This window comes from Pagrus major, chromosome 9, assembly GCF_040436345.1.
Source record: "Pagrus major chromosome 9, Pma_NU_1.0".
NCBI classification, from domain to species: domain Eukaryota; kingdom Metazoa; phylum Chordata; class Actinopteri; order Spariformes; family Sparidae; genus Pagrus; species Pagrus major.
The window spans coordinates 8,605,759-8,677,847 of NC_133223.1; the positions used below are offsets into that span (position 1 = coordinate 8,605,759).

Consider the following 72,089-nt stretch of genomic DNA (forward strand, 5'->3'; position numbering starts at 1 on the left):
ACCATTAAGGATCCATTTCAGATCCAAGGACTCTGTTTCCTGATCAACTAGTGTTTTTCTCTACAATTGCTCTCAGCTTCCTCCCATCATGGGTGGCCATGATGCCTCGATGAACCCTCCTTGCATGTCATCATCAGAGCTTTGCTTCCCCAAAGAGAACAAGAGCAGGGGATTCAATGTCAGGGTGCATTAAGTCTCCACGGCTTCAGTCGGTGGTCATGACACGGCAGGTTGTGAAGTCTGAGACATCAAGGTGGCAGCAGAAGGTATTAGGCCAGCTGTAAGAGGAGGGATTATGTCCTACTGACCCTGGGTTCCCAGGTTAGAGAGCAAGAGGAGGAGGAGGAGGTGACTGTTCAGGGTAGAGACACAGAAAGGGTGGAGAGGACGAGGAAAGTGTTGGTAGTTAGGGAAGGAGGGAAGGATGGAAGATGGAAGGGAGGAAGGATAGGATATAAGGAGGAAAAGGGATAAAGTTTTTGATGAGATGGCATCTGGCAGGTTTTGGCCGCCCCTCCAATAACTTTTACAACTTCAGAGAGAGAGGTAGCTCCCTCTGCTGCTGCATCCATGAACCGGTTCAGAACAGCCTAAACAAAAATGGACAGACTGCACCTTTACTTACTATGAAACAATAATTGAGCGTTTTTAAAGGTACAGTGTGTAATATATCGAGTATTTAGTGGCATGTAGCGGTGAGGTTCTAGATTGCAACACTCCATCGTTCACCCCTCCCTTTCTGAAGACGTTGGAGAAGCTCTAGAAGCTCCGGTGGCCCTAATACAATAGTGAAACTAATGTATTGCTAATAAACATTGTACATTATCTAGGTTCTGCACCATTAGCAGCAGGGGGAAGTATATATTACGGTCGGTTGTAATCTTTAAGATTACTCTTACCTGTCCAGCAGAAAGCAGGACACTTTGGCGTCAGTCTGCAAACATTTCTCTGTCATCAGAGATTTCCATCTTGGAAAGGCAGCTCCAATGTTTATTCTTGTTTTATGCCGTCGCTTGTCCTGATCTTGTTTAGCGTCTTAGAGTTTTCGTTTTGATTCACGCTCCTGTGATTGTTCTTGTACAAAATAAATATGATCTGCCATCCTTTATCAAATTGTGGTTTCAAACTTCTCACAATACAGATTGTTTGGCAGGAAACAGCAGCCACTTGCTCTTCTCCTTCTTTGTCTTCCTACCCGGTCATTTCCGGCAGCCACACGAAACATGAAAGGCCCTCAGTAGTGCCAGGTTTGTCTGTTCTAGGCTACTGTAGAAACATGGTGGTGCAACATGGCGACCTCTGTGGACGGGGACCTGCTCCCTATGTAGATATAAGCCATCATTCTAAGGTAATGAAAACAAAACAACTCAACAACTTTTGGGTGATTATACACTTATATTATATTAAATTCCTGCCAAGTCTGCTAGATGCCACTACATATTACACACTGTACAATGTCAAAGTAACAGAGAACTTGCACACTGACTACAAGGAACTTTTAACTGGTTATAAAACAGTCTCAGTTTAATACTGATGCTTCTGCCAAAATGTACTCACACGCTAGCAAGATCAAAATCTTCACCACAGGAAGCTGTGGTGCTCATACCACTGCTGTCCACAGGGGCTGCCAGAATCACCAAAAAATGACATACATTTATCAGCTTTAAATAATATTAAGGACTTAAAGTAAATATTGCACAACAGGAGGTGTTTGGACACATCTGATGATGTACTCATGTTTTTACACCGCTGCAGGATTTAAAAGGCTTCCTCTCTGTCCACTTGTGTGCTTTCTAATAATCTAATTGTGGTACTTGTCTGAAACTTGTGTGGCTTCCCAAGTGGCTTTGTGAGGTCGACAAAAGTAAAGAAAAAATGACCCTGGAGTGTGGTTTTACTGATAAGGGCAGTAGCATGCATGAATTGCATAAGTGAAGTACCCACAGTCTTTATCATAACGGCAGGGTATTATATCATTACTTTGTAACAGCAGTGTGTAGCAAATAAAAGATGTTAGGTAGACATAGATGGACCATTAGCTCCATGGTGGCTAGCAGAGCAACCATTATTCCATATACAAATGTATGAGGTGTACTTTTTCTGCATCACTGAGGTGTCTTTTTCAGACACCATGTGACTTGGTGGTTTTTGCATGCTGTGTTTTGATTCTTAACATGATACAAAGCCTAGAAAGGAAGTGGTGACAAATGTTGGGGATCAGTTACCAAAATGTAATCTTTTGTTCATTTATTAAAACACTTTGTTGTCCAAAGCAGCATAATGACTTTACTGCAAAAGAGTGTATGTATGACTGAGTAACACGGCTATTAACAAGAAGCACTACTGTTGGTAGAACATCTGCATTGGCCAAGTATTGTTTTGCTTCTAATCTACTACAAAACAAGTCATTATTTATTTCATTGGAGAAAAGAAGCTGCCAATTAATTCATTTTTGGTGACAACTGTGACATAAATGACATTCAAACTAAAAACCTTTTTGCTGAGAGACTGTGGTATGTTTCATCTGTCCTGCATCCACCAGCTGCAGACAATTGTTAAAATGTCAGAGATGCTAAGGATGAAGTAGTGACTAAGGAGTGTGTATGCATGGCCAAACAGTATGTCACTTTCTGTTTCTATAGCAACACCACCAAACACAACTCTTGTCCTATCAGCAGCTGATCTTTAGAGGAGAGCCTTGAAGCTCTGCAGCGGATGAGCTCGTCCAGATTGTTTCCAGAGCGTTAGAGGGAGATGGAAGACTTAGATTGGGCTTTTACTTTGTTGTTGTAGTGTGTGGGTAAATGCGTGCATGTGTGTGCATGTGTGCGTGGAGAAGTGGTGCACACTCCTAAGCCATCCGTGAAGTAATTTGATCATTAGGTTGGGTTATTATTATGGGTTTCTGAGGGTGACCTAGTGTAAAAACATGCACAGCTCTACTTTCATCCATGCTGTTTTAGGTCCACACACACAAATAGAGTACGAACACAGTGTGTGAAACCTGATAGCATTGCGGGTTGTAGAGAAGATAAAAAAATACACCAACAGAGTTTCTGTGAATTTTCTCCATAGGAGGCAAGAAAGAGTCTACTACAGACGGAGAGATGGAATCTATGTGGAGGAGGGAGATGTGTGGGGTGACCAAAACACACAGAAAAAAACAAGAAAGAAAAAGACAAAGTGATTCATCTGTAAGCCTTTGCGTGATCTGGCTTAAGAAATCTCAGGGATGGATTACAGCAGAGAGAAGTAAGGAGGGAAAAAGAAGGGGAACGGTGGATGATATATTTTATTGCGCTCAGGAAAATGTGGCGGAACGCAGCAGGAAAAATGTTTTTATAGCAGGGAAGGGTTTAGGTCAGACGCTCTCAGACAACACAGCAGAAAGGTTTTGGAAACTTGTAAACATTTTCGTGTTGCTACATGAGAGATCACAGACTTTGATGTTTGCCTTGTACATTTGAAATTTGGGTTGTAGTGTTTACAAGACAATCAGCTGGAACAATCTGTGGTACTGTGGCATTATGTCGAGGTGCAGCAGCTCCAGCTGATGTGCAGTGCTATGCATTGGAAAAATCTTGAAGCTGTTGTTTGTCCTGTCCTGTTTTAAGGATTGCCTTACCAGAATCTGCAAATCTTTGGCTTCTGATCTTAATTTCCAGCCCCAAAAGCTATTGATAAATTGATAAAGCGTGTTATTGTTCCATCATTCAGAAAGGCGATACATTACCTCTCCAAATGGCTGTTTTTGCTGGATTGCTGTTCTGATTAGCTTCCTTTCTCTTCTTGTTAGTCAGAATATTTCTGGCATTCACCTTTCAAAAGTAAAAGGGTTCACTATAGGACAAAACTCTGCAAACACACTTCATCAAGGGTGTGCAATTGTTCAAGTTTGAAACAGCAACACATGGTACAGTGGGTAGATGAATATTGCAGGCTTTCTGATATCACAGCTTCCTGTTTCACAGATGTCTAAAATTGGTTAGATGAAACCAAGTGGCTACTGCCAGTCTTTGTGGTGGCTGTCTATGTTCTGATCAGAGAGATCTCCTCCGCTCACATCAAAATGTCACAGCCACAATGTCTCTGTGGGGACACAGACAACAGTCGCAGCTAATGAGTTTTGCCTGATGAGTACCACAGATTAATCTGGTGGTTAATAGTTCTGCTGACAGGGAGGCTTCAGAGAACACGGATAGCGTCTGCAAAGAGATGTGCTGCAATGACAATGCAGACAGGCCCAAACGGAATGAGAAGATGAATGTTTTGCACCTTTGTTTGCTCATGGGAAGGTGTTGGTACCATGTCTGCTCTTTTTTCATAATGCCTCACAGCTTCCCAGTGCAAACAGTGTGTATCATGTAGTCCACCAGGGCAAAGTTGACTCATCTCCAGATATTAAACCAGATTATAGATCGTGTCAAAACCAATTAAAGTTTCTCTCTGTCTTCCTCTTTCATTTCTGTTGAAGCCGTCTTCTCCGAAAACAAGCAAAGATGACGGAGCGAGAGCAGATAGTGGCTCTCCACATGTTGATTAAGAGGGTTGAAGGGTTGCTTGGTAAGAAGGCGATAGAGTAAGATGAAAACAGAGAGAGCGACAAGTCGCTCGGTTCATCTGAGTTATTTTTAGTCCGGGGCTCGTTGAACGATGCCACCACATCTCCTCCACAGTAGCTGGAACTCTGCTATAGCAACACAGGCTTTAATGACTTATGGGAATGCTTACATTTGCCTTTGTGTGTGCATCTGTGTGTGTGTGTGTGTGTCCCTTTGCCCCTTTATGGAGTGCTGCCAAGAAGTAAACAGAACTGTCCATTAGTCTCCTCTGTATGACCGTCTTCAAAGAATCACACACATGTGCCTTTCTCTCTCTCTCTCTCTCTCTCTCTCTCTCTCTCTCTCTCTCACACACACACACACACACACACACACACACACACACACACACGTGCACATTGGTTGAATAACACACTTTTTTCTGTGAACTTTGATCATAAAATGATCCCAAGTTTACTGTCAGAGGGAAAAGTCGGTGTGACTTCCAGCAAAAACATAAGCAAATGGAGGGGTGCTTCTCGGATTTGCAAACCAAAGGCAGGTGGGATGTACTGATGTACAGGATGCTTCATACTGTCCATTAGAAAGAGATTGAGTTCCCCCAAAATATCACAAGCCACATTTTTTTTTAAACGGTATGAAAAACAAACAAAAGGCACTTAAAGTAAATAAATCTCAGGAACAATAACTGTCAGATCTCTTCTTTTTATGAACGACTGATACAATAATGAGCTTTCTTCCCTCGGGGATCAATAAAGTATTTCTGATTCTGATTCTGATTTTTTCATTTCTGTTCCAAAAACTCGCTGCCTGCAGCTCTTTCCTGGGACAAACTCCTCTGGTGCAAAGGAAGTGATGCATTTTACACCTCAGTTTTTTTTTTCCAAACAATCAGAAACAGAGGAAGTGTGGGTAGTTAGTATAGGGCAGTGATAGATGTCATGGCTGAACCGAAAAAGAAAGTAGCACTACCCACAGAACTCGAGCTATGTCTCAAGTAGATTCTGTCTACTAATTAACAGTTTAAGGATGCAGTGTGTTCACACTGTCGCATAATGACAATTCACTAAAGTCAGTTAACTTGAACTTCTGTGTTGTTGCCATGTTCTCAGATCTCAGTGTGTACAGTTTTGCACTGTGATTCATTAGATAAAGTATGGACTTGTTATGGGTTTCTCTTGAAGTGGGTGCATTTTGTGTGTGGACCCAGTGGAGCATGAACCAAAATCCTGCTTTGACCTCCTCCCACTAGCTTTAAAAGGCAAACATATTTATGGAATGTAATTCCATGTAACTAGTTAGTTACCAGTGTAGGCTGTACATTAATCTGTAATGCGTTACTGTTCCTAAATGTAGTATTTAGATTACAGTTACTCAAACAATATGTTGTTACTATGCATTACATAAGTTCAAAAACTGTCTGGAAAAAAATGTATGAACGTGAGAGCTGTGGAAGGCTGCACCTACAATCTGAAGTTACAGTCCGTAACGTAACAGCTAATGGAGAAACTCTGTCAGAGAGAAACTTTCCTGTTTATAGTGCTGGCCAAATGGTGTTGGTCCAGTATTGAAACTAAGACCCATACATGTTCTTTAAGGTGGAAAAAAGAGCTATGCCAACTGTACAGAATACTATATAATATAATAATCTAGTTTTTCAGCATATAGCAAAAGTTTTTCTCTGTACTTCTGCTTTTGGGAGAGTGCAGAGCACATTTTTAGAACTGATCTGAGGTAATTACTGCATGCAGACACTTCTTTGAAGAGTTTGTCCAGTTATTTGGATGGTTTGAAGTCAAGGAGCTTTGTTTTAGGATGATTTGTTGAAATACTAGGGCTTTTGTCTGTATTTGATGCTCTACCTGTTGAATGCTGTAACTTTACTCTGTATACAAAAACAGAACAGAACAATCTCTGCTGTCTCTCATTTTAGATGCTAACATTCCTTCAAAGTAAGAATAGTTCATGATGATGTATGTAGGATGATGTATGATACAAGCCCCCCACACATTCAAACATGCACACGGATGTTGACACAGGAGGATGGTTGTGGGTCCAGTCATATACAGTTGGCTCCCGGCCGCTGCTGCACGTTTCTCTGCAGCTTTGTTTTGACAGGACACATGACTGAATGTGCAGCAAAAAAAAAAATAAAAAAATGATTACAGCACTCCCGGCTCCACAGAGGTTCTACAGCACGTTTAAAAATAGCAACAGGCGTTCCCTGGAAGCAGAGAGGGAGAGAGTGTGTTTCTGTGCACCATCAACACATTTTTGTGACTGTGTGAGTTAGCATGTGATTACTGGGTTTGTGGCTGTGTGTGTAGCCATGTGTTCACAGTTTGTGTGCGTGTTCCTAAATTAGGGCGGGTTAATTGTGGCTAGAAAATGGAAAAAGTTCAACATTGCAATTCTGGTCCAGATCCTGGTTTATTTCTGGACGTGTACAGCCAAGACGTGCCATCGAGTCTCATTTAGACACACACACACACACACACACACACACACACACACACACACACACACACACACGCATCCTTGCCTTTTAATAAAATCCAGACCGTGCCTTCCCTGTTCATGACGGGGTTAGTGAAGCCGCAGTGGAACAGGATCCCGTCAAATTACAATGTTAGGGAGCCGCTCCCTCATCCTCAAACTAGCCTCTCTCTTCCTGTCCCCTACAAGCTGCAGCACAGCCTCCATCCTCACTCAGTGTCAGTGGTACAAACTGACTGTTTAATATGGTATTCATGTGTGTTATTTCATAATGGAAAGAACCAAAATGTTCATAAAACCTGTACAAATGTTCCTGTGATCCCATACTGTGGTCTGCTCTGTGCAGTGGTGGAGCGTTGCAAAGTGCATTTACTGCAGCATAATTTTGAGATACTCGTACTCAGTGTTGTAAAAAGTACCCACAAGTCATACTCGGGCAAAAGTAAAGATATTGTTTTAAAATACTACTTTAATAAAAGTTAAAGTCAGCCATGTGAATAGCACTGGAGCAAAACTCTTAAAGTATCTGGTGTATTTAAGTTTCAAAAGTACAAGTAAAAGTACATTAAACATATTTTTACATACATAAATACTCTGATTTGATACTCTGATGATTTTCAGATCATCAGAATCAATGTTTCAATTATCTGATTGCTGATAAAATAAATTAATTAAAAACTTGCTACTTTGGCTCTGATGCATCATTCAATCTGCAAAGTAACTATTAACTAAAATGTATCAAATGCTTGTTTGAGTTACAATACTTACCTCCAAATGTAGTGGAGTGGAAGTGTAAAGTGGTGTGAAATGGAACTACTCAAGTAAAGTACAAGTACCTCAAATTGTACTTAAGTAAATGTACTTATCTACGTTACATCACTGCTTGTAATTTACTTGAGTATTTATATTTTATGATACTTTATTCTTTTACTCCACTACATTTGTATCATACTTAACTACATTTTCTTCATGGTCATAGTTACTTTAGCTACTTCAGATCAAGATTTTATACCTATTGCTGTCAAGCAATATGAAAACATCAAAAACATTTTACAAAGTAAATCTAATGAATTGAATGTTTCCTGATTAATTCACCTAAATCAATCAGGTATATAATCTGTCACAGGTAGACTAACTCAGTCTGAGTCTGAACAACTGTTAGAGAGACTGTTATATATAAAATATATGTTGTAGATTAAACTGTCCAACAGTGTATAAAGGTGTTACAGCCAGATCAAATCAGTAATAATCCAATTATATATTAATAGGCCTGTATGATGAAAAAAACACTCTGAATGGGGCCATCTTCAGTACTTTTACTTTAGTTTCTTTCAGTATATTTTGCTGCTAATGCACGTGTACTTTTACTCAATTAGGATGTTTAATGCAGGACGTGCAGGCTGATTGTATTTTTACACCGTGATATTGTTACTTTTACTGAAGTAAATAGTCTAAACTTCTTCCACCACTGAGTATCTGTTATTCATTATGTCTCAACACTCATGTGAGCCCTACTTCACTTTCATGCTCAGTCCGGTCTTCTACTGTCAGCCACTGACCTCTGACCTCCCGATGGTTGGCTATTAATGATGTTCATCACAAAGGAGATGAAGTTCATCCTGCTGCTGTGTCAGAGTTGGAGACAATGTAACTATTCAATATATGTAGAACCTAAAAAGATATGCTTAAAATATACATTTCTGTCTTGGCCGTTGGCTGAGTCCAGCGCCCACTAATGATCCTGACCTCTGGTGGAATGCAGGCTTTGACCCCTCAACCTTTAACCTCTGGTGGGCTGATAAGAAACGGCTGGTAGTGATAGGAGCTCACACACAGGGTCCTGCCGACGCTGTGAATCTGGGCGCCGACTGACGTGCTCACACAAACACCATGCACATCTGCACACAAACACGCTGGCAGACGGACTTTACAACCAGACACACACTCTCCCCTGTAGTTAAACACACACACACACAGACACACACACACACACACACACACACACACACGCCCTGAGTGATAAAAGGTTAAGGCTGCTGACTGAAGTATACATAAACACACTCATCCCCTCCTCTGAACCAACTGATTAGCTTTTCTTCCTCAGCGGCCTATCTGACTCCTCCAGCAGAGAGTGAGAGAGCAAGTGCTGTCATCAATCCCCAAGTGACTCTCTCTCTCTTCCTGCTGGGCTCTCAGACACATAACTGAATGACACTCACAATCAAGTCAGTATTGTTCTGTGGCCTTTTGAAGGGGACGCTCAGAGAAGTGATCCACTCTTTCATAACAATAAATTGCCCAGTTGGCTACAAATCATTCCCACATCACGGCCATTGTCGCTTCAACAGAGCAGTGATTTAAGATATCGTTGTTTCATAAAGGCTTTCCAAGTTTTTGTTTTTACTAAATGTCTTTCTTTCCGAACATATAAGGAGTAATGCCAAGGACAAGACAAGTTTACATAACCTTTCAAACATAAAGGCAATTTCAATTTATAGAACGACAAAGTGACCCATAAAGAGATAATGAAGATAAAATAAAATTAATTCAGGTAATAAACAAAAGAATAACGTTTCAGTGGAGTTCCAGGGCTGTAATAAGCTGCACCCAATTTAATAAAGAAAGTAATCGTGCAGAAGAGAAAAGTTATCAAACACTGAAAAACAGGACATTTAGATAAATAAAGTAATAAAGGTAATTAAGATTTAAAGAGTGGCTACATTTTGGATGAATCTGAGATGAACAGCAATCTGTGTGCAGTATAGAGCTAAATTAATCTTATTTGGTTCCTGCTTGATTTTCTACTAGCTGACTGTTCTCTTAAGATATAAGGGCCCTACTAGACTTTTATTATTCATTCATATCAGGTAGGATTGTCATGAACAGCTTCAGCCATCTGCATCTGAATCAACAGTAGAAGGAGATTGCAGTATAAACCGCAACTGACAAGTGATCTCTGCAGAAGCTCCACAGAAGTCAGTGACGAGCTTCCCAGACAGACACCAAAGATCATTATGAAGAACTCACTCAACATTTCCTTGCGAGCTGTTTTGAACATCAAACCTGACAAGAAAAGGACCACGATGATACTGAAGGAAGTGTTTTCCGACCAGCCTAATTCTTCGCTCCACCTTGTCAAGCTGTCAGATGCGTTGCTGCCAGGTCTGACGAGGTCAGGGGTTTAAAGCCCCCTCTGAGGGCTTAGCTGAATGGCCGGATATGAGCATATATCACATGGCTTTGTCTGGTTCGTGACATTATTGCTTGTTAGCAGGGAGGCAGTTTGATTGATTGGATGAATGAATGTTGATGAATGAAGTTTTAATAATATTTGCACCGGTAACAATTCCTCAAGTTATAGCTCCATTAAGGTCAACGTTCAGACTGCTTCACAACGACCCAACGCAGCAAGAAGAGGTGGACTGGTGATCATTATTGCCAGTCAGTGTCTCCAGAGCCCAAGGTAGCAGCCTCAGATAGCTTGTTTTGTTTGACCCTCAGTCTATAATCCAAAGATATTCAACTTTTATTTACATGAAACAGCAAAAAGCAGCAAATCCTCTAATTTCGTAAGCTGGAACCAGCAAATGTTCAACATTTCTGATTGACAAATGACAAATAATGGCTAATTGATTGATGCATTGAATAAGCAGCTCCACGCACACTGAAGCCCCAAAAGTTGCTGTTTCACTGGCAGCCATCCTTGTTCACAGATTTTTAACAAATCCAACAAAAATGTCTGAACGAGCTCCTGCATGCTGTGTCTAACTCGCCCACTGATCCTCCGCACGAAGGTCAAACTGTTTGAGAGCAACCCTCGCTCCGAGCTGTCAGTGACATTTCAGTGCTGTTATGACAGCCTTTAATTGGAATCTTTTTTTTTTAATTCACTGGCATCTTCTGTGCTCTCTTTAGCTGTAAACTGTGATCATTTTCCTTTCAGTAACTAATTTTTGTTCTGTGTGCAGACAAAGGATCGAATGTCACCACATTTAATTTGGGAAAGAATGTAGGTCAGATGATTTGAGGGCGACCTCTGTATGGACCCGTCATAGTTGCTGCCCAAAGGGATTCTTTTCACAAAAGTTTTTCATGAAAATGCATAAAGTAAACTTTTGGATGCTGACTTGACTTTTTCTGCTGTTTGGATCAAGAAGCCTGAAAAACATCAGCCAATTAAGTTAGAAATGTCAGAGATGTATGCAAACATTTCCCAGCAGCATGATGATCCACTGAGATTACATCAACAAGTCTGAAGCAACTCCATACACACAGTCACACTGTGTGTCAGTGAATGCAAACACATTGTCGGTCTTAGATCTAAGAGAGAGCATCAACCAGCATCAAATCTTTATGAACCCACTCTTGAACCCTGTATCTTGATTGCAATAGCTGCACTTTGCAATCAAATACTTATCAAAACCATCTTTGTGTTTTCTGATGGCTGAAACAAGAAACTCATTTTGGCATCACACTGCAGAGATTCTTCATTATTTTTGCTCATGTTGGATTCTTTCTGCATTGTTTATTGAAGAATAGCTGCACAGTGCTGATGAAGGGCTGTGCAAACTTTTATGGAGGTCAAACGTGACTGATTCCTGTTTTGGGAAGGTAATTAGAAGATGACCTCTGTTTAGAGCTGTCATTGTTTAGCTGATGGGGTCATGAGGGTCAGCTGCAGGATTATAAGCCTGTAGTTCCAGTATATGCTTCAGACGCTGCAGGCAACTGAGAACCTCAGATGAGCTTCAGTGACAAGTTGTTCAATGGCAATTCAAATAATTATGTCTTCAGTATCTAACTACAATAAGATTAAGACATGATAAACATTGAGTGAAGAGTGTAATTAATGGGGCATTCAGAACAAATGAGAGACAATTTATTCTCACATCTGGATCACATACAAAGACAATGAAAAGACCCTGTGTATTTGAGCCGATGTGACATCTATCGATGTCAGTGTGTCTATCGATGTTGACGTTTACACTAACTGAAATTTACGTGAGTTGTGAGTTGAAAATACCGAACCTAAGCGAGGATGCAGCGTGACGCTGTGTCGCGAAAGCCTGTCATTCATAATGACGTCATGGAGGAGAGGATAATAATCACTAATCGAACACAAACATGCAATGATTAATGGGCCGGTTTGAAGTAGATCATTTACAATAAAGGCCAGTTTCATGATACTACTCACAATGTTTGTTTCAAACTGCTAGGAGCACTAGATTGGCAGGGTTTACCACAACAGGACAGGTAGTATCAGGTAAGATGGAAGATATCTTACTCATTTGCATATCTTGAAAAGCCTGCTGTATTACCCTTAAGTCATAGAGAAGAGGAACATTGACTGTTTTGGGGAATGTGGTGAGCTAAAGACACGTTCTCTCTTATATATCAACTAACAAATGTGAATATCTGCCTCATTTTCTAGAAATTAGAACAAATATTTAAAAAATCAGACTGGTGCATGTTATTATTATTTACCCAGTTACTATCACTGTATGCCCCTCATAATCCCAGTAATAGCTCATTTGATTGGTTGATCCAAACTCCCGATGCTCACACAGGACCCCTGTGGCTCTCACATGGAAGCCCCGTTTAGCTGAACCTTGAGCTGACACTGGCACGACCTCCACTGAAGCCAAACAGCCCTGTCAGCCCCGAGGAAACTACTTAACCTGTCCCACTGCATCCTGAAAATGACTTCTGTTTTGTCTAAGCACACATATCTTCGCACACATGCATGCACACAAGAGCACACAAATATTTTGATTAAGGGACTAAGACTCAGAAGCAAGGTGAGTCCAAGATGTAATCAATTGCTTTTCTTTTTGTTATTATATGTTTATATGGAACATATTAAAACAACGTTCAGTGCTTTATATACAAAATCCTAGTAAAACAAATAATATAATTTAATAATAAAAAACAATACAACAAAAAGCAAACTTAAAATCGCATAAACATTTAGAATACAATTTGAGTAAATAAATACAGTACACCATCTGGGATCTGTGTTGTGGATCTGTGTTTACATTTGTGTGTTGTGTATATTTTTAGGTATTGTACTGTAATGTACACAACAAAACTCAACCATACAGTTCAAACCACATGCTGCTGAATACACACAGTGGCACATGTTCAGGACAATGGCACAACAACAACAACCACCACCATGAAGCACAAACACGCACATTGCAGTGTGTCAATAGCATCCCTCACTCTGTAGGGAGACTGTGCTAATCAGATTAGCAGGGTTAGGGGGTCTGGAAGGTGGAGGAGGGGTCTGTGTGTGTGTGTGTGTGTGTGTGTATGTGTGTGTGTGTGTGTGTGTGTGTGTGTATGTGTGTTTGTGTGTGTGTGTGTGTGTGTGTGTGTGCGTGTGTGTGTGCCCAACAAGAGAGCAGATGTAACCGACCAACAGCAAGGCTCAGACCGTCTGTTTCTCTGATTTCCTTCTCACTGTCTCTCTGTCTGTCTGACTGATCGCCTGCCTGTCTGTCTGTGTGTCTCACTGTTTGTCTGTCTCAGACGGGTGGGGTTCAGGACAGCACAGAAGTGTGAGGAAATGATGGCCAAGTGGAAACTTAAAGGGTCACTTTAGCCAAACTACAAAATGACATATTTTTCCATGTACCACTGGTGATGCCTAGCCATGGACATAGTTTGGGTTTTATCTGCCAAGGATCTGTCTCTCAGATTTCTACTACCACCCCAATTGAATGGATGTGAAAAGAAATTTGTGCTCCGAGCATTGAATATTTTTCCCATTGAACAAATAGTCCCTATGTAAACCTTTGGCTGTGAAGTGAATCAGCATAATTTCATCAATCTGCGAACAAATGACATGATTTGAAACATTCAAATTGCATGCAAACAAATGCCAAAGTTTGCTTTTGCGTGCAGGTGATAGACCTATCCTTTCCATGAACTTCTGTTGAGAGCAGAACCGTTATCAGGTGACCTTTATCATCACAGCCCGGTGACTTTCATTGTTGTGGTAACAAAGAACAAAAAACCAGACATGTAGTTAACATCGTTAAACGGTTGCAGTTTGGTTAGGTTAAGGCAACAAAACTACTTGTTCAGGTTTAGGCATAGATCCTGGTTTGGGTGCACATTAGTATATTAAGTTATGTTATGAATGTGATTACATGCTGCATCAGAGCCAAAGTATTGCACTTTTGAATTAATTTGTTTTATTCACCATAACAGAAAAACAAAACAAAAACAGATTCAGATAATCTTAAACAATGAATATGAGATCTGATAACTGGTCGGGCAGGTAATTGGTTGACCTATAGTATACATGTAAGTATATGTATAATTTACTTTTACTTGTACTATTGATACTACATAGTACATTTATTGCCATAAAATTACCTTGATACTTAAGTACATTTGATATCAGATACTTTAAGTATCACATTCACCAATGTAATATTTTCATACAATATCTTTACTTTTACTCATGTTTAACTTTCTGTACAAAACTGCTGCACTAAATTTGAAAAACCAAAGTAGATACCACTAATGATAATTAATGTGTTAGTGTGTGAGTGTGTTTTTCTTTCTTTCTTTCTTTCTTTCTTTCTTTCTTTCTTTCTTTCTTTCTTTCTTTCTTTCTTTTTTAATAATCTTTGTTAACTGGCCTTTGTAACAGGTATTCACACAATTTGTTTCACTGTCAGTTTGGTACAAGTATTCACATACGTTTCTCATTTTTTCCAGAAGAATGCTGTTGCTGTTTTTTTCTTTAAAAAACTGAATGAAAACCACAGTGTTTCTCCGACCTTTCCCAACTGATTTGGTAGACTAGCGCAGTTAAACTTGATGATGTGGGACGCAGGGCACAAACCCCTGACTGTGATGTCAAAGTGCTACACTTACTCAACACTCTGCCCTTACACCAACCCCTTCCTACTACTTCTCTGCGATTAATAGGAAAATCACACTTTCCCACGTTTTTTGAAAAACAGTCTCAGTGAAAGCGATCCTGAACACAATTATGCCTTCTACAAAACAATTGTGGTGACACAAATTAGAAGGTTTTGTAGTCACAATTGCACATCCAGCTCATCTTTCATGAAACACCTCTGAAGAAAAGACAAATAAGTCAGATAAATTACAGTACTGGAAATAACTGACAGGATGACAGATTACATAAACTGTCCAATAAACTAGCTGCTTTTAAGTAACAAGATTGTAATTAACAAGCCATGGTTGTAATTTTAGTTACAAATGAAAATTTCCCAGTTTGGCTCAAAACAAGAAAAGAGACAGAAGGTTAGTACATCTCACAACTCTCAGGACACTTGCTGCTCGAAGTGGCCTTGATGTGACGTAAACCCAGCTGGCGGCTGATCTGAAGAGCTTAAAAAACCCGGAAAACGTCATACTACTACAGCCAGGTCCTGCAGACGCAGTGGCCGGCTAACCCACAATTTCCATCTCCAACACAATGTTGCTCAGATGTGTTCCCTGCATCTCCTCCACCTGAGTCACTCCCTCTCACCGCAGGCTTTGTCTCAGTCTGCTTCACCCAGGCTGCCTCCGTCTGTCTGCTCCACACGTCTCCACGGCCTGATCCGACTCGGCCTCCCCGCGCCACAATGTTTATGCAAACTGAGAGAGACAGAGACACGCTGACTGTGAAGGAGAGCGGTGCTTAATTTTCGCCTTCTCTCAGTGTGTAACTAACCCTGATGTTTGTCTTAGAGGCTTTAAAGGATGGATCCGTAAATCTCTGAGGAGTAAACAGATGATGGACTCATGATCATGTGAACATGAAAACATCTTCACTTTCACTTTTCTAAAAGGACTCCTCCTTAATGGAACATTAAACTCTAAATGTTAGCAATTCAAAGTGCTTTACATGTTGTATGTAAACCATTTTGAATTTGACAGCTGCACTGAAAATAAACCGGCCCAATAGTAAAAGCGCTTTGTGCAATCTTTTTTTTTAAAGAATAATTTCTCAACCACGAAGGGTTTGGGTTTTAATAAAGTTATTCAAGACTGTCTTCATCAGAAAACGACAGCATTGTTCTACTGTTCAAACACTTTGCTCCATTAACATGCTCCTTACATTTTGCGGTCGTGTGAATAATGACTTGTGTCTCAGAGAGGCCAAGTCGAGGTACCAAGACTTTGTTGTAGCTCAGCAAAATGTTTTTAGGGAAAAAGTTGTGGTAGCCTCCGGCGTTACCACAGTTTATGTCCAGTGAGTCAATGTTGGTTTGTCTTAATCACAACCCAAAATTTTCCTAACATTAATCAAGTAGTTTCAGTTGCCAAAAACTTTAACAAACCTTCACAATTGTAGTGGCGGGTCCGTAAACAATCATATGAATGATGTTTTTGTTATGCTCATTGTTAAAGCTTTTAGAAGACAGATGATAATGACCTGCCCTGTGCTGGGCAGCAGGGCATATCTCACCACTAGGGTGTAGAGTAATGTGATTTTCCAGTGGCAAGTAGTGTAAGGGATTACAATTTAAAATTCACACAGTTACTGATTAGAATAATGCTCAAAAATGCTACTTTGACATTTTGAGGATGTTGGCTTTAATAGAGGGTGATCGGTTTGGTGCTTTCAGGGGAGAGGCTGCTTTGGAACATGTTAGTTTAGCGCGAGGTGGAGCTCCAAAGCCGTCATATTTATACATTCTCACTACGCCTTAAGTGGCAAACCAACATTCAAAATGGATGGAGGCTGTGTGAACCCACAGCTTATGAGCTCTTTCTAGCGCTGGATCTTGAACCCGTTCCATTTTAGATCCTTGGCACCTTGGTGATGAGTGGAACCATCGTAATCAAGGATGTGTCATAAATGGAGGGCGTTGCATAATCCACAACGACCCACTTCGGCTATCTCATGGAGGCATTTTTTCAGGTTCAGAATCAATTTATTTTCGAAATGTTCTGGTTCAAAATAAGGTGTGCAAGCCAGAATGGAACTGGTTCCATGTTGGTGGAAACAAGGTTTGTGAGCTCTTCTGAAGTGCTACTAAAGCTAAACTAGTGGACAGTGAATTACTTCAAAACCTGGGCTGGCTGTGAGGTAAACCGAGACATAATATTCCATCTATACTAGTTAAAGAATTATTATATGTCAATAAGTAACAATAGATTGTTTGGAAGGCCGCTTAAGCTGAAACAGTTATTGGCCTTTATTTTTTCAGATTAGACATTTTGAGTTTTTTTGGATATACACATAGATCAGAGACACAGGTAACATGATGTGCACTGTGCTTAACAAGTATTCTCAAGTTGTATACTACCTTTTAAAAACCCTGGGAGTTACCAGACCTTACATTGTTACTCTGCTGTATGGTTAATAAAATGCACTGAAAATTAATTCCCACCCACATGTCATATTTTCCATAATTTGTAGATCCATACCTCAAACATTCACTACCCAGAAACCTCTGGAATATGCTGTTCAGAAAAAAAGGAAACAGTGGGTCTTTATTTCTGGCAGGCAACGTGGAAGTCTGGCTTCTTAAAGTAGCAGCAGCGGCGGTGGCGGCAGTGGTGGTTGTGGGGGCGTCCGTCCTGGGGTTGTCGAAGCTGTTTTGGGTCACAGCAACTCCCTGTCTGCCTGAAGTATCTCCATCATCCGTCACACATCCATCCCTCACTCCATCTGTCGATCCGTCCATCTGTCAATCTATCCACTAGAGGTCCTAAAACTGCTCATCATGTCCTCGTGGCCTCAAACTCCCTGTACAGCACGTGTGTTTGTTTTAGGAGAGGGGGAAGCATAGAGTGCTCTTTAAATGTATATTCAGCTATGTATAGTGTGTGTTTGTGTGTGTGTGTGTGTGTGTGTATGTGAAGGTGAATTTGTGCATGTGTTTACAGTGCAAAGTGCAACCCTAACAGCCCAACCCTACGCAGACAGGAATAAAGCCTTCATGTGCAGCTCTGGACTCTCTCCAGCTCATTTTCTCTCTCTGGAATCAACTGTTTGCCTTCCAAGTCGATCCTCTCCTCGTCTTCAGGTTTTCAATAGCCTGGCTCTCCAGGCGTGACGGAGACATGCCCTTTCTTTCAGACTCACTTCAAAGGAAATGTCAGATGATATTCACAGGGACACATATTGATTCTCTTTGTTTCATTTGAGGGGAGAATCATTAGAGTAGATTCCCATTTGTCCCTGACCTGAAGCGTCTGGCTGAGCTCGGCTCAGGCATGAGGAGAATCTTGGAGTGTTTGGCTGCCATCTGACAGCGAGGTGGGTGACCCACTTTGGGTTTTCTTGGGCTGAATAAAATCTGCGTGTTTAACTTATCAGAGAGAGATGTGTTGCTTTTGCCATGGAAACCGAGAGAAAAAACACTTTTTACTGTTGCGACCCGGCGTCTTCCAGTGACACAGTGGAACAATGAGGAGGCAGAAACAAAACAGTGCAGCGCACTGGCAGTCGTGGTCAACCAGTGGCGTTTCCAACCACATTTCTGACACACCCTCAACTTAGTCTCGCTTTTTTTGCTTTGGATCCCTCCAGACAGGCTACTCTTGACAAACAGCAGGAAACAAAAGCAGTCATTTAACCCCTAAAAGAAGGGAACATAAAGTGCAGTTTCAGTTCAAGAACAAATACGACTTGGCCGCACTGGACCTTTGATGAAAGGATGATTTAGCTGTAGACAGAATGGACACATTTGTGTGTGCAGTGAAAGTTGAAGCTGTTCTCCAGGCAGAAGTCGACAGTATGCCCCGGCTGTTGTTTCATGCAGCTTGTTACCTTATCAAAGGGGACGGCTGAGTGCTATCAATGTTCTTATCACTCTTTGCATGTGGCTTTTCAGCAGACAGATAAGATGGAACAATTGTTGCATAACTTTGTGTTTGTGCAGAGGAGACAATGGCCAAAGTAATTCTGTCAGGTAGACACTTTTTAAAGGAACAGTTCCCCCAATAATGAAAAATGTTGGAAAGTCAGGTGAAGTTTCGTAGTCCACAAAACATTTTTGGAGCTTCACAGCAAAGCAGTGCTGCAGCATTCTGCTAAACAAGTGAAGTATCTGGGGACTTGTTTTAAAACATAGAAAATGATGAAATAATAATAATAATAATAATAATAATAATAATAATAATAATAATAATACAATTTAAGCCTGAGGAAGCCCAGAGACCCCAAATTATGAATGAAATGAAAAGACCATATCTTCAGTGTAGCTGCTAAGCTAAAAGCGTTAGCGCACACCCCCGTCTGACGTGGACGAGCTGTATGGAGCCATTTCGTTTGTTTTATTTTCAGCTGTTTTCTTTACGTTGTAAAACAATTCCCCATCGACAACAATGTCAAACATGCATGGGAGGGAAGAGATAATGATCGAGTTTTCATTTTTGGCAGAACTGTCCCTTTAAGAATTAGAATATTTTTTGCAGTGGCAGAAACACAGATGCAGCCTCACGTCTCTGTCAAAAAGGTTTGGCTTGTCTGTTTAAAGGAAAGTACAAACTCATAACATAACAGATTTTTTTTTTTTTTTTTTACAGTTGTCCACTCCCTGGTATCTTTATAACATTTAAAAATTGAACTGTGACACAGACATTTAATCCGACAGGCTCAATCTCTGTGTGCCTGGTCAACAAAACAGTTTACCTCCAGCTTTGATGGAGGGGTGTGCTCTACATGCCTTCAGACTTTAAAAAGTAAACACTCCCACCAACTCAGGAAGTGATCCTACAGTGAGGTATACTGTAGCTGCAACTATTAGGTGGACGTGTCAAGCGTCATGCCTGCGTAAAGAAAAAATACTGTGGACATTCCTCCTCATCAGTCATGTTATTCTTGGCTCCGGGGGAACATTCTTACACCTGGCCTGGACCCTCTGCAAACCGCTTTCCTGTCGCACAAGAACAGTCACCTTCTATAAGCCACTGACTGCCAGACAAGGAAAACATATGATGGGTCCTTTAAATAAAAACACACACACTTGTAGGTGCACAGGCAGGCTCAAGAGTTAAACCAATGGTGCTTTCAGATACATGAGCTGCGTCAAGACATGCAGATTAAATCAGGAACACGACCGGACGTTAGTTCTGTCCTCAAAATAAAAGAGGCAAAAAACGGATGAAGCAACCAGAGTGTAGAGATCATCCAACGTCGCTGAACAGAGTGAAGTTCAATCAACAGACAGAAATAAAAACTACAACCTCCAAGAAGGACCAAAAGATCCCTTTTTACTCACTCATAGATACCAGCGACCTATGCATGACACATTTCTATCACCAAGATCCATGCAGTCTGAGAAATTAATGAAAATGTTGAGGAAAGTGAGAAAACATTCCTGGATCCATCCCTTTGTCTTGATCTGCACCAAAGGTTTGTGGGGTCTATTCTGGGCGAGACTCATCCTAAATCAAAGTTTTCACGAACTGTGTTCAGTAATTTTTATGTAAACCTGCTGACAAACCAACAAATGGACAACAAATGGGGCAAAAACATAACATCCTTGGAGCAGGCAAAAATCAACTGGAGCATCCAACTTCTATAGAACACATAATAACATGCTCAAATAAATCACTTTGTGGTCAAAATAATTATTATAGAAAGAGAAAAAATAAAAATGAAAGCACCACAAGTGCAGTCATAAGAAGATCTATTTCCTGTATAGTAACAGTGTCATTTGTAATATCCTGCTGCTCTCATGATTTTGTTAATTACTGGGCCAAATGAAGCAAATTACCAAGATGACTATCTACATGCAAACCGACTTGGCCAATAAAACGGATTCTAATGCAGTCATGGTGGATAAACCTGGCCCCTAATGACCCCCCACCTCCCACCTTCTGTGCATGTGTACTCTCCTCCAAGTCCTCATTAGGTTCACTGTAACCAGTGCTCCTACAATGGAATCTACTTCATTCATTTTGTGGCAATTACTTTACATGCAACATATTTTGGCATGTGCATCACATGAGCCCAAACAAAGACAATAAACCTCTTAAAAGTAGACTTTGAAACAGGCTCCCGGTACAAGACATGGAGACGATGGTAGCTAATAATGCAGGATTTGCTTTAGTTGATATTGCACTCAAGTATTGAAAATTCCCTTACAAATTTGCATTTAATCAAATTACCAAAGCCAAACTTCATGCAGTAAGCACTGTTTATTTTGAAAAGCATGAGCGGAAGTCGTGTGTCTCGTCACCGCCGGCTTCGCAGCGTGAGGGTGAGCTGGGGCGGACCGGAGTGTCCGCGCTCAGATCAAACAGCGCTCAGACACAGAGACACAGAGGAGCCGTCAGCTCACGGGCTTCACCTCCTCGTCCTCCGTCCAGATCAGCTCCTCTCCACCATGGATTGTCCTCGGGCTCGTGCCCTCATCTCCGCCGGATAAACTTCGGACTTACTCTCGTGTCATGGGAATATAGGCTGCTGTCCGTGCGCTCGGCCCCGTGGATCTATACTTGTCTTGATGGAAACCATGTCACCGCAGCAGGGGACCATGGGACAGAACAGGTCCGACTCTCTGACGGGAGACAGCAACAAAAAGGTACCACAGACGCTGCTGTGTAGGACTGACGGTGCTGGTGGATGTGTGTGGACACGGTGTGCGTTTTTACGCACTGAGATGCGCGGTGCGCTCATCAAGGATAAATTAATATATTCCAGTTACTCTCTCAGGGGATGTAAACCTTTCTCACAGTCCTGTAACCTCTCAGTATGTGTCTGTTTACAAGCGTGATAAAATCTCTCCTTTTTTGCTTTGATTGCATTATTTTATATCATTTTAGTTTGGGAGTTATTTGTTTTATTATGCTCGTAAAGCTGCAGTTGTGCTTGAGGTCGGGGTCAGTTTTGTTCAGGCTGGATACTGATCAGGCTGATGGTGTGAGCTGTCACTCTGTCATGGCTGTATTTTAATTAACAAGCAGCTATTTGAAGATTTCCTTCAAACTTGAATCCTGATCATTTTTCTACGATCCTGCAGGTTTGGCTTATTTGATGAATGTCGCTCAGAGAAAAACTCGTTTGGATCCTTGGCGGAGTAGTTTTAAATTCAAGGATTTTAATAGATAAGGAGACAGCCTCTGGGTTTTGATACTTCCCCATAAACCCTGACTTGATTAAACAACCATTTAACGAGGTAAAAACGCCCAAATCTACATTTTGCAATTAGATTTCACTTGTCCTTAGTTCGTTTGTGTTACCCAGAATAAAGCAGTGTGTGACTGAGCTCAGGTGTCGAAAAGGCACCAAAATTACAGAACAGGATAATGTGCTGATTGTGACTATTTGTTAATCAGACAGTGGAGTCAGTGAATCCTCCACTGCGGAGCCACCAGTTATCTTTAAGTAGCTCCTTATTTCTACATTTGATTCCTTATCTCTGACTTTCATGTAAATGCAGTCTGCACTGTCACAGTTGTGCATTGTGGTCTCTTCCCCCATGCTTGGTCCCTCACACACTGATAGGCACTGATAGTTAAGAAGAGGTGAATCTGCAGCAGCTGGTCAGTTAAAGTGTAGTAAACAGCGCCCTCACCCAGCGCGTGTTTGAAAAGTGTAACTGCAGGCATGAGGTGAGCAGTGAAGGCAGATCTGAAAAAAAGCAGCAGAAGTTTAAAATACAAGGTAGCTCATGACCTCCAACATTGCCGACACATACAACATCAGTGATATCTCCCAGATAAACTTTTCTAACACTACCACAGCCTGCTTTTTGTGCCTTGAAAGGCCTTTTATTGTTTTTCCTTTATCTGTAAAAAGAAGGCCGAGCAGAATTTCTGCACAAAATAATTAAACCAGTTGTTTTTATCCTGTAAACTGAGCTAAAGATGAATCACAATCAATGCAGGGTGGTTTGCAGTTGCTGTACTACAAGCGCTGTTATGGGGTAAACTTTCCGTCACTTTTGGCACCAGAGCGCAGTTACTTGCGTTTTCGTGAAGTTTCTCTAAGTATGTCAGCAGTCCTCTGTCCTGGGAGTGTTGTTGGTGAAAATCTGCCTCATGAATCTACAAATGTTCTTGCTGTGGCCCTTTTCGCGAGCAGCTGCTGCACTTTTGTTTGTGAAGTGCGGTGCTGTGTTCAGCTTTGTGAGAAATGAGCTGTCAGATGCAGAGGAGAGAAACTGGAGCTTTACTGACACTGACTGACAGAGTGCATACATGTAGACTTTCTGCATGCCTCCTTTCACTCAGGAGACGTTTGTGTTCACATGTTTATTGAGACTTCATCTTGAGCTGTACTTCACATGTGTGACAGGCGCATGTATGCTTTATGTGGTTTATGCTTATGTGTTTGTGCTGCAGAGTGAGCTGAAAAAAAGCGCTGGTGTTTTTTTAAGTTAGTGTCAGTTCTTCGTATTTGGATTCTGCAGACAGCAGCATGATGTGAAACATTGGGGCTTGCTATTTTCTGTTTCACAACAAGCCTAATTGTTGTTTCATGAAGCCAAGCTTGTTGTTTTCATGTCAGTGCTTCACGTGTCCTGTCAATCACCTCACACCTGCAGGAAGAACAAGCATGTCCCCGTACAGATGTTACTGTCGCATTTGGGCCTGATTTCACAGCAAATTTGTACTTTTTTTTTCTTTTTTAATTTTTGCCTTTTGACTCAACTGGGTCAGTTCCTTACTTGAGACTAATGGAAACCTTATCCTAATCTAAACCACGACATTTTCCACAAACCATAAACCCACTTAAACTGTCCCAAAATGTGATGGAATTGTTGTCAAGGCAATTTCATAGCTATGCGACAAATCTAAAAAGAATCACAGCAGTCAGGGCTGAAAGCAGCATTATAATTATAAGAGATGCAGAGATGTCCTGGCCTACAAAACTTGTTCTCCAGGTGGAGACATTTTAGTTTGGTACAGATCCAGACACATTTCACATCATCATGAGTTTTTTTGTTTGTTTGTTTTTTTCATTCAAAATAAAAATTATGATGTAAAAATGGTCATTCCCGCTAATTCATGATATTGCAATTGTAATATCTGTCAAAATAATCACAATATGAATGTTTTAACTATATTGTGCAGTCCTAATAGCAACATTGGAGAAAAGTGAAGTAGATCCATCTTTAGTTTCTCAGTCCAGTGCTGCACTGTAGTAACTCTGGCCCGTAGGAATAACATGACTCAAATTCTTCCTTTAACAGTTCCAGAGGAGAGGAATTTACCCATAAGTCACTGCAAAATGAGTTTAGGAAGCAAAGTCTTATTCAATTTCTGTTGCGACTATTAGCTTTTTCCACACTGAATGGGTATGTTTGGGGGGTTGGGGGCAGCTGCAGCATGTTTTTCGGGCTCACGTGGTTTTGGTATGTTTTAATTAATTAACTTTAATTGAAAAAGCTGCACAGCCACAGGCATGCCTTTCTGTGAGGGAGCTCACCATTTATCATATTACGGCGAGGATATATGATTCATCATAAACATTGTGCAACTTCTAGACAACATATTCTGTACTTCAGTGGCCCTTTGTCACTTATATTTCAGTCGGTCGCAGTCATTAACCATTTAGCTCACTTCCTCTTTTCCTTTTTTTCCTCTTTACTGCTTCTCCTTTTTTTCAAATTCTCTCTCTGTCTCAGTGCTGACTGTGAGCTTTGCAACCATTTTGTCTGCCCCTCAATAAACACTAAACTTTACACATCAGTGGTTGCAAACTAGCAAACCATCACCTCCACTAACCTCATGCATTGACCCCTCTCCTCTCTCTCTTTCCATGTAGAAGATGAAGACCTTGGCCCAGAGGCGACAGTCAGCTCCCTCTCTGGTCATCAGTAAAGCACTTACCAGATCAAGAAGCACCTCCAGGTATGAGGACACACACACACACACGCACAACCTGCTTTCCTTACAGAGAGCTGCTGTGGTTCTGACATCATTGTTGGCTGTAGATGCTCAGCGGAGCAGTGATTTCTCTCTGTAAAATCATCACACTGGATGTCCAATATGTGCTGAAGAAGACAGTTATGCTTCCTCTGAGCTACTCGGAGATGTATGTTCTCCTCAGACAACAACAGATTACAAACTAAAAACATTTCAGAGTGACTTTACAGAACTCAGAGCCTGGCCTCCCGGACTCATTCATGGCTTACAGGGGCTTTAAATGCTTACTTCGCAGAGTTATCAGGCTGTTCATCACCCTCGTATCGCACAAACCCCTTCCTCTTCCTTTAACTGGCTCGGAAGTTAGCCATTACAAGCCCCTCAGGGAGGGTATTTATTTACTAGAGTCTTTGTCTCATATGTCTTTGAGATGCCGCTTTTTTTTGGGGGGGGGGGGGTTGGTGGACAGGAGTTCAGGAGTTTGGTGGACCTCCATATGGATGTTGGCTGAAACACGTCAAAATGATCCCAAAAAATAGGTTTTTGTGCCATCATAATTTGTGAGCGACTGCCTGGGGATGAAACTGGATGTGGTGCGACTGTCTGACATGTTTATGATGTGTGTGCGAGCTAGTGGCAGTTTATAGTGCCTGCAGAGGGAGAACAGGCTGACTGAAGTGTGAGACTGGACCATTTAGACCAGCGCTGAGGGAAACACTCCACACTGTTAAGTGGGTCAGTGCTCTCGGGGCAGTGTGGGTGTGTGTTTGTGTGTGAATGCGTGTGCTAAAGAAAGTAAGATAGTCAACTCACGTATTAGGCATAGAGAACGGGCGAGACAGGCAAACTGTTGAGTGAAAGTTGCTTAGTCTGACTGCTGTGTGTCTCAGGACGTGTGGAGCCAGGGCCTGACACTTTCAGCTGTCACCCTTAACCTCTGACCTCTCATCAGGAGGTGTAGGGGCCGGGGGGAGCGGTCACCTGGGGTCAACACCTCCCATGTCAGTGAGTGTGTGAGGTGTTCATTAATGTCCGGATGGGGATATGTGTGTGCAGGGGGTCTCAGCGGGCAAGAGATTGAATTGAAGTGGTCAGGTGGCTCATGGTACGTGGAGGTGAGAGGTCATGGTAGTGACTATATTTAAGATTCTTTCACTAAGATTAATATCCATAGTTTTAGGAAAGGATTGGTGAAGTTATTGGTCTGTCTTGTAATGAATTTATAATTGTTTGTAAAAGCTTTTCTGACCATCTCCAGGCTTTGCTAACTCCAACACCCCAAAGTCCTGTTAATGCAGTTTTAATGGATATATCAGTTCTGCCAACAATACTTGGCAGCGACTTACTCACTACTGCATCACCACTGTGCTCTTTACCCAAATAAATCACTGGCTCAGGCTTTGTTACAAAAGCTATATTATTGTGTATCAATTACTGTATATTTATTATTCTGAGAACAACCTAGAAGCACAAATCACACACCAAATGTCTGTTTCCTCATTTTCAGTCTCAACATCTTTGAGGCACTCTCTCTCCACAAGAGCAGCCGTGACTCACAGAGTAACCAGTTGCCTGGTGGATCCAAGCTGTGGTTTTATAACACAAGTAATCTTTGTTGATATATTCATCATGACCTAATATCAATCATGACCACGCGGCTGAGAGTAATATCTCAGCCGCGTGGCAGTGGTTTTACTTGGGGCGATGCTCTAGTTTTCTTCTTGATAATAAGCCGATATAACTAAGTTAGCAGTCAGTTTATCATCAGAATTAAAGTTGAGACTGGAGAAATACATTATTAGTGGTTTCCTTGAAGAAACAAACGAGAATATGATACAATAATACCATTTTGCTGGTTGCTAGTCCCGTGTTAGCTTTGTGTTAGCAAGGCATCCACTTTGAAAGGAAAATACTTATCTTCTTTTTTCTCATTCACTATTTCCCTTGCTCCGCTTTCAACTTAAGCAGTCAATGACTCCATCAGCGCTGGTGTAGAGCAGCAACAGTTAGTCCATTAATAGATTGAAAAAAAAATGAATCACCTGTTAGTTTGATGATTAATTGTTTCAGTCATTTTTCAAGCAAAACAGTAATTTGCTGACTTGTAACATCTGCCTGTTCCAGCTTCTTAATTTCAGGATTTGATCTATTTCTAATGTTGGACGACCTTCCTTTTTGTAAAGAGGGACTTTTGTCTTTCCTTTATCTCTGAGATACCTCCCTCTTCTGCTCGCTGCGTCCTGCCTTTCTCATCAGACCAAGAGGTGCTGAAAGGCTCTCTGGTCTTTAGCTCAGCCACTTACATCACCTCCACACACACACACACACACACACACACACACGCACACACACCTCATCCAGTAGTATAACCTCATCCCTCAGCCTCCAGGTTTACAGTACAGGGTATCATGGGTTCAGACTGGAGTATCAGTCCCCTCTCCCACAAGCAGTGAAATCTATACTGCAGGGAGGAAAGTGGTTGTACCATAAAGCATGAAAACATATGATTGGCTGACACCCCTGACATCACACTCTCACTCACTGTAAGCCACAGTGTCACCACAAAGTGACCCACACACACAAATCCAAAAGCCACCTGAATGTAAACAAACATGCATGCAGACAGAGATACAGAGCACAGACATACATAAATGTCATTCATATTTTAATGCACACACACCACAACAACCTCTCTGTTCGTTCTTCTTGCACATAGTAGACAGACTTTTGTATTGTACACATCAGACCATGACTCTTTGACCCAGTCCCAACCTGCATTTAGCTCTTAGAAAAAGACAAAATGTTTGGGCGGCTTTTGTTTGACTTTTCAGATTTTCTTTTAGGACATTTGCTCCTCAAAATGCCATATGCAAGACACACATGAACACACACCCACTAACACGTAATGCAAAAGACATTTCCTGGTTTTAATAATGAGCTCTGCTATAGATATCATGGCTGACGGCCCCCGGTCGCTTCTCTTTTACTGGCTGAAAAAAAGGAAGGGTTTCAATATTCTGACCTCATCCTCTGTGTGTGTGTGTGTGTGTGTGTGTGTGTGTTTCCTCCGGCTGTATAGACAGCATTGTGTGTCAGCCAGCGATGACATTATAGTTTGCCTATGGAAATAATCTGGGCAGCCAGAGTCAGTTCAGGGTGCGGTGAGTCAGGTAGGAACAGGGAACAGACGGACGGTAAAGGAGATGTGAAGTCGGTTTGATTTTAAAAATCTCACTAATGCTCGATATTTGTTGCTTCATTCTTTCTGCACATCTATGTGCCTCCTGTCAGCCATAGTGTGGGCAGGATGATGGCATTTTCTTTTGATTTTACATTGAAGTTTCTTAAATTGATGCTTTTTTGTCTGCCTAGTCTTAGTGGCTAGTAGCTGCAGTATCAATAAAACATTAAGAACATGTTAAAATTGCATTTTAAAGCAAAAACAAGCAGATAAATAGTTACAGAAAGAAGTTATGAAACTAATGATTACATTGTTACTGAGCATTTAGCTCGTTTTGTGATTTTCTGTCTCACAAAATAAATTATTAATCTAATTTCCAGTGGCAACAACTACCTTTTCAATTAATACGAATAAGTGTGATTATTTGCAGGTTGTAGCTCGAGGATTTCTGTAAAAAGAACAGAAAAACACAGACTGATGTCAAATCAAATCATCAGCAATAAAATTAGGTTAACTTAAGTATCTATGTTTGAAAAAATACAGTAGGCCACAGTTTATTCATTGTTTCTTTTTCAAGAAAACATATACAGATATTATAATTGGAGTGTAATCATATATGTGTGTGTATATATATATATATATATATATATATATATATATATATATATATATATATATATATATATATACATATATATATATATATGTACATATATACATATATATATATTCCTTAACTGTCATATTTACTGCTGTGTTTGTTGCAGTAATGAACAAAGCCTCCACTGTGGGTCAGAAGATGGTACAGATTGGTGTGCAAATGACATCTCCTTCAATCTGCATGTTGACAGACGTTCACTCTCTCTTTCTCTCTCTCTCTCTCAAACACACACACATACACTGAGCCATCAATTGTTGCTTGTCTGGAGAGCCTTTATCTGGGAGAAAGAGGTCAAACTACTGATGATGCCATCCTCCGTGTGCAGGAACACACACGTACACACTGAATGGGTGATACAGAAACAGACTTGCAGCCACTCACCCTCTGACTTTCTTTTCCACAAAGTCTTTTGGCCACACACACATCGTCTATGAATCACTGTCACATCTCTGACCCTCCTCTTTAACTGTGTTTTCATCTCAGTCAGAGTTCACATGTTGTGTAAGGAACAAAGCCCGAGCTGAAGGTTTCTTCTGCAGCCAGCAGCCCTCTGTTCATTCACTTCTTTTTAGGTTCGTCTTGGATCGATGCCATAAAAACTTAAAATGTGTTGGAGTCAGATTTACTACCGGAGGCACATCAGCTGCAGACAAACAGATGATACAGAAAGACACATAAACACACACAGAGTACTTCTCAGGGTTATTAATAAAGCCGAGCAGATGGACAGAGTTATATAAGTGCGTGTCACTGCTGCCCTGAGGGGCTCTGTCTGCTCGGTCGGAGTAGAGGTGATGTCAGTTGAGCTATTGGCTGCATTAAGGTCTTAACAGATGAAGCTGAATGAGAGAGAAAGAGAAAACATTAGTTGAATGAGTGAGTGACGGCTGGAGAGAGATTACAAAAAAAAATGATGATGGAAATGTCAGCAGCCAACAAACTAAAGGCAAGATCATCAGGGAGAGAGAGGAGTGAGAGAAAGTTACAGCTGTTTGTCCAGCTGCTGTCCTCAGGGTGTATACTTACAGGTGTGCGTGCGTGTGTGTGTGTGTGTGTGTGTATGTGTGTGCTTAAGACTTCACTTATTTTGGTCATCCCAGCCCTTCACACATCCTTCAATCGTGCAGAGAGCACAGATGATATAACAGCTTCAGTTCCCTGTCAGTAAATCCAACATGGCAGCAATCGAGATCACTCATCCCAAGTCACCTTTGGGAAATTGTTTTTATAATTTTTTGTCCTTTGTCATATAACAGAGGGTGATGACATAAACAACATAGACGTCGCCATGGTCATGAGCTGTGATGTGATTGTCCATTTCGCACATGATTGGTCGATGCCTTCAGTCGTGTGGGAAAGCTCAGAAAAAACGACCTTGTTCCGAAAAAATGAATAAATAATGATGCTTTTTCAGTGTGTAATAATTGCTTTCTGTGTGAAACAACTGACATGCAAATATTAACATGCAAATTAATTGCACAAATGAACTGCCCTCAGTGCGTAAGAGCCTTAAAAGTGTGTGAGAACAAGTAGGAAAAGAGCAGATACGATAGTCAGTAAGCTAAAAGTAATCGATTAACTGTTGAAATCGGCCACTAAAGGCGATGGATATGAACAGACAAAAGACATCCAGCTTGACAGAAATTCAAACGTATACATTTGGGACTGGCGGTGTTGATGAGAGTGTAGGGTCGTCTGATGGAGCTGTGGGTGTGTATCTTATTAAAAAGGTTAGGAACCACTGGTCTTTGGATAGAGAATTGTGTGATGTATCGACGTCTATGTACTAATCATTCCCGATGGCACTTGATTATTCATGCTGGGACATTAGTATGCAGTGTTGTGTGGTTCATTGTACACTGGCCTCTTATTGTGTTCCAAAAAGTCAACAGTCCTCCCCACAGAGCCGTGCCTCTACAAAGGTGGCCATGTATGCGCAGGCAGGCTGAAGACTCAATTTATCAACATCACATAACGTACAATGGAGCCATTAGCTGCTCATCCATCAGATTCAAAGGGCGGCCGGCTCAGCTGTCAATCTCACATTCAGGAGGGAGGGATGTGTGGTGAATACGGAAGATGTTGTCTTTTTGGGGGCAGCGAGATGTGAAAAGGGCTTTACAGGAAGGTTTGTCCCTTTGCATCAGTGTGTGTGTGTGTGTGTGTGTGTGTGTGTGTGTGTGTGTGTGTGTGTGTGTGTGGGCTCTGGTGACAGGAGTATTTCCTGGTTCCGCGTTGACAATAAGAACAGAGGAGGATGTGTTGATGAACTCAGTGGGGATTTCTGAGACTTCTGCTCCGTAATGGTGAGCCTGAAAATCCTCCAAACGTCCCTCTGCAGTGGTCTTTTACCCCTCTGCAATCCTCCTGCAGTTGCATGTGACACAACATTAAGAGGGCACTTACCGCCGTATTGAGAAATCCAATAGATGGTGTCACGTGCCGAGAACAGAGAAGAATCATTTGGAACTCTACGAACTTCTTAGGATAGATTATGACAAAGGAACGGGAAAAATATGGAGTCTTGTCACACCAAAAGTGAAGCTTTGCATGTTGTTGCAGGCAGCTCTCTCCCTGACAAAGAAAGAAAGGAATGCTTATGTTATAGCACTGGCAGGGGGCATGATTTATGTACAGTATGCCACATGGAAATTATTTTCTTTTCTCCAGGAACAATAACTGGTTGTTTTGCAATTGTAGATTCCATAATTGTTACTGCAACGTGGTGTCATGTTTTTAATACAGTGTGAAGTATTAATACGATGAGTCACATTCCTTGTGTCCCATCCATTACCCATTTTTTACCCTCAGACAGTTTCAGTGAGTTTTCAACTCGCCTCTTGAAGGGCGACCTGTCCCACCGAGGATCAGCACCTAATTGGCTGCATTCATCGCTGTTAATTGAATTGACTCGGCCCTCTTTGGATTTATTTTTGGATGACACACAAAAGGGAAGCGCTCCAGCGAAGTGGTCTGTTCTTCATTAATTAATTGCGTAACCAATCAATTATGCAGTGAAGCTGGAAGGATTTTAGTGTATGAAAGAATCCAAGCTCCCTCCCAGAAAGACTTGGACCACTTCTGGATGCCTTGTTGGAAGTATCACCAGCAGAATTGTGTGCATCCTCTTGGGGATTGAGGATGTTCATGTGTGAGAGGAGGAATGAGGCAGAAACTATGTTAAGAAGTGGGTGTGTACATGCGTGAGAGTGCGCATGTTTGTGTACACAGAAAGGCAGAGACGGAGATAGAAATGTGTATATGTGAGTGTAAGTGGAAATTTAGGTCTTTTATCTGGGTAAACAGGAAAGGATGGTGCCCTCCAACTATTTCCTCTTCCTCCCAGAATTCCCCTCTGTTTTCATCTGTCCATCAGCGGCTCAGATTGACAGCAGGGAAACAGATACAAGGCAGACAATTTGAGTTCAAACAAAAGAAGTTATTGCTGTCACTAGGAAGAAAGCAAGAAAGTATCTCAATAGAATGTTTGAAAACAGTAGTGACCAGTGTTGTATTGAATGGGGAAAAGAAAAAGGGGAAACAAAAGTGACAGACAGGACAATATCTAGAAACAAGACAAACTGGATTTTTGGATGAACGTTGCTAACAGAGCCACTTGTGTGCAGCTCCATCATATGCAAATAATAATACATCCATCATTTGCAGACAAACGATTGCACCGCAGGTCCAAAAGTTCCACCTATAATTATCTAACAGCTTGATTATGTGTGCAGTTGCAACTGTGAGGAATCAGTACAGGAAATGCAGAAGTTTGGCTCATCACAACATGGCTTCATTTTTAAATTGCATGTTTGCTGCTGCAGCATTGGGAAAATCCCCCATTGCTAATTCAGCACAGTGAAAACAATGGGATACATAAAGTTAAATACAAAAAGTTCAAGCTTATTCAGGTTTAACTGATAACTCTTTTTAGAATTAGCTTATAAGTTTTGCACTTTATAGAGCTGCTTCAGTCTTCCATTGATGGTCAATCAGCAGCAGTACTGTCACAGTTAATATGGACACAGTGCCTTGCTCAATGGACATTTTGCAGTAGTTGTTTGGGAAGATGAATTTCTCATCTCTCTCTCCCTTATACAGCTGCTTGAGGCAAATTTGCAATGTTGCCTTATATAGATAAAATAGACTTTGATAAATTTGAGTCCACTGTCGAGGTGCAAAAATGATTGTTTGGTAGCATGACTCGAAAACACATCCAGATGTCAAATCTGTCCTCTGGGGATGAATAGTTTATTTAATCCTTTGTGTGTCTGTCTTTGTTTTGTCCCCCAGGGAAAGCTGCCTGACGCCAGTCAGCCCAGAGTCCTGTCCCCTTGTCCAGGCCTTCCTGGCTGAGTGTCCAGGCCGTGTGTTCCTGGGTCACGCTCAGTCACAACTGAAGACGGGCCTGCAGACCCAGGAGAGACACCTCTTCCTCTTCACCGACACTCTGCTCGTCGCCAAGGCCAAGTAAGTCTCCTTATGTGAAATGGCAGAGAATGGACGAGTGTATGTTGGTTGTTTGACACAAACAGGAAAATAGAGAGCAGAAAACGTTTGAGAAACAAAGCAGCAACATTTCATCTGCTCCTCGTTGTCTCTCTAAAGCTGATAGCAAAAATCAGTTTGTACGTCCTTTCGCTATGTTACCCTCAATTCTCCTTCCTTTGCTCTCTTCTTTCACTTCTCCCTCCCTTATTTTCTCCCCACTATATAATTATTTCCCAGCCAATTAAATCCATATGAAGACTGGCCCGGATCAAAGCCACACTGGCCTGCCTCGGGCCTGCAGTACGGGCTCCCCAACCACAAACTGCAACACACACAGTCAAAAATAGAAACTCAAAGAGCACATATATGTTTTTGAAGTCCACAAACTTGCACATACATGGACTAACACACACATATAAACACATAGACATGTCGAGAAGGAAACAGTTCTGTGTACTATACTTACTGTACACACACACACACACACACCTACTCCTGAGCACAGACACAGCAGGACCTCTGTGGTCATGTGCCAGTGGGCGGAGCTGACCCTTCCAGCGCAGAGCACACGCTATAATTGGCTATTACATTGTGGCTGAACACAGGGTGACTTGGAGGAATGTGTTGGTATGTGTGTGTTTGGAGAGGAGAAAGAGGAGAAGTTAAATGATGTGTGTTTGTGTGCTTTTATATCTGTGTAACAGCAGGGAGAGTGTGTGTGTACGCCACATGTGTGCGTTTGGAGTCTGTCCCTCTGTAATCACAGATGCAGCCGGTGATAAATACACTTCTACTGAGCGCGCCTGACTTAAAGTGCTGAAAATAAAACCAGCTCTTTTTATAATTCTAATCTATATAAAGAATTTCTTGAGGGACGACCATATGCGAGACCATATAGAAGAATGCTTTTTGAAGAAAATTAGGTTGAAATAGACGGGGATCCTGGTTCGTTCCCTGTGGAACGCCTTGACAAGGAACTCTTTCAGCAGGTTTCAGTGCAGAAAACAAGGCAACATGTGGCTAGAGTAACAGCTAACTGCTGCTAAGTTTCCTGCCCTTAGCTAGTTAGTTCAGTTAGCCGTGCAGCTAGCAGTCCAGACTGGAAGTTCGGAGAACAAGGGTAGTGTTGGTGTTTAGACTGGGATGGGTCAGGGATAGCTGGTTAGCATGCTAAGCTATATCATTGCAACATAATACATAGACGTCAGAACTGTTTTTCACATTCTGTTGATAATTTGACTTAATATTTGGATGCTTTTGACTAAAGTTCTTGCATACTGCCCCTTTAATTGATTAGCTGCAACAATTTTGATAACTGATGAATCATTTAAATCAATTCAACATTATTGCTGGTTTCATTTGCTTAAATGTGACGAGCATTTTCTGTTTTTAATCACTGTAAATTATACTGAATTAAAAAGCAACAAAGGAGATGTCTTGTTAGGTAAGGAGTACTATTTTCTTAGGTTCAAGAGACGAAGACAGATTACAGACAATGAAAATAACTGTTCGATGGAGCCGTAGTCTCGTCTCATAATGAGCAAACTGTGTTGTCTGCAGGTCTCCCACTCATTTCAAAGTGAAGGCCCAAGTCCGAGTGTGTGAGATGTGGATGGCCAGCTGCATAGAGGAGGTGTGTGAGGGAAGCACCAGCCCAGACAGGAGCTTTGTCATGGGCTGGCCTACCTGCAACTATGTGGCCAACTTCAGGTAAACACATTCACATACAGAGCAACTCCTGGAAAGTGAAATATATTTTGTAAGATTATCTTCATTTGATCAAACAGGAAGAATTCAATACCACTTCATTTCCTCTTATATAACTCCATTCAGTACATCTGCTTGCATTGCCTGACAGTTATTAATGCCAAGCACGCTAAACGTATTTCTAAAATGCCTATCTGAGTCACTCCAGTGCACTTCTGTAAGAGTACACTGTGTTCTGGGGTGGTAATGCACACTGTAGACGGGAACTAAAAACTGAACACGAAACCACAAAATCCCTAAACCCTCAAGCACGAATGCAGTTCCCAGTCGTAAAGCTGCTCAACCAACTGCAGTAAGGCTGGAGTATATACACACACGCAACAAGCACAAACATGCAACACACATGCAAATACATTCATATATGCCGTGCTGTACATTTGAAGTTCGTCGATGGCGTACGCACATTCGTACTTGATCACACCCGCTCATTACATTTTCCATCAGAAGGAATCCAGTCATAGCTCGAGGTGAAGTCTGTGGTTTTAACTGGCGGAGTTACATAACAGAGCAAAACAGACTGATGCTTTTAAAATGATTTACTCTGATGATGTTTTTATCTCTTGTCACTCTCCCCTTAGCTCTGAGGAGCTCAAGGACAAGTGGTTGGCACTCATCAAAAGGTAAATGTTTAGTTGTACCCCTGCTGCTTTGCAATGGTTTGTTTTGGTGATTAGCTCATAGATCATCTTACAAATCAAATTTTCCTTACGGGGCAGGAAAGTTTTGATTTGGATGGAACAGTGGTGATTAGACAGAGGCCAGTTTATCGTGAATGAGAGTAAACACGGAGTGAATAAACAGGAATTGGCTGGCCAAACAGACATTATGTAATGAATTCATCAGAAACAGTGGAAATAAATACTTACGACTATTATAAGATGAGATGAATTACTTCATTTTCTGTAGCGCCAAATGTTGGTCTCCCATTTCACAGGTCTGTTTAGGCCATATGAACTTCATTTAGACTCAAATGACATCTTTCCTTTGTTTTTCCCCAATACAGTCGGATAGTTGAGGGTAAAGAAAAGGACGACCCCAAGACTATCCCTCTGAAGATATTTGCAAAGGACATTGGAAACTGTGCTTATGTAAGATCCTCTTCTTTCCTTGTATTGCTTCAATCAGCACAAAAATAAATATTGTTTGATCGTCTGGTCTGTCACTAAGTGGGTAATTAATGACATCGCTAGCTCCCATTTATGTAACATACTAACAACCAGATATTTCCATAAAATGTTTCCACCAGGCCAAGACACTTGCGGTCAGCAATAATGACAGCACCACCGATGTCATCCGCATGGCTCTGCTGCAGTTTGGCATTTCAGTGAGTAACCAATGACCGCTGTTGAGACGCTTGTGAGACTTTGCTTGTCTGTGTCCAGTTTATGTTTTTAATTTATTTTTATGGTGGTTTTTAAGTCTAGCTGTCGGTATGTCACTAATTAAAAGTGATGGGGGGGATTTGATTTGGGACTTGACTTGACTTTGGGTCTTGTTTGAGACATGGACCAAATGACTTCAGTGTCTGATATCCAGTGATTATACTTGATGTGACGCTCAAGAGTCTCAGACAATGTAAGAAGTAGCCTTCACTGTAGGTTAAGGGTTAAACATCTACACCTGATTGCTGAGAATATCAGCAAACAGTTGTTTTGCACAGCAGCGGATGAAGATCCAAACCAATCTGTACTGTAACAGCATTTGTAGAGGTATTTTTACACCACAGATGTGCATGAATGAAGGTAGGCAGGAAAAGAGGCAGAATTTTCCTCTTCGATGTAAAATACATTTATTAAACCCGATTCTCCCTTTTTTTCTGTCTAGGGCTGCGTTAAAGACCACCGGTTGTGGGTGAACTCCAGTAAGGACGACCCTCCATACCCTCTCATTGGTGAGCACACCTGTCATGGACTGATTATGTAAAATATGTTGGAATTGTTTAGAAGAAGCTACTATTTTACCTTTCGCTTTACCTTTTTGCTCTATTTAGGCACTATAAGCGGTGATAATTCACCTCCTAGCAATTATAATCTGACATCTGGGAGCGTTTCAGGGCAGTTCATCTTTTACCAAAGTGATATTTCGGTGACAATCCCTCACTATAATCTTTTTTCTGAAGTTTACACTGAATTCTGAACATCCCAACTCAAAACTGCTGATTCATGGCTGCATAGCACATAGTCTGCCCTAATTTTTCATCATATTTTTGTTTTGGCGTCATGACACGTGCACTGATTGCACATAGACCTCTAACCTCTGGACCTCGACCTCTCATTCAGGCCACGAGTTTCCCTTCAGCATTAAGATGAGCCACATCAGGGATGGTGGAAGCAGTGGTGGAGGACCAGGGAGGGATCCAACAACTCCCACAGACTGTCCAGGGGTGCTGCTGCTGGACCAGTGTCTCCCACCAGACACCCAGTGCCAGTTTATCCTCAAACCCAACAAGGTTGTCCCAGTGCAGTCTCCGCTTATAGGTAAGACAGTCAGCCAGGACTGTAGTTCACATTCTGGGGGCCAGACCCCTTTCATGAGATCACATGAGGGCATTTTGAGAGTCATGAGACATTTTTCAGAACACAAATAAGTTTATTTCAGAAACAAAAGCATCTTTGTTTGCATGTGACGTCAAATAACTGCGAGGTAAAAGTTTTAAAGCACTTTGAACTTCAAAACCAAGACATTCAACAATCAGTGGATTATATCTGGTGCTTATAAGAGCTGATAACACTGATGAGGATTGATTTGTCATGCGAGTGAGTGCAGGCACCAGAATTTCTTAAGGCAATCGTGGCATTTTGCACATAAAATCTGATCTAGTGAAGATGATCTTGATCACGCTCTTTTTCTTTTTTCTTTTTGACCATTTGTTTTTAAACTGTCCATGATGAGTCGAATGGTGCATTGTTAGACCAGTGGACTGTTAACGTTTAAACAAAAAGGATCCCAAACGCAAGACACAAAATGGCAGACAGGTAGAAACAAAAAGCGAGCTTTAATAATACGCTGATCAAAGATCCAAACTCAAACAATACAAAATACAAAATGCAAGATACAAAAGGAATATAAAAAAAACAGAGGAAGCAGGAAGGGGCAAATCCAGGAATAAAAAGTCAAAAATTACAAAAACCAAAAGGGTACAAACCAAATGGAGAGCTGGGAACAGGAGGAACAGGACTGATGTAGAGATTCAGACAGGTACAGAAATAGGAGATGCATGACAAACAGAACAGACAAACTGACGAAGACAGAGGGGAAGACAAGGACTTAAATATGCAAGGGTGATAGCCAACACAGGTGAGGAGCAAAAAGGGCGGGAAAACGGACAAATAGAGGAAATGAAAAGCAAAACATGACACAAGAGGACAGAACTTCAAAATAAAACAGGAAATAACAAAACCAAAAACTCAAACCATAGCATGGACTGCTTTTCAAACCTACATTATCCACAATGCAGCTTAGCCAATGAGTGACATCACTGGAGACAATTAATCCGATTACGTGCAGCTTTTTGGTGGAGTTACCCTTTAAGTGAGATTCATGTTGGGGCTTTCAACACTTTTGATGCCAGAAATGAAATAGTTGTGCAACCTGTTCAAAATGTATTCTTCAACGAGAGGTTTCAGTCATCTCCATGATAACCAGACACGATTCATCAGCCTCTAAAGTGCCTACCAAATCACGTGCGCCCAAATGTTACAGTGTCCGCGACATAACAATTTTCTCCAGGTGCAAGACCTTTTTCTATCAAAAATGTATCATTTCTGTCATAAATCAGGACTTTAGTTCCAAAAGTTATTAATAAAATGTCTTTCGAACCAAAATTCTCAGTCAGTTAAAAACAGCCATATAACCACTTGATCAGTGGCCATCTGCTCGTGGACCTTAATGCACTGAGTGAAGATGAAGTGAGAGCAGTGAAAGTATGTGCTGTTATAAGTAGTAGATTGATCAGAATAATAATGATAGAGTTTTTTCCATCAGCATGACAGCTGAGGTTTTCAAGTGGATGGTTGGTCAGTGTCAAGAATCCATCCATAAATCTAATTCTCTATGAAACCACGAGAGGAAATATGAGGATGGAGAAGTACTAATGCAGAACAGAAAGTACTTCCTCTGAATTTGTTCCACTAACATAAACCATTTCACTTTGTTTGTGCACATTCTTGACTCTCAGACTTACAGTCATGTCTTTAGTACAGAGGATGAATCAGTAGGTGAGCAAGAAGAAAAGAAGGCGATGTGAACGGTGGGAAAGGAGACGTGAGCGGACGAGAGGTTACAGCAGGGGTTGGCAGAGATGCAGTGTCAAAATAAGAATAACACCAGACAGACAAAGAGGAAGAAACCCCAGAGGGGACGGATGAGTGTGAGAATAGGAAGATGGAAAGTGAAAAGAGATGACACAGCTATTGAGTAAGCCTGAAGGTCAGCATAGGTGAAGGAAAAAGAAACAGCAGACTGAAACAGATAGAGAGAGAAGAATTAACAGGAGGAGAGAATGAGAAGGGGACCTCGAAGGAGAGAGGGACAAAAAAAATGCGGAGGAGGAGAAAGAAAAACAGTGAGGACGGTGGACAGGAACAAGGATGAGTAATGGGGATACAGAGACCAGGATGGAAAAAGGACAAGATGAGGAGAAAAAATGTGCATTTCCCAGTCAAGGAGGCTTCAGTGTGCCAACCACAAGCTTTGCCTTGAGCAAAATCTCATCTTACATAATACATAATCGCTCCAGAGCAACGCCGCCGCCATCGAAGCCTGATCGCTCACACCCAACACGAACACTAACAAACGTGTGTGTTTATTGAGTGAATGCCACGGCAGAAGCCCCTTTTATGGGATTCATTCTCAAACAATCCTGCAAGCAGTTCTCTCTTGAATGTTCGAAACTTTGGGGAGGTTATTTTTTTTTCCATCGGTATTTTTTTCCAAAATTGCTCAAAGTGGCCAAAAGTCAGTCTGTCGTAGAGCTTGATCACAATTAGCAGCCACGTCGTTTTCACAAATACAGCATCAAACAGCCAGACACCCAGTTGGTAATCAACCAACCAAGGTTTGGTTTATTTCTGGGAAGAGATTTTACTACTTGACTTATTTTGGTTGAGTAAAATTCTCAGGAGGTGAAGGTACCATGTCAATCCCCTCCAAACAAAATGTTCTGACCATGTTTATCCTTCTAAAATGCTTATTATTACAAAAATGATTTGTGACATGACTGTGGTTTGTGTTAAAACAATTACTTGGTTCAGGTGAGACACGCAAATTGGTTTGATTTGTATGAAAGTTCCTGTTAAATAATTACTACCCAAGCTTAACAAGTCCCGTCTAGTCTTATGTTTTATTGCCCATGAAACAAAATTCTGCATTGAGCACCTGTTTTGTAACACACCAGCAGAAGATTATAGCAGGATGACAGACGTTGCCCACCCAGTCTGTCTGTGTTTCCTCGTTCCCCCTCTCTCAAACTGCTCCCTGACTAGAAAGCTGTAATGATGTAACGCCTGATTTACAGCGAGGTCATGTTTTTTCCGATGATGGTGAGGCCTGCTGAGAAGTGCCAGAGCAGCCCGGCAACACTGTTAATGTTGAACTTTGTTCCAGAGAGCATTTGGGTGCGACGCTACAACAGAGCGTTAAATAATGAATCTATGTGAGGTATGCCACATATTTTGGCCTTTTGGGCGGTCGGCTCCTCCACCCTCTGAAAGAATTCTTTGTTTGTTAGGAGAGTCCCACCCTTGGATATAAATCACAATCGCTTAATAACATAAATGTTATCACTTCATGATTGTTTGCAGATCAGAGTTGCTACAATTCCATTTCACCACAATGGCCCTTTAAAAGATTTACTGCAATGTTAGCAAATTTACAGATTTCACCAGTAGTTCAGGCAGTCAGAATCCAGAGTAGTGTTGTAATTAAAGATAATTTTCATAATAAATTCATCTATTGAATATTTTCTGATTTTAATGTTATTTATGGATTAGTCGTTCATGCACAATACTAGTTCCCAGAGCCAGAGCTGACAAGGAGCTTATTTATCCAAATGATATTAAAAAAAGGAGCAAATTGTCACATTTCAGACACTGAAACCAGCAATCATTTTGCTTAAAGGTCCTTAAATGTTGTAGAAAGTGAGATTTTTGTCTTTTTTGATTTAAAAGCAGGTCTAGGTGCCATGAGTACTGTGAAGGTATCAAAACACTGAATCCATGGAGAAGCTGGTGGATGGTGCCTGCTCAGGCCTCTGAGAGCTAACCAATCAGAGCAGACTGGGCTTTCCAGGAGGGGGGCCTTAAAGGGACAGGAGCTGAAATGAAGCATTCAGTCAGAGGGTGAATAGAGTTGGTGCAGCAATGGACAGTATGAGAAAAATGACCCTTAATATTAATCAATCAGTTAATTTTCTGTCCACCAACTAATACATTAATTAATTAATATAGTTTTTAGCACAACTCCAAATCAGGTATCCATACTAGAACTAGAAAGCCTCCCTGTAGTGGTGTCTTTAAACTTGGGTGCTCTCTACAGTATGTCACCTGAGGGCAACACAGCTTTGAATCAGTTCCCCCTGTTGATTAGTTTAAACAGTAACAGTGTCTGCTGTACATCTTCGTTAACATATACCTCAGTGCACACACAGCTTGCAGTTTCATAACCGCAGGAACATGCCGAGCTGTTATGTCACAGAGAACATGCAGATGATAGACAGCACAGGTAGACGTTGTGACTTGGCACCGCTGAGCAAACGCTCAACAAGGAAGGCTCAGTCACAGACACACAGAGCCCTATACATGCATACATGCTTTCATACACAAAAGCACACATATGGATAAAGACACACACACACACACACACACACACACACACACACACACACACACACACACACACACACACACACACACACACACACTCAAACCTCAGATTAAATGGTGCTCTCTTGTCTACATGTTTCTGAATCAGTGGTTCTTTCTAAATGTGTCTCTCTCTTTAACAATATCCCTCTGTGTCTGTGTGGACACACCAAGCATTCATCTGAATATGGATAAAGTCCACCATCAGGGACTTTGAGGCTAACTGCTAAACAATTCACAACCTCCAAGAACACACAAAATAAATATTACAAAACCATTACAAAGGCTCCGGTTTGCAGTTGCATTCCAGTGATTTCAACATGCATTACTCAAGCTGCAGCAGTTTGCTTCCGTCTGAAACCACAGCTCACCTCTTCCTCTTCTCTCTCCCCACAGAGCCCGGTCAGCAGAAGTCTTTTAAGAGAAAGAGGTCTCTGATCAACTGGCCCTTCTGGAAAGGCTCCAACACACAGCTGGACGGCCTGCCCCTGTCCCCGACCTCACTCTCCCCCACTCAGGGACGGCTGTTCGGACGACCCCTGAGCTCCGTCTGCTCTCCAGAGCACGGCCTGCCCAAGCCTGTCATGGTGAGCCGAGTGCAGGTCACACAGGCCAGCAGGAGGGGGTCAGGACCCCGTCTGGAGGGGTCGGAGGATGATTTGGGGTTTTGCAGTGTATTTGGGGAAAGGGAGATGCAGTGGTGTGGGGAAGTAGATTCTGACGTAGTATTATCATTGCTTGCAATATGTTATGTCTCAGATAAATTGTGGACAAACGAAATAAGTAATGGACGTGCTGGAGTTGGTGGAGAAGTGAAACCTCAGTCTGTTGATTAAGCAGTCCTCATTCTACATCCAACAGAAATGTTTCCTCTTTTATTATATTGTGCTCTGAAGAATCCTTTAAGACAGGCCAAACTGGGTCTACATCAATCCTCTGGTCGGTTTTGAAAGAGAAAACGAAATGAACTACATTATTCATTTTTTTCTAGATTACTAGTTAAAATGTTTGATAGTTTACAATTTTATCAACTTATCCACATTGACAAATCACTGAATAATAATGAAATCCCATTTGAAGCCCCAGAAATAATTCAGACAGATTCACTGTATTTGCTCAAATTAAATTCTGCTTCTAGGAAATGGGGACTCAAAAAGAAACAGCAGGGGCTGAGGGTGCTAAATTCACTTAATCCCTGTCTCTTTGATTCCTTTGGTGTGAAACATCTCTGGACTTCTGGCAGGATTTCTGAGAAATGAAGTCCTTTGGTGTCAAACATTAAATGCTTGCTGCTATAATGGGCTGTCAGCGATAAAAGCCTGCTCATTTCTCTGTGCTGTTTGAAAACTTAAGGTCCTCTGTTCCTTTCAGAGTACTGACAAATACAATGTCAGGAGATTTACTGAGGGTAACCATCCATCTCCCCCTGCCCTCTAGGACATGTTAGTGTTCCTGTACCTGGAGGGGCCGTACACCAGGGGTGTCTTCAGGAGGTCAGCTGGGGCCAAAGCCTGTCGGGAGCTTCGGGACCGACTGGACAGTGGGACCGAAGACCCGGAGATCTCACACCAGTCTGTGTTCATCATCGCCGCTGTCCTCAAGGTAACACACTCCAAACCACACACACAGTCAACCACACACAGCTCTGCCCCGTTTCACTGGTTTGAAACCAGACAACAGAAAGCAGCAGCGACTGATGTGCGTCCAAAGTCACAGAAGTCCAGACAGGATAATCTGTCTGTGCACAGCCAGGCAGGCTGCCAGTCACACACATACAAGGTGCTCATTGTTCAGCATCCAGGCCAAAGAGCCACCAGAGCGCCGGGCATCCAGGGAGCATCTGAGGTGCTTCAGGCTTTATACAGGACTGATTCATCTCCAGTCTTTGTTATGTGCTACCTGCACAGTGGACACCTCACCAGAGACAACACAGTGTTGTAGTTAATAAATTAATCCAATGACAGAAAATCCACTGATGCTGATTGTAATAATAACTTAGATGTTATTTTTCAAGTAAAATAAAGGAGCATGGAGGTTTTCACTAAATGATGAATATTGTTTATCTTTTCTAATTATTTTACACAGTATAGGCTGTTACAGTAATGTTATTGAAGGATCCTTTTTATGTATTATGGAAAACAAACTCCCACTCAAGGTGTACTATATATACAGTATCTCATTTCCACACAGTCTCTTTTTATGCTTCTCTTACTTTTTGACCTTTTTACCTTGATGGCTATTTCTGTTAATTCCTCAAGGTGTCTCATGCACCAGATGACCTAATTGTATGCGGCACTGTGGAATGAATTATTTATTTAACATCTATTACAATATGTTAGAACTTAGTATTTTAAGAAGTAAAAATACAAAACATTTGCTGGGTACAGCTTATATAATGCAAGATGTGAGCTCAAAATCCAAATAACAAAACACATGTACAGTCAGACCTAAATGAAATAATCCAACTAGAATACAAAAAGCCAGACACCCAAAAATCAAATAATCAATTAATCAGTTAACTGAACAGCCATAGCCAATACAAAGTAATTATTTGTTGAAGAAAATAACCATTTGCTGTAGCCCAATCTCAATTAATAAACTTATATGATTTATCTTGGTACACAGGACTTCCTGCGAAATGTCCCGGGCAGCGTGCTGAGTGTGGATCTGTATGACCAGTGGATGGAGGTGATGGAAGGGGAGGCGGCAGAGGAGAGGATGCAGGCTGTCCAGAGGTAGGAAATTCATCATCAGACACCAAATTAATGTCTAAATCCTTCTGCTAATTTTAGAGTAATGATAAACAACATGTTACTGTTTGTGTCGGTCTGTCTTGTGGCGGCCCAGCACCTCACTGCGACAACTGTTTTTTCCATTAATTTCACTTAGTTTATGTCTGGAGAGAGACAGAAAGTATGAGAGGGCATCGCTTTGGAACAACAAACTAAATTCTTTCTGCTTAGGAAAATAAAAAACAAGTAACATGGAAGCGACACTGAAAATGTTTGTGGAGAAATTCCTGTGGAGAAAACATGACAACACACACACACACACACACACACACACACACACACACACACACACGCAAGCACACTGTGAGAATGAAGACCAGGCACAGGGTGTTTTAGGATGTTCTCTGTGGTTTCTGTAGTCATTTACCATCCTTCCATCCTTCCTTCTCTGCTTCCTTCCTCTCCGTCCTCCTCTCTCTCAGGTTGCTCCACCTCCTGCCCAGCGAGAACCTGCTCCTGCTGCGACATGTGATTGCTGTGCTGCACTGTATCCAAGGCAACGCCCACGACAACCAGATGAACGCCTTCAACTTGTCCGTCTGCATCGCACCCAGCATGCTTTGGGCTCCGGCACCAAGCACGCCCGAGATGGAGGGGGAGGGCACGAAAAAGGTGAGGAGGAACACACTTACACATGCACACACTCACATGCGCACACACACACGGGGTGTTTTTGGCTTTTAGTGCTAAAAATGTAATCTTAGATCTTGTAGATGATTATATTAAGTGGAATAGTTTGACATTTTAGGAAACATTTTTTACTTTCTTGCTCTCTTGCTGAGTGTAAGATGAGAAGATCGATTAAAGGGCCGCAACCAAAAATCATGTCATTGTTGATAAATCCACTGGTCATTTTCTCAATCAAACAATTTATAAAATGTTAAAGAATTTAAAGAATGCCACAACCAACATTCTTCAATTTACATTTACGTTTTATCTCACCAACAGTCTAAAATCTAAATGTACTTTCATAAATGAAAAAGAAAAACAGGAGGCGGCTCCAAGAAGTCGCTGCTTACGGAGAAAAATGAGTCCCACAGATGATTCTTTATAAGACCACAAATTGTTGTTTTTCCACTTTAGTTTTTGTGCAGATTTGACAAATGACAAATAACGTGAAAATAAGTGTTTTTTTTAGGGATGCCTGTATTTAGTTACCTCTGGAGAGAGCAAGGCTAGCTGTTTCCCCCTATTTCCAGTCTTTATGCTAAGCTAAGCTAAACAACTATAGACAAGACATGAGAGCGTTATCAATCTTCTCATCTAATTCTCGGCAAGAAAGCAAATAGGTGTATTTCCCAAAATGTTGGACAGGTGTGTGTTTGTAAGTGTGTGTGTGTGTGTGTCTGTGTGTCTGTTATAGAGAGATTTGCTGAGACGGTGTGCAAACTCTGAGGAATTTAACATTTCAGTGGAATAGTGGAAGCAGACAGCTTCAGCATGAGTGTGTACGTGCTGCTGGGATGTTTGAAACACATGTGACGAGACAGACAGACGAGTTAGAAAATCTAGATTTCACGGACACGAGTTAACTGTGTGTGTGCACATACATGTTCACATGCACACTCAATCTCTGTCAGCCCGAAAGCCGTTTGTCGGCAGACTGAAGGGTTCCCCTGCGGATGTGAGCGTTGACCTCCGAGCAGGAGATGACCCACTAACACACAGCTGTAACACACACACACACACACACACACACACACACACACACACACACACACACACACACACACACACACACACACACAACCAGCCTCACACACACACACGCTCAGTCACGTTCACATGTCATCACTGACAATCACTCATAAGCTGAAATCACAACATTCTTACACGCCGCTGAGCTTGAAATCCACGAGCTTAGAGCAAGACTTGACAGGAAAGAGGAAAGCTTCTCAGTTTCATGCTGACTTACTCTCAAGCGCACAGGAAAATATTTGTTTCTACTTAACCACTTAGAGTAGATTATGGCACCATTAAAGGGTTAGTCCTCCCAAATGAAAAAACATACTTACTTACCTTTCTTTACTCACCATTTGAGACTGTTTCTCTGATCTAATTTATGTTCATCCTTGAGTCAAGCTTTTTCTGAATATGTCTGCAGAACTTTTAAACCCAATTATATTTGAGATGTCCTGATACTTGATCATAACAGGCAGCCAACAGATCAGAAATGAGTGCAGCTAAAGTTAATATGTGAACAGGTTTTAGTATATTGATATTTGAATATTTTCTGACACAGAATCTCTAACTGTAATCATATTTTTGTGGAGTTAATTCAGCAGTGGAGCAACACTGCTGCTCTCTTTCTCCCTCATATCTCAGCCTGCCAGGTTAACCTGAAATGACTTAATTCCCGCAGCAGTGGCTGCTGCCAGAGCCCACAGAGGAAAGCCCCCTCGCCCACCCTTGCCCATTGTGTAGCGGCTAAGACACAGAGCACACAAAGCTTTTTGATTTGTGGTCTATTTGGAAAGTCACAGCAATTGAGCTGCACACAATCTCTGTGGGTGGCTGGTTTGCTTATCTTTTCAAAAACGTGTATGTGTGTGTGTGTTTGTGTGTGTGTGTGCGTGTGTGTGCATATGCTTAAGGTGGTTGAGGTTCATTGAGAAAACATGCAAAGAATTTCCTACAGAATCCTGAGGCCAAGTGTGTGCTTTAGTGGAAAACTGTGTCGCTGAAACACTCTTCTCTTTCACTCCACACACACACACACACACACACACACATACACACACACACACGCACACCTACACACACACACACACACACACACACACACACACACACACACACACACACACACACACACTTGTCAGCACAGATACCCTCAGCACCCACAAATACCTAAATATCTCTTTCACAAATACCCCCCTGATAACACTTTCCCTCTCACACTGCTTGTTTGTGTGTGCAGCCTGAGCGGCCGTTTTCTGGGAAAAAACTTTGAAAAATAACAAAGTGAGATTTCGACATTTCCCTCCTTGTGGTCGGAGCCAGGGGCCAATTTAAGCCAGCGCGGGCCCCTGGCCGTGTAATGGCTAGTTTCCAACCTTGTCTGGAGACACGTAAACGCTCCGTTTCGGCCAATTCAGTTGAGTCTCAGTGTCCCTGCCTCTTTCATGCAGCATATAATTTAAATGTTTTTGGCTGAACGTAGCCGTTTAGGAGTTCCTGAGGTAAATACAGCTTTAGTCTGTGCATCACTTAGGATGGAGACAGAGAGACAAATCATTCAAAATAAAGTTGTTTTTCTCTTGAGCTTGGTTCTTTAAATGTGGACCAAACTTTTCTTCTTCTCTGTTTAGACTTTTTACTTAAAGTAACTTTTCCACATTACAGTAACAGAAAGAAGATAGTGATATGTAACACAGATAGCTTGATAGATTTTCCTTTGCAAACTTCTGGATGACTCACGACCTCAGGAGATACTCAGAAATGACCCACTAACACACAGCTGTGAGACCTCTTAATGCACACACACACCTGCACAGATGCGCAGATAGTGTAATGCTCTATGTGTCCTGCTGCGGTATACTATACTGTTTCAGTCTGAGTGTTGAGACAGAGATTAAGATAACATCCTTTTGTGTGGGAGAAGGAGAAAATGTTGTGTGCATGAGTTGTTGATGGAGATGATGCCCACAGGCTCCTTCTTACAGTGCCGTGTGTCACGTAGCAGCACACAGAGTGACAGTGAGGAATGCTGAATGAGTGATTGAAGGAAGGCAGGAAAGCTACAAGAAAGGGAGAGTGAAAGGTGAGAAAAGATTGAACCAAGAGGGAAGTAGAAAACTGGAGAAACAGGAGTTATGACGGGGGTGAAAGTGTGAAAACAATAGACAGAAGGTTTGTATTTCAGCAAGCTATTTAATGAGTTATGCAATCAACGTGTTATTTTTCCTTTAATGATTTTAATCAGACATTTCAGTGAAATAACACAGTAGTACCGTGTAGTAGGTGTAGATGTAGTTTGTTTAAAGCCTAACATTAGCTTTTTAACTTCTGGCGATTGCATTTAAGCTTCATCTGCGAGAATTATCTTGCTGAACAGAATGTGTAAGTATCATAAACTTGTGTTTGTCACAGAGCAGAGAGATTTCTGCAATTCATTTAAAAGCCTGCTGAAATTTTTTTTTTTCCCCCTTTTTTGACGAGGGAACCAGGGTGATGCTAACTTCAGGGTTAACCTAAAAAAAAACATACATCATCCTTGCAGCACTCTATTGGTTTAAAAAGCAGTATCATCAACAAAACTGTAAGGAATACTAATTATTATAGGTCTGTTACTGGAGCGCTGTGACTTTGCTGAAAGTCCTGGATTTATTCATTGTATAAATCCAGGAAACAAAAGAGCTCACATGCAGGGGTGGGGGATATACTGTATAGTAGCTACAGAGTGGTATTTCACTAGTTTTTTCAGTATATTTTTGAAAACACTGTTTTAATAAGTATCCTTCAGCTTGTATTCAGGTCCTGCTCCATCTATTAATGAATTCAGCACACTTCCTACTGAGGCATGTAGACATTTGACCATTACTGTAAATCATTAAATCCGTGTCAGTTCTGCTATTGGGCACAACTGATTGATTAAGTAATAGTCACCATTGATCGCACTGTTCTCCAGTGATAAACACATGCTTACCAGTGTCCTGTGAGGCGTTTTCACTGTCAGTGAGTGATGTGCTGTAGTCCAGGAAGGACACAGTGGCATGTCATTGTGCTCTGATAGCAGACAGATGAGTAGCAACTGTATCTGGAGGTAAAGATATATTAGTTGTAATTACAAACAGGTTTAATTCTCTTAAGGATGATTGGGCAGTTCCACCCTCCCTGAAGCACATCACTGAAATGCCTCTGTGTGTTTTTAATGGCAGAAGGCAGATAGCCTGTAGTGAGGTGTGCAGCTGTGGGTAATCTACCTGCAGACTTCTGTCAGCAATGAGGGAGGATCACAGACAGATGAGGCATCTGTACAGTCATATTTGCTTGTTACATAAGTGTTTCTTTAATGTCATAGCAGGTTATGGAGCATTATCCATAATCCTCATAAAAACTCATACAGCAGTCATTAGCACATGTGGTATCTGAGGAGAGGTAGTGTGCACAGAGAGGATAAAAAGGAAAAAGGTTAATGTTGCATTTGTTCTCTGGTACAAGATGTAGGAGATTAACTGTCTCTGGTTGTCAGAGAAGTTATTAAGTTATGTAACTCTGAAAATACAGCTCTCATCTCCCGTCATCTGTCAGGTAACATGGGAACAATTTTCATTTTGCCCTTCTAGATGAAATAAAGGGTTGCAGAATCAGATGCTTCAAAGCCAAATTGAAACATTTGCTAAAAGCTGCACAACTCTGTGACCGCTGACTCAGCATTTTACCAGCTTTGCTATGTGCTCAAACATCCCTGCTTTTAATTTGCCTAAATGCAGTTGTTGCTGACGTGGTGTGTGTGTGTGTGTGTGTGTGAGAGAGAGAGATTCAGCTGTGTGTCATTTTGTACATGTATGTCCCGTTTGTCTAGTTTTTAGTGCTGTTCTGTCACCGTGTGGATGTTTCTACAGCACTGGTACATGACCAGACCAGTCTTAATTTTCTTCAGATGTGAAAAAAACCCACAGTGCACTGAAATAATTTCAACCTGTTTCTGATATAAATCAAGTTGATTGTTGGATTTATTTGTCAGTATGCTGACAGAAGACAGAATAGGATGGAAAATTGTTTTTAGTGGAAACATATTTAATGATCTAATCAGATCTTGTTTTGAGAAAATAAGATTTTTATTCCTTTTTTCTTTTTTTGTTGATTCTGGCAGCCCCTAGGGATAAAAGATGATGCTGGTGAAATAAAATTTGTAAATAAAGTTTGTTTTAGTGCCGTACCACCAGACTACAGAGCAGCTTCTTCCCTCAGGCTATGAGACTCCTCAGTTCAACCTCAGGTGACAGGCATTAAGAATAACTATCATAGCCAATCTTTTTGCGGTTGGTCTCTTTTGAAATGAAGAACCAGTATTAAACTGACGCTGTTTCATAACCAGCTCCTTGTAGTGCGTTCAATAATAAGCAGAAAATACTTTACAGTGTAGTCTGGATGTGCACTGATCAGCCAGACAGACTCTTTCTGAACACTGAGTCAAGTAACACATATGGACACCATACAGACAAATGAACAGACAACATCTGGCTCAGCAAACAAACAAACAGGGAGGCCCTGAAGTGTGTTTGTCTCTGTTTTTCACAGTGTCACAGCGGCAGAGCAACAGCAGGGAAAACAACTCATTTGTAAACACAACAGGCATAATTCAGTGGAAACTTTCCACAAGCTGGGGAGGATATGACTCCTGCGTTTCTGAGTGGCTCTGGCGTTAACCGACTGTTTGTGTCACAGGACATCATAAGTGTTTAGTAAATTTTGTCTGCTTAGTTTTAAAAGGAGGGGGTTTCAGCCAAGTACTGTGATTTGTTTGAGGACTGATTCCAACTGGGCTGATAATTCCCAAAAACCACTGACACTGTCTGCATATTTCAGAACTTCAGCTGGTTGTGTTGCTAAATCTTTAAAAGGTCCCGTGTGTAGGGTTTAGGGGGATTTGCAGAAATGTAATTTAATATTCATAAAAAATGTAATTTAATATTCATTCTTATGTTTTCATCAGTGTATAATCACATGAAACTAAGAATAGTTGTGTTTTCATCACCTCAGAATGAGCCTTATGTGTCTTGTTGAGTCCACCATGTTTCTTTCTTTTAGCTTCAAAGGGGAGTGTGAGACGAGGGATGTTCAGTTGGTTGCAATCTGCAACCTCACTGCTAGATGCCACTAAATCCGATACACTGTACCTGTAGAAACAGCAAATAGTTCATGTTGCAGGACATTTGCAAAATGTGTAATCCTCTCTGTGGCATTCTTGACAGGGATTTGGGGTATTTACAGATAGAGTAATCATTTCTAATTCATTTTCTTAGAAGATAAATAAATTTGTGCTTTCAGAAAAGCTGCTGTCAGAAACTCCGACACTATATTTGTCTGTCTTAGTCATTAAACGAACATTAAAGCAAATGGTGATCAAAGCCAATACATGATGTCATATATTATTATCAGGACATTATCCAGGACCAGGGAGAAGGAGTTTGATGTTTTCTTGGTCGGTGTGGAATGCAAATACTTCTGTAGCTGGAAGGTCGACATCAGTGCAAACAAACGAACACAAACTTTTCTCACAGTGATTTTATGGGACACACATAAAAACACACTTAAAAACTTTGGACAGCTGTATGAACTGATATCATACAGTTATTCAGGTCATGATTTCACAAAATGAAGCCGTGTGTGTGTGCGTGTGTGTGTGTGTGTGTGTGTGTGTGTGTGTGTGTGTGTGTGTGTGCGCGCGCGCGCGTGTGTGTATGTGTTCTACTTAGAAAATCTGTGGGTTTACTCAACATGTTGTGCCGACACTTGGAAACTACTTGGTGAATTACTGCTGAACTTTGGCTGATTCCCTGAGAATTACTTCAGCAAATGAAGCTCTGCATAAACAGAATTACACCTTCATCCAGCTGTATAACGGTTAAAATGAATGGTCAGCAGCTGCAGAGAAAGAAAAGGAAAGTCAAAGTGTACACGCTCTAACCAGGTGCTGTTTTTCTGCCTGCAGGTGTGTGAGCTGGTTCGCTTCCTCATAGAGAACTGCTGCAGCGTCCTGGGAGAGGATGTCACCTCGCTGTTCAGGAGCTTCAGCCAGAAGAGCAGCAGCAGTGACCACGGATCAGGTGAGAACCAAGGAAATAAGGATAACTTGAAAATGTCTGATAAAGAAGGAGGACGAGCAGAAATGAAGCAGCAGACAAAGTTAACACTGAGGATTGGATGTAGTTCTGACTGAGGCTCATGAGCAAGGTCAAAGTCTGCGCGGATAAACAATCGCTGCTTTACTTCTTGCTGTCTGAAAGTGCTTGTTAACGATCTTTCCTCAAAATATCGTAAAAAGGTGGTTGAAGACTGACTAGCTCACTGTTTGTGTATTGTGTAGTTAAATGGCCTAGGCTCTTCAACGGGCCTGTTGATTGGGGTCAGCAGACCGACCTGCAGTAATTTCAGTGATTGCCAGGGTCACAGGTGCTGATTAACACACCATTGAATCTCCTCATTCATAAATAGCACTAACCCTCTTCCCGGCGCTATAAATAACCACTGGAGGTCAAGGAGCACACAGCAGGACGACTCTTTGTCCGCTGTTCTCCTCCTCTCTAGCAGTGAACTGTGGCTTTGTTCGTTTAGCTTCAGGGGTCAAGATTCTTAAGTTTCTCTCAGACTGCTCTCACTTTGGATGAAGTTGTTATCCTTAGAGAGAGAGAGAGAGCAACAGAATGTGAGAGATGTAGTTACAGCTCTATCAGTGAAAGTTGTTACGTAAATAAATTACATTTCTCTGACTCAACTGAGATTGCTAGTGTTGGTAGCTGGTAGGTTGAACATCCCCAAATTGTAGGATATTTGCATGAAAGGGGATCTGTGCAGAAGCTGTACAATTTGAGGACTATTTTACCATTATAGGAAATGTAATGGTAAAGTAAAACAAGCATTGTGTATTTTGTCTTCTAAATCATTGTTTTTTTTCTTGAACTTAATTTGATGATTCCAAAGTTGTCACAATAATATTCTTTATCTCCTCTTCCTTTACTCATCTATTACCCTCCCTTTCTGTCCCTTCCATCTTTCTCCTCCAGATGTGTCATCCTTCCAGATGAACGACTCGTCCTACGACAGTCTGGAGAACGAGCTGAACGATGACCCCGAGTCTTCCTACCAGGAGCAGCTGCCCCTTCGTGACAAAGACAAGCCGGACAGCCGCAGCCGTGACTCCGTCATCACCCTCAGTGATTGCGACCCTGATCCCGACCCTGAGACCGACCTCCTGCTGCAGCTCCCCCCGCTGGCCAGACCCAGGAGGTTCAGCCCTGCAGTTCGACAGAACCGCACCCGCCAGGCCAACGGCCAATCCCAGGGTCCCAGGAGGCTGAGGAGGAGTTCAGAGCCCGCCTTGGCGAGCACAACACCATCAGGCGCAGTGACTGCTCACACTGATAACCACCGCCTGCCAGTGAGGAAGGCGAGCTATGATGCTGCGATGGAAGGGGAGGGGGAGGAGGACGAGGTGTTTCTGGAGCAGAGGCTGAGCGGGCTGCAGCTGAAGGAGGAGGAAGAGGATGGATGTGAGAAAGGTGGAGCGAAAGTCCAGAATGGCGGGCGGAGGAAGACGAAGCACGCCCCGCCGCCTCCGTTGCGACTGGATGCCAGCTGTTCCAGTCTGTCATCACCGGCAACCTCACCCACAGGCTCCTCCCTCAGCTCTTTAGACTCCGCCTTCTCACAGTACTCTACTGACTACACCACCAATGGTGTGATTCCAGTGGCTGAGCCTGCTCCTCTCTCCCCTGTCTTTCCTGGTCGGCCCCAGCTGTCACCCAGAGGCTCCCCACCTCAGAGGGAAGCTCCGCCTCATTGGCCACAGCCCACACAGCCCCTTCGGACCAGCCAAACCCCCTCCCACCCTCATGGCCTCCACCCTAACACGTGGCTCAAGAGGGAGCGCCGTCTGTCACTAAGGCAGCCTGATAATGGACAAACAGATGAGGACTTGCCTGTGGTAAACGGGAAGACCCACACAACCAGTAATGGCTACTCCAGCGGTGCCCAGGAGGCTGTGGTGTCGAATCAAAACTGCCACCGGAGATCCAGTAGCCCTCCGTCCTACCAGCAGGCTCTGCTGCAGCTGCAGCGCAGCCGCTCTCCTTTCTACAGGGGGACAGAGAAACCTCTGACGGTCAGAGAGCTGAGGCAGCTCCATGACCAGGTCTGCACCTATAAACCCCCTAACAACCCCAAACCAAACACAGGAAGTGAGGTCACACAGAGGCTGACTAGAAATGACTGCATGCAGCCCCCACAGGGTGTTTTCTATGGACAGAGCGCCACCACTCTGGTCCTCCAGAGGCAGAAGTCCCACTCCCTAACTCCAGCTATGGAGACACCAAAAGGGTCAAAGACCCTCGCCCTTCCCCGGCGAGCATCTGATCCTGCCAAGGTCACTGCAAACCCCGCCTCCAGCATCACCCTGGACAGACCTCGCACTTCAAGAGCCCAGCCCCAAGATGGCGGGCTGAGAGTGTCAGAGGTAGAGCCCAACCACTCCGAGCCACGCTTCTGCCTGTCTCCCTCCGCCACCCGGACTGTAAGGGACTACTTTTCCTCCCAGGGTCAGGAGGATGCAGACGCCTGCCTGAGGAGGAGTCAGGAGGTAGCGCTGGCTATTGTGCAGGGGAAGAGGGAATGGCAGAGCAGGCGGTGCAGTGACCCACGGGTGGACGAGTTCGACCAGCTGTTTTTTGCAGAAGAGTCCTACGTGTAAATAAGAACTTTGTACAGACAGACTGTGTGAGAGAGAGACTGCTTTTCATCTGATGTGTTCATTTGTGTACAACTGTTTTCATTGTTGATGTGATAATATTCCTCCATATACCTTTTTCCTTCTGGCAGCAGTATAGTGAGCCCAGTCCAGAAAGGTGTTACTGTAACGGTACATCCATGGTGTACGATTTTATAAGGTACAGATACGCTTCAAACCTCCATGTGGTGAAGTTGTTGGTTATAAATCACAATATATTACAGTTAAGTTTAGAAGAACTTTCATTTATTTGACGGTGACGTTACTTTAAAAAGTATTGAGTATTGATTCATTACAGAGAAGATGGAGTTTAATTGGACATCTGGATCCATGAGAAAGCGTTGAAACTGTTGTCAAAGCAGGTCAGCATCACAGCTCTTGTGCCAAAATCAGGTTCCTCTGAAAAATATTTTTCTCCGGCAGCGTTTCCTTGTTTTCCCTTTGGAATGTGTCGATGCTTTTTTCAGCTCTTAAGGAAAAATGAAGGAAGAGGAGTTCTTCAGAAATTAAAATGAAAGGACAAAGAGGCCTCCGTTCATTCTCTGGAAGCTCAAAAAATTATAGTATGTTTTTATCATTTACAAAACCAACAGGAAATCCATACAGACTAATGGGAAATTTAGGCTATGACACTCTTTGATGGTCTGTTTTTAACAGCAAAACACTCAAAATGTAACTAAATCTGTATAAAAATTGAGACTTCAGAAACAACAAACCTTAATGCTGCTCTCTGGTGCAGTAATGACAACAATATGGTCCTGATGTCTGCAGTCTTCATGCAAATACTATGAACATGCTTGTAGTTTTATCCACAACACCACCTGTGTGCCAGAGGAGGAGAGTTTTAGGGCATATGCCCCCACTGTACATACTTATTCCTTAAGAAAACATCTTAGACATCTTATTTTAATGGTGTTTGTACCTTTTATGACCAAGTGCATCTGTAAAGTGAAACATTCTTCCCCAGAGGGTGAAGCGTTTGTCTGTCTGAACCATAGAATAGGGCCGGTATTTATTCATATGAGCCGAGTTTCCAGACACACAGCACACAGTGTTGTCCTCTAAAGCTCTGGTTTATATCGCTGTGACCTGGGAGGGAGGGGACGGGAGGGGGAGTAAGAAGGAAAAATGGTTGAGTGTGTGTGTGTGTGTGTGTGTGTGTGTGTGTGTGTGTGTGTGTGTGTGTGAAAGAAAGTCAGATTGTTGCTGAATATGATGTGATCACTGACAGCATGTCCTGAGCAGGAATGTGAGAGAACTTGTGCCATTGAGGGGGAAATCTCCAATATTCTTGCTTTTATAGCCCTTCAGTACTCTCACCAAGAAACCCTTCAGTCTTACAAGAATGACAAGGACACAGCCTGCTGAGTGTGTGTGCACGTGTGTGTGTGTGTGTGTCTCCAACTGTTGTATGTATTGTCTATAAAAATATGATTTGTGTTCCAGTGCTACAGTCATTGCAGTGCTGATTTCTTTGGTGACACTTAATAACTGACCTTATCTCAGTGCTCATTCATTGCTATGAAAAAATAAAACGTCTAGATAATATATTCTTAGCACAACGTAAGATCGGTTCTCATGATCAAAATAGATGTAGCATGACTCAAATTTTATATCATTTTTTTAAACCTCTGTTTAAAAATGGACATTAAATTTAGCTTGTACCTTGTATGAGTATTAACACAGTGTTATTATGAACTTAACATAGCTTTTCCACTGGAATAAGGTCATGTTGAGTGTTGCCATTATGAGTAAATGGTCTCAAAAAGTACTTTATCCTGTATTAATAATATTATAATTGTTATCTTCATTACAGTGAATTGTGTCCAACGTGTATAGTTCTGCATATTTATGATACAGAAATATATAATTATATATAAATCTATTATCTTGTTATTTTGGTATGTTGTGTTGTGTGAGTAAATCAAATGTGTATTTTTGTACATGCCAATTCTGCTGCTGCTGTCTCTATAGAAAGTATATTTGCTACGAAACGCACCATTTGTATATTGTGTACATCTGATGTCCAATGCTCACGAGAACAAAGTATCATTGATTTTAATAAATGTTGCTCTTGTGAAACTACTTTACTGAATTTGTTCTTTAGTGTTGATACTTGAAGTATAAAGTAAATATTTCTGCAGGGTCACAGAGGAAGAGTTTGGGAATATAGTTCATGAGGAGACACGTATGTCAAGGAATTGAACATTTATAGCAAATGGTTAATAACCAGTTAGATTTCAGCAGATTAGTACTGACAAGTATCAGAATCAGAATCAGAATCAGAATCAGCTTTATTGGCCAAGTATGTGAAACACAAACAAGGAATTTGACTTGGTTTTTCTTCGCACACAATGTACATAGACATAGACATGAACATAAACAAACATAACAACATTCAACTAGAAGGAACAAGAACAACAAAGAACAGTGAGTTAAAAAGTGTTCAGAAGTCCGGACTATTATAAATATATAAATATATATTTAAGTATATTTATATTATATTATTTACAGTGTGGATATGTGTTGTTCAGTTATGTACAGGTAGAAATATATAAATATATATATACATATAAAGTGCAATTTGGTCTGTGAATGTAAAGACTATGAGTGGATGGTTTTTGGAGTCAGGGGGGTTACTGACACTGGGTGACTGATCAAGTGTTCATCAGTGCGACGGCCTGGGGGAAGAAACTGTTCTTATGTCTGGTTGTTTTGGCGAACAGTGTTCTGTAGCGCCTGCCGGAGGGGAGAAGTTCGAACAGATTGTGTCCAGGGTGTGATGGGTCTGCAGAGATGTTTCCTGCCCGTTTCCTGACTCTGGATGAGTACAGGTCCTGGATGGTGGGCAGTTTAGCACCAATGATTTTTTCTGCAGACCTTATTGTCCGTGTCAGTCTTTTCCTGTCCTGTTTGGTGGCTGATCCAAACCAGACGGTGATGGAGGTGCAGAGAACAGACTGAACTATTGCTGTGTAGAACTGGATCAGCAGCTCCTGGGGCAGGTTGAACTTCCTGAGCTGACGCAGGAAGTACATCCTCTGCTGGGCCTTTTTGTTTATGGAGTCTATGTTGAGAGACCACTTTAGGTCCTGGGAGATGGAAGATCCCAGAAACCTGAAGGTTATTATGGCCACGATATATGCATGCATGAATGTGATTGGATGCTACTAGTCAGCCACAGTAGTCGCCAACAGCTGATTAATGAGCCAATGACGGTGAAGCATGAATGAAGCCGCAGATGCTAATCAACTGGTGCAACTTCAGTGCTCTACTGGGAGTAATGTTAGGCCCATTTTTTTAATGGTAACCTGCCATGAAACACCATGAAAGAATGTATTTAAACATCGTAAAAGAAATAGTCACTTAAAGATATAATATGTAAGAAGTGCCTCCTTTACCCTACATTAACCATATTCTGGTTCTCCACACAACACTCAGAAAACAACTTTCCTTTTGTTTAATTTACGAGACTGAATAATGTAGAATGACATTTTCTTTGAAACCCATACACTGACAAAAATTATAGGTCATGGAAGGTTAGAACCCAGAGTTTGTATGACAATGGAGGCCAGTTACAGTACTGACAGATACCGTCAGCTTTGTTGCTAAATTAAGCGATAACTGCTGCTAAATGTAACATTGGCTGCATGTAGCCCAGTAAGCAGTCCTATTTGCTGACTCAGCCCAGCCTGGCCAGAAAACCACCGCAGTACTGTATTTCCTGTCATCAGGCTGACCTTCTTCTGGGTTCGTGTTCTGTCCCAGTCTCGCTGTGTCCACTGGAAGCTGCCAGTCCGGAAAGAGGCACCATCGCTGACTTGGTGGTCAGGCAGCGGGGCAGGGTGTGACCTAAATTAACGTAACGATGCCGAAGCAAATATCACTCCATTAGCTGTTTCATGGGAACTTTACACAGTAGTCAAATGAGAGAGAGGAGTGAGAGAAAACAGTGAAACTGCAGACTCAGCTCAACGATGAGCTTTAACTCTAAATCTCTGTAAACCTGAGGGGAACTCCTGAATCAGTGAAATTCTCTGTAAGTTCATCCCTAAAAATGAAAAATGAATTGAAAATATGATTCTTTGTCAGTTCTTGTCAATTTGTTGTTCAATCATCATCAGTTGGCGAGGCAGGAGAAGCTAAGAGGATTACATAATTTTGTTGAGGTTTGTGATTCGATTTATGGAGGGATTCTGTGCGGTTCCCCTCTGACTGCAGTCTGAAGCATCCGAGACAGGTTTGTTTAGGCTCCTTGAGTTATGAGTGCTAACCTGATATGCATATTTACTGCAAGGAAACTTTGAGAGCGAAAATTTACTAACACAAGAATCAACTGTGGCTTTGTAATTGTTTCTCTAACCTTTAATTTATAATCTTTCCTGAGAGCCAGTAGCACACAGTACAACAAGGAACAGAACATCAGCGGTCATGGTCGACTCGTTTATTTTGAGAACACATTCTGGGACGTCAAAACCAGCAGAAATATGGAGGGAATCATCAAAAGCCTTCAGATTTGTACACTGAGTATCTTATTCTCCTCGTATTTTCCACCAGCTCAGGACATTAAGATGTACATATTGTTTACTGGTGTGGCTCCACTGGCCTGATGTTGCTCACAAAGGCAGCTCGGCAGTTTAGATGATGTAAACCAAACACAACTTTGTTGCATAATGAAAATTTGTGCGTGTGCATGCGTGTGTGTGTGTGTGTGTTAGAGCAGCTACAGGCAGCAATTTTATTTTTTAGCTGGGAGCCAGAGTGGAGTGATCTCACTCGGTGTCCAGGGAGAGGCAGCAATCACAGGTGAGCAGGTGAAGGCAGTGAAGCTGATTGCTGAGCAGAGAGACAGCTGAGGTATCTGAGCCAAGTAAAAACACTGTGTTACAAAAACAGGAGAAAATTCCACTAGGGATCAAAAAGTACGAGATACTATACTTGGATGAGCTGGAGAGTCACCGGATGAGATGGAACACTCTGGCACCAAAAAGTGGCAACGACCAGGGTGATGTAGGGGCAGCTGATGAGTTGATGATGGACAGGTGCGTCCTTCTGCTGCAGCGACGACACCACGCCCACAAGGAAGGATCAGGTGAGAGAAAGAGGAGGGGGGGAAACAGGTAGGGAACCCACAACAGGGATAGAAACCAAGAAAAAACAAAATTGTCCCTGTACACGCCGTGACATTTATGTTCCTTAACATTTCTCATATGTGTTTTAAAAGAGTTGTTAAATAATAGGTGAGGGTTCTGCCTCCTACAGCAATACGTCTCTTCCTAGACATCATAACTCCTCCTGTCTTCCTTGAGTTACGTGGACCTGTTAGCTATGCAAATAATATTTCACCAGAGGAGAGAGTGAGGTAACAAATTGGAGCAGAAAAATCTACCTATACACACATACATACACAAGAATAATGTCTGCTCTGTCATCTCCTGTTTTCACTTGAGAGAGGGCTGTTTTGGATTTGCTGTTAAAATGTTGAGGGATCTTGGTTTGTTGTTCATGAAAAACTGACAATTTTTTGGCACATATCTGGTTTTAGTCAATGCTGTTTCGTTGGAGTTCATTTCCTGACATGATCATGTAGCACCGGTATTAAATCTGTGCTAATTGAAACCTAGGTTCTAAGGAGTAATAGAGAACATAGATAAGGTAAATAATCTGACAGTTTTATTTCAGTACACAAACACAAAAATATCACAATTACAGTGACTGAAAAATACCCCAAATAAAATAGAGCTCTCTTTACTTTTAATAAAAATAAAAAAATAAAAAAATAAAATTCTCTGGAAAGAAATAATTGTCTCTGGGTCCAGTTTCTTTCGTTCAGTTCTTGTTGTACTGGTACTGTTCTTTGTATTGTTGGTCTTGGGTTTCTAATGTACACTACCCGGGTAGGTATTAGTGTATGTGCTCATGTGCTTATCTGGGAAATCCTGTTGCATTCCAAGACGATCTGACAGTGGGACCTTGTAGTAGCTGGCCAGTCTACTAACAGAAATCCTCAGAGTTCTTCTGGTGGGCTTCGCTCGCCATCAATCTTCAACTTCTCTCAGTGGATCCGGGATCACCAAAAACCAGTCTACACATATTGTGCAGACAACAAATCAAATTACTTATCATCTTCAATAAAAATGATATCATCATAAATGAAATATCAGATTCAATCAAATCAAGATTTCTTCACTTTTTTAACTTATAGAGATAATCTCCCATGAATTTACTAGTTTTTAACAGTATTTAGACATGAATTTCCTCACATCCACATTCACAATGAAATTCAGCATTTTAAATAACACAGTAACATGTTTTTAACCTTTACACATTTTTAACAGTGCTTTCATGCGAACTGATGAACTTATAAACACCATATAGCAATACAATATTCAGCAATATTCAGCATGTATAACTTCCCAAAATACTCCGACTGGTTTTAACTCACATTCTACCGTGCTAAATGATACTAACGTGACCAATTAGCTAGCCGACGGCCGTATTAGCCGACGGCCGTATTAGCCGACAGCTACACATAATCAATGCCTTCACTCACCGGAGTTTCAAAGGTAAGTCAACAATTATCCTGATCCGCCAGTGTAAGCGAACATGCTCGGCGACGCTGCACCTCCTCTCACACACTTTTCCTCTCTTTTCAACAGTTTTCTCTGAGCTCTCGGTTTCACCAAACACATGCGTGGGGTTATCTCCTTGTGCTTCCCTCTCGTGCTTTTCCGTCAGTCTAACGAACGGAGGATCGGCCCTGACGTCAGTACAGGTGCCGACAGGTTCAAAACAAACAACGCGAAGAGTTAACCCTATAGTAACCAAACACTTTTTAGTGTGTGGGTTACACCCTCCCCCCTTTAATTAGCATGAGTCCCATCATGTGCTTAATGCTGAGATTTAAACATCATAAATTGGTTGATCAGAACCGTTACTAAATAAATCAAGTGCTTGATTAAAACCCTCGAGAAAACTCTGAGCAAAGGAAATCAGAGGTTTACCTAGCTGTGGGTAATGAAACCGACCTGGTGCTCGCCTTACCCTGTCTGATTTCCTCATGTCTGTGTTGTCACTGTTCGTCTTAACTGTTTCAATCTCTTCCACAGTCTGTCGGTCAGGTATGTCAGTGTTTGAATGGTCATTGTCCATGTCCTCCAGATCTAACACATGCATATCGTCTGTATCAGTATTGCCTGCAACCTCCTCACTAGATGACTCTACTATGTCATCAGACCCCTGTTCACCCTCCATTCTGTCAGTGTCAGGACCAGCCTCCATTACCTCATCTGGCATGGTCTGAGGGTCACCTACAGTAAGAGGTAATGGGGTGTTAGAGGTCTCGGGCTCATCATGCTCATCAGATACAATATGGGGTTCTAAGTGTCTGTTTTTATCATACACCTTAATGAATGTCTCTGTATGAACAGGTGGGTCTCCCTGAAAACCTACATACTCATCCTCAGAGTCAGAATAGTCAGGCTGCTGTAACTGAGGAGAGCTTTGCCTAGTTCTCGGCCGTTGGGGAGGTTTTGGCCTTTCTGTTGCACTTTCATTCTCAGTTTCAGACAAATGACCACAAGGAAGCAAAAGATCCCGATGGAGGGTGCGGGCGGGGCCATCTTCACCCTCTGGAAGAACTGTGTATACAGGTAAGTTCTCCATCTGTTTCAAAACACGGTACACAGTGGATTCCCATTTGTCTGCCAATTTGTGCTTGTTTCGCAGGCGAAGATTCCTGACCAAGACTCGATCACCAACTTGGAGAGTAGCTTCTCTGACATGCTTATCAAACCGCTTTTTGTTTCGCTCAGCCAATTTTGCTGAGTTCTCCAGGGCAAGCCGGTAGCTCTCCTCTAGACGAGCTTTTAGATGGCGGACATACTGAGAGTGAGGCACTGGCTCTTTATCCTTTACTGAGAACCCAAAGGCTAAGTCGACTGGTAGCCGGGGCTGTCGCCCAAACATCAGTTCATAAGGGCTGAACCCAGTGACCTCATTTCTGGTGCAGTTGTATGCGTGAGCAAGAGGTTTCACAAAATCACGCCAATGAACTTTCTGCTCCTCCTTCAATGTGCCCAGCATGTTGAGGAGCGTACGGTTGAACCGCTCAACTGGGTTGCCCCTCGGGTGATATGGGCTCGTTCTCACTTTCCGGATACCTGTCATAGCGCAGAGCTCCTTGATGACACGTGATTCAAAATCTCTGCCCTGGTCGCTATGAAGGCGCTCCGGGTACCCATAGTGTACCAAGAAGTGATCCCAAAGACATTTTGCAACCGTTGTAGCTTTTTGATCTCGCGTAGGTAAGGCAACAGCATATTTTGTGAAGTGATCTGTCATGACTAAAATGTCCTTGGTATTCTTGCTGTCTGGCTCCAAGGACAAGAAATCCATACAGACCAATTCCATTGGTCGTGATGTCCTGATATTGACCAAAGATGCTGCCTTTTCAGGCTGGGATTTTCTTCTCACACACCGCCCACAGGTCTTTATCTTGGTCTCAATATCTGCAGCCATTCTTGGCCAATAAAATCTTGACCTTATCAAGTCATGGGTACGCTCCCACCCCATGTGCCCCATGTCATCGTGGAGGAGCTTGAAAACTGTTGGCCTTAAGGCAGCTGGAAGAACAAGCTGATAGACTGTTTGACCATGACACTGCCGTGCCCTGGTTAGAAGACCATCTCTCATCTCAAAGCGTTTCCACTCTTTCAGCATCAACCTGACATCAGGTGAGTCAACCTTGATGTTACGTGGGACATCAACACCTGATTTCAGCAACTTAATCACGTGACTTATGTTTGGATCGGCTTCCTGCTGTTCCCTGAGGTCGGCTTTAGAAAACAAAGGCACTGTCACTTGACCAAATGTCTCCTCTTCACCATACACATCAGGTATGGCATCAGCATGAATAGCCAAAGACTCAACCAATGTAATGGAAGGCAACTGGTTGTCTGTCTCACCAAGAAGATGCTTGTGACACACAGCTGCAACGGTGTGTGAGTCTAAGCAGTGGTCGGATGAGGACGATAACAGAAGGCGTGAGGTGAGCTGTTGGATGCGCTCTGCTTCCTCAAGAGAGTCATGGTCTGCAGCCAACTCATGATGGGGCCGCCGTGACAAACCATCAGCATCCTGGTTAGCTTTCCCAGCCCTGTATCTGATGTGGAAGTCAAAGGTGGATAGGGCGGCTAACCAACGATGGCTTGCTGCATCCAGTTTAGCGGAGGTAAGTACATATGTTAGCGGATTGTTATCCGTCACCACCGTAAAGGTGTTACCATAGAGGTAATCATGAAATTTTTCAACTATCGACCATTTCAAGGCAAGAAATTCCAACTTGTGAGCTGGATATCTGCTCTCACTTGGTGTCACTCCCCGGCTGGCGTAAGCAATTACCCGCATTTTCCCTTCCTGCTCCTGGTATAGAGCGGCGCCTAGTCCGGTTGAGCTGGCATCCGTGTGAAGGACATACGGGATCTTTGGGTTGGCAAACGCCAGTACAGGAGAAGAAGTCAGTTTCTCTTTGATACACTCAAAAGCTGCTTGGCAAGCAGGGGTCCACCTCTCTGCAAAAGGTGCTCTGGGATTGAAATACTTGCCAGCACAATTAACTGTCTTTTGACCTTTCCTCAGTGGTGGGTAACCTCCTGTGAGGTCATTCAAAGGCTTCACAATCTTAGAATAATCTTTAATGAAACGGCGATAATAGCCGGCGAATCCTAAGAATGACCGGAGCTGTTTCAGTGTCTGCGGTACGGGCCAGGTCTTTGTGGCAGCACTTTTTTCAGGATCGGTCTCAACTCCTTCCCTTGAGACAATATGGCCCAAATACCGCACAGATGTCTGGAAGAATCTGCACTTTGGTGGAGACAGCTTTAAGCCGTTCTCCCTCAACCGCAGGAGAACATGTTGCAGCCTTTTCTCATGCTCCTCTAGAGAATCTGAGAACACGATTAAGTCATCAAGAAATACCAGGACCTCCTTGAGGTTGATGTCTCCCATGCACCTCTCCATCAGCCTCTGAAAGGTGCTGGGTGCGTTGGTTATCCCTTGTGGCATTCGGTTAAACTCATAAAACCCCAGAGGGCAGACAAAAGCAGTTTTGGGCTTGTCCTCCTCCTCCATCTCAATCTGATAGTAACCGGACTTCAAATCCATTACTGAAAACCATTTTGAACCAGAAAGGGCTGAAAAAGTCTCTTCAAGGTTTGGCAGCGCATAGGCATCCCTTATGGTCTGTGTGTTAAGTTTGCGATAGTCAACACACAGGCGAACATCGCCGTTTTTCTTTTTGACTACAACAATGGGTGAAGAATAGGGGGATTCTGACTCTCTTATCACCCCAGCTTCCAAAAGCATTTGAAGATGCTTCCTCACCGCCTCATAGTCATTAGGGTGAATGGGTCTCGATCGTTGTTTAAATGGCGCCTCATCCTTGAGCTTTATTTTGTGCTTGACTCTCGTAGCATGGCCAAAATCAAGATCGTGCCATGAGAACACATCAGAGTAAGTACGGAGACGTTGTGTCACTCTGTCCTTCCATTCCTCAGACAGAGGCGAATCACCGAAGTCGAATGTCAACTCAGCCTCTTTTGGCTGACTGGAGGATTGAGTAGATGCACTACAGCATGCTGCAGTAACAGAGTCTGATCCAGAAGAGCTCTGAGGGGTAAGAACTTGATCAGCTACATGCAGCTCAGCAAGAACACAGTTGGTTGGAAGAGTTATATCATGCTCTGTCTCATTTCTGACCCACACAGGAAACGTAGGAGGACCATGGTCGGGCAACGTGACAAGGCAGCAGTCAACAAAGATTCCCCCAGGTAAGGCAGATGAACTTGGTTGCTCCAAAATTGCCAATTTCTCACAAATGGGGTTTCTTGCGTTAATGAAGCCTTCAAGGCTGACCCTATCACGTGCTGGAATGACATGTTGTTTGTTATTCTTTAATGTCAACAAACCAATCCTCCCGGTGGTTGTTGCTGTGTGCCTGAGTTTGAGAGTTTTGAGAATTTGCCTATAGCTATAGGCAGAGGAAATGTCAGATGTAGCTCTGTCCTGACAATGCTCACTATACAGCAGGTCAAGAACATTTGTGCCTATCAATACTGGCAAATCAGAGTTGGAGCGCAAATCAGGAACAACTAAAGCTAATGTGGAGATCTCTGGCAGCGTGTCAATGAACTCTTTTGGGAACTCAAGGCTGACCTCTATATAACCCAGGTAAGGTACTGCTTGCCCATTTGCACCCTCAACATCAAAATCACTGATAGGCTGTATAGGTCTGTCTGATAGGTTCTCATTATAGAATGACACTGATATTGTGGTCACTTGTGACCCAGTGTCCAACAAGGAATTGCACTTAACTCCAGCTACAATAACATTAGCTGTGCATTTCCCGCCAATTAGCCCTTCTGGAAATTTTTCCTGGTGCTTTAATTTGGGTTTGTATGATGAGGTTTTCAGAAAAGCTTTAGGCGTGGGACTTTCAGTGTTATTTGTTCCAGTCTGTCCCTCAACTGGAACAGTACTTAGTTTAAATCAGCCTTGTTTTGCTCTTCCCAGGCCTTTTGCTTTGCTTTTAGTTCTTTTCGTTTGGATTCAACAACATCAGGATTGGGCTCATTGTCACATGTGGGAGCAATATGGCCGTCCTCACCACAGTTAAAGCAATACCAGGGCCGAGGCCTCCTGCTACTCTTGCTTACACTTTCACCCACTGGGATGTGGCTATCTGTCTCTTTTAGCTTACCTTTCTTTGGCTGTGCTGCTTTTGTCTGTGACTTTTTGGTAGTGGGCACATCTATGGAAGCTTTGAGGGATGTGAGCTGACTCTGAAGTTGAGCTATTTGCTTTTGTAGTTTCTTTGTCGATGTGTGTGTCGTCTCATCAGTACTAGCTGTCATGTCACTATCTGAGTACACACTTAAAGGATTGGACTGCACCTTTAATTTTGAGAACCCAAGGTGCTGCTTCATGCGGCTAGATTTTGCAGCTTGTTTGTCCTCCTCTGTTCGTAGCCGCAACAACAGTTCGGAGAATGTGGGGGGCTGGGATTTCTGTTGTTCCAACTGAAGGCTAATGATTAAACTATTGTCCCAACACCCTCTGCAGAATTGTTTCAGCAGTTGACGATTAAGGTCTGCGGCAGGAACACCACCACCTTTTACAACTTTGCTCAGTGTGGTCTGTAAGCGATGTAAATAGGCAGAGGGTTTTTCACCTGCATTCTGATTGGTGCTGAGAAATTTTGCAAACAGCTCATCAACATCATCCACTGTCCCATAGGCTGAGTCAAGAAGGGTCAAGAAATCGTCTGGCTTGGAAAGAGGGCCCAGATGTTTGACAATGTTGGCAGCGGGAGGTAAGAGACTCTCTATGATCTTCCGGACCACCTGTCTTTCCGGGACAGAGGGATCTGCAAAGTAAAACTCCACATTACTCCGCCAACTGTCATATTCAACTTCCATATTTGGACAGGGGCTCTTTCCTGAGAACGGTCTGAACTTAGAGGAGCTTGGGTAAGTTTGGGACAAGTCACTGCTTTTTACAATGTGTTCAACTATCACCCTTTGTACCTCAGGTATACTGATCTGCTCAGGTGACAAGAGAGGGGCTGACTTCTCAGCAGCAGCAGGTAAGGTAGTGTGGTCTGGTTTGGGTGTGGCCTGACTAATCTGGGGAGGCTGAGGTTGATCTGTCATCAATGAGGTCACTACATCTGAATCAGAGGAGGACTCCTCAGGAGTAACTTTGTCCTCACTGTTAGTCGATTTCTGAATTCTGCTTAGTTCTTCTAGCAAAAGCTTCTCATAGTCTGAGCCACTCAGCTTTGCAACTCCCTTCAATTCAGTAAAGTAGGACTGAGTAAGGTCAGAAGTCAGCTTAGAGCTATAGATAGGTGACAAAAGTTGGACGCTGTGGGTGATACTAGGGTCAGAGGTAGGTCTTTGACATGGTAACTCACCCTGAAGTGCTTCAATAGCTGTACCAAACTGAAACTCAACTATGGTTGTGTTCTTAAAGTCGGGGTCAGAACTGTCAACAGGTACTAGTCTGGAAATGGAACCATATTCCTGCAAGAACTCAACTAGTTCCTCATCTACATCTGTTCCTGTTAACCCATGAACTAAGACTGAGTTTGGCACCTTGATGCTCTGTGCCTTTATGACATCCATACTGCAAGAACTGTGATAAAACTGTCAGATTGTGTTCAAAGATTCAACAGCCACTCCTCCTGGCTTAGCTCGCCAATTTTATGTAGCACCGGTATTAAATCTGTGCTAATTGAAACCTAGGTTCTAAGGAGTAATAGAGAACATAGATAAGGTAAATAATCTGACAGTTTTATTTCAGTACACAAACACAAAAATATCACAATTACAGTGACTGAAAAATACCCCAAATAAAATAGAGCTCTCTTTACTTTTAATAAAAATAAAAAAATAAAAAAATAAAATTCTCTGGAAAGAAATAATTGTCTCTGGGTCCAGTTTCTTTCGTTCAGTTCTTGTTGTACTGGTACTGTTCTTTGTATTGTTGGTCTTGGGTTTCTAATGTACACTACCCGGGTAGGTATTAGTGTATGTGCTCATGTGCTTATCTGGGAAATCCTGTTGCATTCCAAGACGATCTGACAGTGGGACCTTGTAGTAGCTGGCCAGTCTACTAACAGAAATCCTCAGAGTTCTTCTGGTGGGCTTCGCTCGCCATCAATCTTCAACTTCTCTCAGTGGATCCGGGATCACCAAAAACCAGTCTACACATATTGTGCAGACAACAAATCAAATTACTTATCATCTTCAATAAAAATGATATCATCATAAATGAAATATCAGATTCAATCAAATCAAGATTTCTTCACTTTTTTAACTTATAGAGATAATCTCCCATGAATTTACTAGTTTTTAACAGTATTTAGACATGAATTTCCTCACATCCACATTCACAATGAAATTCAGCATTTTAAATAACACAGTAACATGTTTTTAACCTTTACACATTTTTAACAGTGCTTTCATGCGAACTGATGAACTTATAAACACCATATAGCAATACAATATTCAGCAATATTCAGCATGTATAACTTCCCAAAATACTCCGACTGGTTTTAACTCACATTCTACCGTGCTAAATGATACTAACGTGACCAATTAGCTAGCCGACGGCCGTATTAGCCGACGGCCGTATTAGCCGACAGCTACACATAATCAATGCCTTCACTCACCGGAGTTTCAAAGGTAAGTCAACAATTATCCTGATCCGCCAGTGTAAGCGAACATGCTCGGCGACGCTGCACCTCCTCTCACACACTTTTCCTCTCTTTTCAACAGTTTTCTCTGAGCTCTCGGTTTCACCAAACACATGCGTGGGGTTATCTCCTTGTGCTTCCCTCTCGTGCTTTTCCGTCAGTCTAACGAACGGAGGATCGGCCCTGACGTCAGTACAGGTGCCGACAGGTTCAAAACAAACAACGCGAAGAGTTAACCCTATAGTAACCAAACACTTTTTAGTGTGTGGGTTACAATCAGAATAGCAAAATCCTACATCTCATGTGACCTCTTTCTAGCCGATCATGCCTGGTGTAGGCTCTGATGATGAGCGTGATTCACAAGCACAGCGTTCAGTCTCTTTCCGTCCCACTGCTTGACACTCGATTAAAGTGTCTTGCAGGTGGTGCTTGAACTTTCTCAGTAAGCTGTGTTCAAGTTGAGTTGTTTGTAATGCACCACTAAGACCAGTTACTTATCTAACTTATAGCATTAACTGTTTTCATGTGGAATATAGAAAGCCTTCAGTTGTGCATTCTTGTGATGTAATTGCGTGTGAGTATGCTACTACAAAAAATGTCAGAATGATGGACTTATGGACAACCTCCTCTGTGCGTCAAAGGTTAATCTGCTTGCTTAAAAAATGTGGGTACTGTAAAATGATTTACAGACAATAAAATTACTTGCGTAGGATAGTCTTCCCCAAAGCACAATCATTTTAAGGCTCTGGTAAGATAGTTTAATAGTTCCCTCTTGGCTACAGAGCCTCATTCTGCTCAAAACTCAATTTGAGGAGTGCAGTGGTGTAGGGAGTGGAATGGTTTTATTATGTATTGAAAATGAAGAGCAGAGAAGAAGCCTTGAACAGATTGTGAAGCTTTGCAGGGCACAAGTGTGACATTCAGGCTGGTGAGTTTAACAACAAACTCACTGATGAATGTAGAACAAGCAGAGGACATCAACAACCACTGCTTTGCCTGGAAAGTGTTCTGCACTCCCTGATGTGCAGAAACTGTGCAGGTTCTCCTTTTACTTTACTAGTTTGTAAAGTCGCTGTATGCTTTTATTTTTCTTCTATTTATTTTTGCTAGGGAAGGCACAATATATATATATTTATATATATATATATATATATATATATATATATGTACATGTGTATATTATAAACTTTATTTAGTAGCCAAAAGATGGACTTTAATTTTACAGTTCTGTCACTATCATCATCATTTACCCCTCCTTAAAAATGTAACACAGTAACCTTTACTCTGAGTGCTTTGTAACCTGCTTTGTGACCTACTTTTTACTTTCATCTGAGTATACTTTACACAATTAACTTTACATATCAGTCACTCAGTCATCCAGGTCATGTTAATTCGAGAATTCTAGGAAAACCACCATTAGTTTCAACATGCTTGCAGGACCTGGGGCCAAATGTATGAACCATGCGTACACATGAAAGATGTACTAACACTACTTTCCATGCAGATTTCTGAATGTATAAAAATCCACAGAGGGTGATACACATCTTTAACACCATGTCTACCATGCTGCGATCTTTTCAGTCTGATTATTGTGATGTTGGCAAAAATGATATGAAAAGTGTATTTTAGGGTGACATTATATTTAGAGCTGTTTTTTTCACTAAATTGTGTTACAGGATTACATCTGTAGTTTAAAAAACCCTTCACTGTGATCAAACAGTGATGCGCAAGTTGTTACCCTTGTTTTTACTGTCTTCTGTATATATGTTTGTCAGTGTGCATTATGATAATTATAATGATGATAATCCTTATGTAAATAAAAAAATAAATACATGATCTTCATATACATAAATAAAGATTATTTTCCTGTATTATTGGGTAATCCTTCAGGTGTAACCGGCACTATAAGGGCTGTAGCCACGTGTAACGGCTGTGCCACATGATACAATAGCTGCTTTGGTGCTGCCAGAGGCCACTTCCAATGCACAATTTACGCTAGAGCGAGTTTTCAAGGACCGTACTGATGTTCTGGCCCATGATGATAACCGCTCATTGAGCAGAGGGAGTGCACGGATCCCCTCTCCTCTTGCGTCTCTGGCCTCTAACATGAAATCAGACCACCTTTAGCTCCTCCAAAGTCTGTGCCTCTGAACTCTGAATCACCCAGGTTGATGGAGTTCACAGTCTGAGGGCATCTGTGGGAACTACACTCGAGGTCACCCCCCTAAAACAAAGACATTTTCATGATGTATGGGACTCAGATCTAATGTTAGACTTGACAGCATTAACAACCAGCTGTTACACAGGATTGCTGCAGCTTTCATCAGACGACAACAGGAATACTTTGAAAGGAACAAACTGTACCAGAAATGTCAAGACGTCTTCTGAAACATTTTCTGCAGACAGTCAATTAAGGTAGAGTCGACTCTCTCTGTGTCCCCTGGGACCTGGAAGATGATGTAAGCAGGGAGGGGAACTGTCTTCTTTACTGGTTTTATAGCTCAACATACCTGGCTGGTGGTTTACAGTACCTGCTGCACGGGCCTGCAGGAAACACACGTGTATATGTCAGGATCATTGGCAGGAGTCTAGTGCTGATTTGCTCTCTTGGTTATATGTTTCAGGATGTGCAAAGTATATAATCATTTTAGGCCTAAACCTCAGAGCTGGGGCTAAATTTAGCAGGTGTAAACACAGCCATATAAGCAAAGGTGTTATAGTAATATATCACATTCTAAGAAGAAAATTCTTAGCAGGCAGACTTTACACA

General features: G+C 42.0%; 1 protein-coding gene across 1 annotated transcript; it reads left to right on the forward strand.

Annotated features, from left to right (window-relative positions):
* The first annotated feature begins 21,372 nt into the window (after positions 1-21,372).
* On the forward strand, positions 21,373-57,147 carry arhgap20 (Rho GTPase activating protein 20). The gene is made up of 15 exons (XM_073473086.1): positions 21,373-21,571; positions 24,760-24,845; positions 32,996-33,172; positions 34,754-34,903; positions 35,539-35,580; positions 35,964-36,048; positions 36,207-36,284; positions 36,785-36,851; positions 37,240-37,437; positions 42,217-42,407; positions 43,258-43,422; positions 44,446-44,555; positions 45,035-45,224; positions 52,273-52,387; positions 53,345-57,147. Exons 1-15 carry the CDS (start codon positions 21,494-21,496, stop codon positions 55,024-55,026), a joined length of 3,414 nt encoding a protein of 1,137 aa, XP_073329187.1. The 5' UTR covers positions 21,373-21,493; the 3' UTR covers positions 55,027-57,147.
* The last annotated feature ends 14,942 nt before the right edge of the window (positions 57,148-72,089 follow it).

Excerpts from the sequence above, each read along its gene's own strand:
- arhgap20 (XM_073473086.1), top strand. The coding sequence starts at position 21,494 with ATGGAAACCATGTCACCGCAGCAGGGGACCATGGGACAGAACAGGTCC. Across the intron at positions 36,285-36,784 it reads TGCTGCAGTTTGGCATTTCA|GGCTGCGTTAAAGACCACCG; the intron begins GTGAGTAACCAA and ends TTTTCTGTCTAG. Across the intron at positions 45,225-52,272 it reads AGGGGGAGGGCACGAAAAAG|GTGTGTGAGCTGGTTCGCTT; the intron begins GTGAGGAGGAAC and ends TTCTGCCTGCAG.